The sequence below is a fragment of the Perognathus longimembris genome, chromosome 14, assembly GCF_023159225.1.
Source record: "Perognathus longimembris pacificus isolate PPM17 chromosome 14, ASM2315922v1, whole genome shotgun sequence".
NCBI classification, from domain to species: Eukaryota; Metazoa; Chordata; class Mammalia; order Rodentia; family Heteromyidae; genus Perognathus; species Perognathus longimembris.
In genome coordinates, this window is record NC_063174.1 from 42,043,012 (window position 1) to 42,113,629 (window position 70,618).

The 70,618-nt window shown below is 48.2% G+C and overlaps 1 protein-coding gene and 1 long non-coding RNA gene across 3 annotated transcripts; one reads left to right on the top strand and one right to left on the bottom strand.

Moving 5' to 3' along the window:
• The first annotated feature begins 20,064 nt into the window (after positions 1 to 20,064).
• Jdp2 (Jun dimerization protein 2) lies at positions 20,065 to 59,194 on the top strand. 2 transcript variants are annotated; one of them, XM_048362314.1, is made up of 4 exons: positions 20,065 to 20,195; positions 29,415 to 29,635; positions 52,732 to 52,836; positions 58,053 to 59,194. In XM_048362314.1, the coding sequence occupies exons 2-4, from the start codon at positions 29,435 to 29,437 to the stop codon at positions 58,236 to 58,238; spliced, it is 492 nt and encodes a 163-aa protein (XP_048218271.1). In that variant the 5' UTR covers positions 20,065 to 20,195; positions 29,415 to 29,434; the 3' UTR covers positions 58,239 to 59,194. The 2 variants fall into 2 exon arrangements, with proteins under 2 accessions (XP_048218271.1, XP_048218270.1); XM_048362313.1 differs by lacking the exon at positions 20,065 to 20,195 and adding an exon at positions 25,142 to 25,204.
• LOC125363235 lies at positions 40,811 to 42,287 on the bottom strand. Its single transcript, XR_007213196.1, has 3 exons — positions 41,809 to 42,287; positions 41,496 to 41,587; positions 40,811 to 41,283 (listed from the first exon to the last, which is right to left on the bottom strand). It is a non-coding gene; the product is annotated as an uncharacterized LOC125363235 (long non-coding RNA).
• Positions 59,195 to 70,618: the final 11,424 nt, after the last annotated feature.

A 70,618-nucleotide genomic window follows, 5' to 3' on the forward strand; every position in this document is an offset into this window, starting at 1 on the left:
TTTCTTACACACAGCAGAATCCATGCCTTAATAATATGTTTGTCTTCCTGCCTCTCTTGCAGCTAAGGCAGGACACATGACCAGGCTTATGCAAAGCAGCCTCAGCAGGAAGTCTGACTTCCCAGGGTAGCAGTGGCTGCATCCTGGAGAGCCATTAAGACCAGGTGAGGTACCCAGTGACTGGTGGCAGCACTGGGGCCTCACAGGGCCAGTTCTGCCATATGACTTTGAGGGCTGTTTTGGGCTTCATGACCCCAACTCTGTCTCCCAGCTCACCTGATGATTCGGAGAATTAGCTAATATCCTGTTATTTGCCAGAGTTTGTTGGAAATAAACAATCTTACTCCAGTCCCAATGCTTTCTAATTTTTTTTTTTTGTTTTGTGTTTAGGTATTGGGGATCAAACCCAGGTTTTTGTACATGCGAAGGAAGTACTGTACTCCTGAGCTAGGGTCCCAGTTTCCCTTTAAAAACAATTTATTGAGGGAAGAACTGGGAGAGATCAAGGGAAGGGGTGACAGTATCCCAAAGGAGAGGTACTCATTACCTGACTTACATAATTCTAACCACTCTATACATCACCTTTGTAATCACAATAAGAAATAAAAAGAATTCATCTTGAGACAGAACCTTGCTAAACTGCTCAAGATGACTTTGAGCTCATGACCCTCTGGCCTCTGCCTTCTAAGTGCTGGGGTTATAGGTGTATACCACCACACCCAGTTCACCATGCTTTTCAAATAATAAGGTCACCAAGATGGTTGGTTTTGCCACCAAATTATTCACTGAATAATCTGTTAACACAAGCTCAAATGTGTGGCATGAATCCCATTTAAAAGTCAGAAATTTCTAACACCTTTGTTTCTAAAGCTATTTCTAGTGGGAGCAGAACTGGGTTCTTCGGGATGTCTCTTGTCGTAGGGCTGTGTGCCATCTGCTAGTAGGAGCCATGACATTTGGGAGGAAGGGGGAAAGGTAAGAGCAACCAAAGTGAAGTGTAGATTTAACTGTGTTAATATAGAATAGAAGTCTGTTCGCTGGGTAACAGCACTTCCTCTTTCCCCACGCGACTGACACAGCAATCTCAGGTGTTGGGAACACTGTCAGGCACCAGGAAAGGAATAAAAACAACAACAAAACCAAGAAAACCCAAACACCAAATACAGACACAAACAACCCTCAAAGTGAAACAAAATACCACAGAACTCAGCCCCACAGTTCATCTATTCCTGGGGTGAGCCACGCCCACCTTCCACCGGAGCCCACTCACTCTTTATGTTCAAGGACATGTTGGCACTCCAGGCAGATCTGGAGAATCATCTAGAAGAGGGGAGGGCAAAGGCTGCTGCAGACCCGGCCCCACTTGCTACAAGAAGATGCTGGTGAGTTTGCACTCAAGGCAGAGAGGAAAGTGGCGTCACAAGCAGACAGGAGGGTATGGCATCTCAGCCTACTCAGTGTAACAGTCACACCTGTGTATAAGAAGGGAGAATGTGGTCACAAAAACTCTGGGTGTTGTGCAGGGTTAGGAGTATCAGCAGCAGGAAGGATGGTCTCCAGGGCTGGTGAGCAGGTGGTCCCCAAGGCTCTGGGAGAATAGTGGGTTTGAGAGGACCTCATCGGCCCAAGCACCAGCAGACATCTTGATCTCTCAGCTTCACACTCACCTAAAAGTGTGCAAAGGGAAACACTTGCAATGGGCACAGGAGTCATGAACCAGAAAACTGTTCAGATTATTTTTCAGAATCCCTCAGCTATCAGTAGAACTGTAGAATGAATGCATCATGGTGTTATCCACAATGGAGTATTACACAATAGAGAAAATGAATGTACCCAAGCCACCCACATGCTGGGTGCTGATGGCTCAGGCCTGTAATCCTAGCTACTCAGGAGGCTGAGACCTGAGGATCATGGTTCAAAGCCAGCCCAGGAAGGGAAGTCCATCAGACTCTTTTCTCCAATTAACCACCAAAAAGCTGGAAATGGAGGTGTGGCTTAAGTAATAGAGTGTCAGTCTTGAGCAGAAGAAGCTACACTAGAGTGTGATGCTGTGACTTCAAGCCCTACTGTCAACACACACACACACACACACACACACACACACACACACTCAGCCACCCACAGGAAAATGAATGTATTTCGAAACATAAAGTTCAGCAAGAGGAACTAATCACTCAAAATAGAATTGATAAGATTTTGAGCTTCCTCCTTTCCCAAAGCAGATTAAACACATCCCTGCTTTTCTTTATTGCTTATAAGATAATACTATGGTATACTTTTTCTTAATTGGATGATGGATCTGTTGGTGTTTATTTACTTACATTCTTCAAACTTTACATCTATGTTTTACTCATACACACACACACACACACACACACACATATACATATATATGTATGGTTGCTAGGCAGCCACGTTACTACTTGAACCGCACCAAATAAGTAGTGTCTATCCAATGTACTCTGCTTAAGAAGGCAAGATAGTATTTAATAACAAATATTAATACATCAACATCTCAATTCTGACTACCTAAGGATATGTATGTCATGGTTTAGAGTTCCACTTCTTTTCAAATAATGTTCTGAGTCTTGAAAAAAAGACAGAGGAACTGGGGGAGAGGGGAATTCATTGGTGTGTCAATGGTGTGCCAACGGAGGGCTTTGCCAGCCAGCTTCAAATCTACACTTCTGTCTCCCTCCAGGCTGGTGCCCAAGTTAGAAATGCAGGCCCACAGGCTGAGTCAGACTGTGGTTAAGCCACACCCAGGGTTCTCTGGAGTGAGGAACAGCGCCAAAGTCTGGACTAGGACCCGGGCCCAGGTGTTCAGTTCTTCAGGGAAATACTGTAGATCCGTTTCACTAGGGCAAGCTGGACAGACCGTGCCTGTACACAGTTCCAGCTGCAGTAGACAGTGCTCCTGGAGAATCACATACTCCCATTCAATCAGCTAGTGTTGTTGCAGGAGAGCAAAGAGGGGCAAGTGCTGTTGATTGGATATGGCCCGGCTCTTGGTATTTTTAGTGGGCTCCTATTATGTGCCTGGCACAAAGCTAGGTTATCAGGGACATAAAAGGCAAAACCAGCCTTGGCCTCTCCCTCATGAAGTTTCAGCTTCCCAAGAAACAGCCATCCATTAAAAAAAAAAAAAAATCGATACAAATAGATATACCCCTGTGAAAACAGCTAGATGCGTGGAACACCCCTGAATTGACCAACGACAGAGTGGGGGATGGTCAGAAAAGGTCTCCTTGAGACTAAGGATAAAATTCAAGGGATGAATTAACCAGATGGAAGAGAAGATCTGGGCCCCTTTTTTGGAAAAGATACTAGGCAGGGTGCAAATTTCAATATGGAAGGTGCAGCCTCAGGCTGGCTTCAGGGCCCAGCCTAACAAGGTCTCTCTCTCTCTCTCTCTCTCTCTCTCTCTCTCTCTCTCTCTTTCTCTCTTTCTCTCTTCCCACTATAGCAGGGTATAGCCACTGCCCATCTGCTTCCCACACTTCTCTGCTTCTCCTCTCTCTTCTAGAGACAGAACCCAGCAGACCCTAGTTTATTGGTCCTGCCAGTCAGATGTACTCCTGGACCTGGGTCTGCTCTGCTTCCTCCTTACGATTCACCTCAGTGGCTTCTGGAAGCTTCTGTCAGTTCCACCATGGTCTGCCATGTTCTCTTTGGCAGCCAGGTCTTTATACCTGCATCTCCTTCTGCAAGGCCTGACCACCTTCTTCCATCATAACTTCCTGGCCTACTTCTGTCTTGGTGCCCTCCATTGCCCCCAGCCCCTCGCCACCAGCAGCCCAGAGCATCCTCTCATCTGACTCACCAGTGTGTTCCCTGGCACATACTAGGTGCTCAATAATTGCTTATTGAATGAATAAAAGCACCACTTTATTGCGCCCCATGCACAGCTGCGGCTGACTGGTAAGTGACTCACCCAACCTTCCCTTTCCAGACTCTTTCTTCCATGCCTGTCTCCATCATTCAGCCTGAAAAATGCAAATGTCTGCCTTCCTAGCTTCTGCGGCCAGCTAGCAGTGACCATGTGGTGCACTCATGTCAGGGAGACATCTGCCAGCGACTTCTGGGGACATCAATGCCTTGGTTATTTTTTTTTATTATTAAAGCAAGATTTGGTTTTACCATTTTATACAAGTAGTGTTGTCCTTTCCTTTCTTTTTCTTCCTTTTTTTTTTTTTCTTTTTCCTTGTGTGAGGTTGACCTGTGATGACTGGAGCAACAGTGGTCACTTTTTAACCATGAAGGAAAGGACAGCAGAATTAAATAGACAGCCATAGATAGCCTAGACAAGTCTGAATCATATAGCACCAGATCTGCAGGTTTCATCTCTAACTTGTTCATATTTGAGGACAGTGAGCACCTATGTATATCACTGTTAGACGGATTTCCTTGCAGCGAATCTGGTACTGGTTAGGACTTTCCTACCTCACCCATTGGGTGTAGGAAGGGAGGAAAAGCAGGGATGAGGATCTGTTATCTAAGAAGGTCTGTACACATTGAGCGCCTGTGTGTCCCTGGTTGTTGTGGTAGCTGCTTCACACGCAGGACACATTGAACCTTACAATCCATCAGGCAGAGTTATCCTCTTACTACACAGAAGGAAAGCACAGCTTGAGGCCTGAGTGGATGGCCCCAGATGACAGTAGGGGGGCTGATGGGCCGTGCTGTCCCCTTGATGGATGGGATTCGCCTCCCAGCTCAACATCTTCCTTTGTGATGATCAACCATACAAGAGGCCACTGTCTGGTGGATGGAGACAGGGTCTTGCTATGTAGCCCAAGCTGGCCTCTAACTCATGATCCTCCTGCATCAGCTTCCTGAGTGGTGGAATTTAGGCTTGTATGTACCACTGTGCCCAGTCATTTTAGTTAGATCAGTTGTCAATAGCTTGCACAGCAATATTCATTAACATGAACTCTGCTCCTTCCTAGAGACACCCCACTGAGAGCAGGTCCTCCATCTTCTGCCTTCCCTTCCCTCAGGCCATGTGACTCTGATGAACAGTGACCAGGCAGGGGTCCTCCATGTATCCTCTCTCTCTTACTCCAAAGGCCTAGAACTTTCTAGGTTTCTGTTTCTCCCTTTGGGGAGTGAGTAGGGGAGAGCAGAGAGAGAGGAGGGAGAGGGGAGAAGGAGGGAGGGAGGGAGGGGTGGGGAGAGAGAGAAACATAAGCATTATCATGGGCAACTATTTGCTATTTGTTTTGTTTCTTCTTCCAGGCCCTTCTGTCCACTATTGTCTAACGCTGACCGCTGAGCCCCATTCTGCTGATGAACTTCTCGGCCCCTCTCTGAAAGCATCAAGCCTTGTCCTTGGTTGGGGTATAACCCAGCCCTCATGACTAGTCCTGTCGGAGGAGTTGCACGGGATTTTGTATGAACAGCTGTGTGAGTTACAAGTTATGCCCTTGTTTCCTCCACATGAGGGCTGAGGTTCCCCTCAAGGTCATGCAGGAGGAGTCAACCCAGACCTGTTGAACTGTAATCTTTTTGTTAAGAGTATTTCTCTTAGTCCCTGGATCATCTCTCCCCTGTTTTCCACTGGGTCCCTACTCTCTGGGAGCCCAGAAGTTACCTTAAGAGATGGATTCCTTACATAAAGGACTTGGTAAACATTCTTATTTTTTTGGAAGTCACCACTAGAAGTCTCTGCAAAGGATAGTTCCCCACTCATTCATCACATAGCACCTAAGTGTGTGTATGGGGGGGTGGTGTTAATAGACTTTCCTGTAGGAGCACTACCAGAGAGAGGAAGGAGGAGTGAGGAGAGAAAAAGGTGCATCAGTGTTTAATTTGCCAAAGTCCCTATTTCCCTGGTGCTTCAAGGTCCTCCAAGGTCAGCCTCCTGCCTGATTCCCAGAGGCTGAAAGGCTGATCATTTCCAGCCAGCTATTTTGGGAGGGCAATTACCCCAAGAGTGACTTCTCCCCCTCAAGCACAGTCTAATAAGGCTTCTGGGGGAACCGTTGCTTGGTGGAGAGGAGGAATGATGGCAAGGCTCACATGTTCTTTCTTATTTACTGGGGAAACCAACTTTTGTGGCTCTAAGAACCAGGTTCCTGACAAGACAGGAGTGTGGGGATGGAGACAGGGCTGGGGTGGGGGTGGGGCTTCTCCCAGCCCCTGGCTCCTGGTTGTCATGGCAACCTCTTTTTGAGGCAATCTCCTGTTGATCTGGATGTTTGTGAAGGTGAACAGATACGTTCCTGGTTGATAGTGTTGATGCTGGGTCAGAGACCCTCTCTATGAAAGGACCACTGTGCTGTCAACTTTGACACTTTGGGCTCCCTGGATTCAACTCAAGAGTCAATGTCATTATTATGGGCTTGGCTCTGAGATCTCCTTCCTGACCTGCAGGAATGTATCTGTCCCTCTACATTCGGGGAGAGCTTCAATGTGCCTGAGGCAGAACCTGAAGGCAGGCGAGAGGCGTCCTGTCTGTCTATGTAGGGATTCGGACTGGCTCTCCTCCAGCTCCCGCCCCATCTGCCTTGAAGCTGCAGTCACTCTATCTTTTCTTGCTTACTGCTCAGGAAATAGGACTCTGGGACAGTGGTAACAACCTGTTATATGTCAGCATGTCATCCCCATGCCAGGCACTGCGATAAGCACGTTACATGCCTCATTTCCTTCCCCTGCAATCACACCCCGTATAGACCATCTCATTATACACATGAGGGCCCTGGTGTATGAGGAAGTTAAGTGGCTTGTTCGGGGTTGCTGGGCCAAGCTACGGCAGAACCTGGATTCGAGCCCAGGTTGTCTGATGGTAGAGTCTATGCTGGAACCAATAGAGACTCTCTCTCAGTCTGACCCCGGAGGGCAGAGCTATCTATATCCTTAACTGTGGGAAACAGAGACAGGCCTAGGCTACCCCCTGTTCCCCCCCACACAACTTTTGCACTAAATGCCTTGGGGAGAAAACCAATGTGTCTAAATAAGAAGCACCCCTTCCAGGTTTAATGATCTGGAATAAATACCGACCTAAAAGGTTCACATTGTATTTAAAATAGCAACACAGTGATTTCCAGTTCTCTTTAGACTTGTGATGCTCTGTTGCCTTTTGCTCTTGCTGCTTGCTTGTTGTTGTTGTTTTGCAACCTCCTATCCCAACCCCTTTGCAAAAGGATATTGATATGCAATATGAAATTTGATTTTTAAAATGCTTGCTTTTCCAGGAGGGGTGTAGACATACCTGTATCCTAGCACTGGAGAGGCTGATGCAGGAGGATCTCCAGTTGAAGGCCCGTCTGGGCTATAATGTGTGACTGTCTCAAACAAACAAACCAAAAGAGAATGCACAGTAAGTTTGAAGCCTTCAATGAAACTCCTTAAGATGAATTAGAGAGACTCAAACAGGCTCAATGTTTGTGCCCTTCCCTCAAATTCACCTGTTCAAATCCCCACTCCCCACTGTGGTGTTATTAGGCAGGTGATTAGGCCATGAGGGTGGAGTCTTCAGGAACTGATCAGTGCCCTTATAAAGAGACTCTTTTGTCCCTGTGTATTGGAAGGCAACATCTGTGAGCCTAGAAGCAGGTCCTCACTAGACAGAGGATCTACCTTGACCTTGGGGCTGCCAGCTTCTAGCATTGTGAGAAGCAATTCTGTTGTTGATTTGCATAGAATCCGTGATATTCTTTTTAAATAGCCAGAATGGACAGATACACCACAGGTACTTATCTGGTAAGAATACATGGAGCTGTATGATTAACATTTGCCTGCATATTATGTGCCAATTAAAAATTCACTTGTCAGGCTCATGTCAGGTCTAGTAGTGCATAGCTGTAATCCCAGCACTGGGGCATCAAAGAAACAAAAAGAATCAAAGTTTGAGGCCAGCCTGGGATACACAGAAATAAAAGAAAAACCAATCATGGTGATAATATGCCTATCATCCCAGCTATTCAGGAGACTGAAGCAGAAGGATTTCTTGAATCCAGAAACTGGAGATCAGCTTGGGCTTGCGTTGAAATCATATGCAAATTAGAAAAGATGCCGGTGTCCCTGAGTCTTGTTCCTGCAGAGCCAGTGGACTCTGTTGTTTGCCTTGAAGCAGAATTTGAGCAGCAGCTGCCCCTCATACCTCTGGGAAGGGAATTCCCATGGCAGCCTGTTGGGGTCTGGTGCCTCCTGCCACTTAGCATCTTGAGGTTTTGCCCAGGGTTTGCACAAGGTTGAATGTACAGGCCTCAGTGTGGGGCTGGGAATGTGCTCAATTCCCACGCATGGATGCATCCCTGGGTTCAAATCTCAGTACCAAATAGATAAACAAAAAAAGAAAACAAAATAAATTTAATGCATATACACCCACAGGATCTATACAGGATAAAGACTGGCCAAGTGAGAGCAATTGGATGGTGCTTATCCAAATCCTGGTTCCAGCACACATTAGCTGTGTGACTCTGGCCGAGTTTCTCAACCTTTCTGCTCAACCCCAGTCTGCTCACTTGAACAGTGAGGCTGAGAGTCAGATGCACACCCCAGAACTCACGAAGAACCCAGATCTGGAGCCACACTCTTACCTGATCTGTCCTTGGCATCACATTGTGGAAGGTCTGGAGTGTTCTTTGTCCTTTCCCTTTCTTACAGACAATCTAAGGATTGTTCTTTGCAAAGATGGTAGATGCCCAAGGAAGGGCATTCTCTCCTTTCCCCCACAGACTTGAGCGGCCATGTGCAGGGCCCTGTGTGGGGCAGAGAGAACAGATGGTTTCATGGGATTCCTGCTGTTGGGAGCCAACTGCTCATGAAGGACATGGGCTGCTCACCGGCATGGTGGTGAAGGACACAGCACTTGGGAGCTTTGCCCCGTCGGAGTGTCTGGGCTGTATTTGTTCCTTATGTAATATGAGAGGGATGGATGGAGAGATTTCTGAGGTCCTTCCATTCCTGACACTGAGTCTACAGTGTACTTAGGAATGCACTACTGTAAAACCCCAAAATAAAGCTGGGTGCTGGTGGCTCACACCTGTAATCCTTGCTTCTTCAGGAAGGCTGAGATCTGAAGTTCAAAATTTGAAGCCAGCCCAGGCAAAAAAAGCTTGTGAGACACTTATTTATAATTGACCACCAAAACTCTGGAAGGAGTGGTTTGGCTCAAGTGGAAAAGCACTGGCTTTGAATGAAAAAGGGACAGTACCTAGGCCCTGAGTTCAAGTCCCAGTAGTGCCACACATATCACACAAAAACAAAACTCAACAATAAGAAAAAAAAAAGATCACCTTGATTTAAAACTGGGCAAAAGACATCTCACCAAACAGAGTATATAGGTAGCCAATATCATATGAAAAAAATTGTGAACATTGTCATCAGAGAAACAGAAATTAAAACAATGAGATATCACTGGACACCTATCAGAATAGTCAAAAGCCAGCTGGGCATAGTGGTACATGTTTATAATCCCAGCATTTGGGTAGCAGGAAAATCTTGAGTTCTAGGCCAGCCTATACTTATATAGTGTGAGATCTTAAAGAAACAAGGGCTGGAGATGTAGCTCAGTGGTGCAGAGCAAGGTCCTAGATTTGATGCCCTCTTACAAAACTAAACAATATTCTTACTATATGTTCCAGCAGCCATCCCCTTGGTATTTCCTCACAGGAGTTGCAAACTTGTGATCACATACAAGTCTGCATACAGACGCTGGGGGAAGCTTCAGAACTGCCCAAACTCAAAAGCACTCAGATGACCTGGGGTAAGTAAGCAAATAAACTGTGGCACCCCCAGACAATGGACTTCATTTGGTGATTAGAAATGAGCTATCAAACCATGGAACCTTAAGTGCATATTGCGAAGAGACCAAAGCCAGTGTGTCCAGGCTTCATACTGTAGGATTCCAGCTACCTGACCTGGGAAAGGCATGAGCTGGCAAAGCCCTGAGGAGTTTCAGGGCAGCGAAACTCCACGGTATGGGGCTTAGTGATGGCTACATGCCCAAATACACTTGTCCAAAGCACTAGCATGTAACCTCAGAAGGATACCTTAATGGACATGACAAACTGAGTGACAATAGGATTCAAGGTCGGTTCATCCATTGTAGCAAATGTACCATCAGGCTGGGGGATGTGGATGGAGGAGCTTGCATTAAAAATTAGAGCCTATTGAAAATACAAGCAACAAGACACACTGTACAGTGGATAGTTAGGAATGGAAGCTTTGTCTGGGCATAGTAGTGCATACCTGTAATCTTTACACTTAGGAGGCTGAGGCAGGAGAATTTCTAATTTGCAGCACAAGGGAGAACCCTGTCCAAACAACAACATGAGTACAGGCTTTGGATCTGGTTTGTCTGAGTTGGAGTTCTGGTTCTGCCATCAGCAAGGTAGCCTCCCACTCCACGCCTTGCTCTTTCTATCTGTGAGACAGCCATCATAATGCCTGCTGTGTGACTTTCTGTAAGGATTGAGAAAATAAATACAGCCAAAGCACTTGGCATCTGGTAAGAGTTCTAGCTGCTATTTAAAATGTGAACCTTTTAAAGAACCGATTCGACTCCATCAGCTGTCACTTCCTTTTGGCCACAGCAGCCCCTGCTGTAGGACAGACAATCCGATGCCTGGCAGGACCACTTCTTTCCACTGCATTAGGGTGGAAGACCTTCTTCAGACCCAGAGCCATTCCTAGAGCTCATTAAAGTAGGCCATACTCATCAAGACCATTGTCATTGTCATCATTAAAACCATCAACATGGAGTTGCATTCAATCCTGACTCTACTGCTACATGTTCTTCTCAGACCTATCGAATGCACTGATTTCTCCCAATGCTGACCTTGAGTGAGTAACCTTTTCTCTCCAATATCGAATCACATATAGTTTTACATTTGACTTTTCTGTTTGTTTGTTTGTTTGTTTGTTTTGGTGCTGATGTTGGGGCTTGAAGTCAGCAGTCTGTCCTTGAGCTTTTTGTTCAAGGCTAGTGCTCTACCACTTAAACCACCATTCCACTTCTGGATTTTTGGTTTGTTTAATTGGAGATAAGAGTCTTGTGTCGGGGCTGGGGATATGGCCTAGTGGCAAGAGTGCTTGCCTCGTATACATGAGGCCCTGGGTTCAATTCCCCAGCACCACATATACAGAAAACGGCCAGAAGTGGCGCTGTGGCTCAAGTGGCAGAGTGCTAGCCTTGAGCAAAAAGAAGCCAGGGACAGTGCTCAGGCCCTGAGTCCAAGCCCCAGGACTGGCCAAAAAAAAAAAAAAAAAAAAAAAGAGTCTTGTGGACTTTTCTGTCCCCGCTGGCTCCAAACTGAGACCCTTAGACCTCAGTTTCCTGAGTAGCTAGGATTACATGCATGAGCCACCAGCACCTGGCTACATTTGGCTTCTTATTCCATATAAGCATTGCCATTGCAATAAGCTTGAAGTTACCTTAATGGTAGGAATAAATAGTATCTAAAACCCTTATAATACCCACTTGCTGAGCTTATGGTTGGCACTCAATGGACATTTAAAGTAATGATGGGCAGAGGCCAGGAAATAATTCCTTCTGTATCCTTGATAATGCAGAAAGCCGTCTGGGCTCTTGGCACTTACAGAATGTTCAATGAACTAACAGATGCTGAGCAGAGAGATATAGTTACCAGTCATACCTCGTACAGCACAAGCTTGTAGAATATTAAAGCAAGGAAGGGGCCATGTTTTATAGATGAAGAACTTAAGGCCTGCATCCATGACACATTTCTAGCCAAATGAAAGCTATAATGGGAAGAATTCTCAAGACTCTTTTTCCTGCTCTGCGTTTTAAAACAACTAGTGAAAAAACGAAGAGAGAGAGAGAGAAAAAAAGACACAGTTATTTCAGCCAATGTTTGTTGAAGGTGGCAGGGAGTCCCCGAGGTTTTTGAGAGAGGGGGTGTTTCCTCTGACACTCAACAGTCTTGGCGTGGTGCAGAGAGGGAGGGAAGGTACTTCCGGGTGTGGGGGGGTGAGGGGTGGGGGGCATGCTGGGGGAGGGGCCGAGTTGCCACAAGCAATGGAGCCAGCAAGTTTGACGCCCCTGTTTTCTAAGCCCACAGCCCTGAATCTTTCAAGAGTGCCTTCCCGATCACCATTATCTCAGCTCACAGTGCCAAGGGGAGGGGCCCCCAAGCCTGGGCCACAGAAACTCACCCCCAGGGACAAGAACCGCTCCCACACTTGTGACCTGGGGACTCTGCTGTCCTCGGAAAGTGAGGCTCCAATGAATGCACTGCTGTAAGGGGAGACATTTCTGGCCGGCCTCTGGGACAGGCACAGCGGGAGGCCAGGGAAGCCTCGGGACAAGGGCTTCTTTGGTAGCCCTGGCTGGGTTCACAGGCTCCCTTTCAGGCTCCGGGCCCACAATTCCTGGCCCTCCCACCTCGCACCTCCAGCCAGTGTGTCTCTATCTCTTAAACACACCCCGCTAATCCTCGCCTTCCTCCTTTTTAAAGCCTGCCTTTCCTTTCAAATACTTCCACAAATGCCAATTGGTTATTTTTGTGCTTTCCCCTTCAAGATATTTCCTCAAGTGCTGGGACTGAAAGTCCATTGCAAACCACAGGGCTCAGAGTTTTACTCAGGCAGTCAGTGGTCCATTCATTCCACAAATATTTGATTATCTATATGTGCAGGGCTATTATTGTTGGAAAATGATTGAACAAGGCTAGCCCAGTTCTCAGGTGAGGAAATAATTAACCAATTAACTGAACACTTACAAGAATAAAAAAGGAGAATAAGGAGGTGTTATGGGCGCTGGGAGCTCACACCTGTAAATCCTAACTACTGAGGAGGCTGCCAGTCCAGGCAGGAAAGTCCATGAGACTCTTATCTCCAATAAACTACTCAGAAAAGCCAGCAGTGGCACTGTGGCTTAAGTGGTTCAGCACTAACTTTGAGCACAAAGAGCCTCAGGACAGCACCCCAAGCCCTGAGTTCAAGCCCCAGGACCAGAAAAAAAAAAATCACCATAGTATAAAGACTAACTACATTTTCAAATTAATTTCCTTCTTTCAAAAGTAACTTGAGGCTGCTTCAAAAAAAGTATGTATATATAATATATTATATGTAATATATAATTAGATTAAATATATATAATATACCCCCGCAGATATAAGGAAATACAGTGAGCTTATCTCAGATTTCTGCACTGTGCTTGACTGTCCTCATTACAACCTCCCTGACAGCCAGGAGGCCCATGTTCAGGGAGACAAGATTGGAGAGTCTGTGACTGTGCCTTCTCCTCTTGATCTTCGGGGCCATCCTTTGCATTCTTACTTCTTTTTTTTATTTTTTATTTTTTTTATTTTTGGCCAGTCCTGGGCCTTGGACTCAGGGCCTGAGCACTGTCCCTGGCTTCTTCCCGCTCAAGGCTAGCACTCTGCCACTTTAGCCACAGCACCGCTTCTGGCCGTTTTCTGTATATGTGGTGCTGGGGAATCGAACCTAGGGCCTCATGTATCCGAGGAAGGCACTCTTGCCACTAGGCTATATCCCCAGCCCTTAACTCAACATTTTTTAATCAACAATTGTTCATGACTATCACATATGTTTTTTTACAGTCCTCGGGTCAGGTTCGGAGATAACTTATACAATGCCAGTTCGATCACAGGCCTTTTATCCTCTCCTCACTGTTTTCAGGATATATTTGAGACGTAACATTCCAAGAGGAAAATGTCCCAGCTTTCCTCTTCTTCTCTTCTCTTCCTTTCTCTTTGTGCCTGGACTAGGGCTTGAAACTCAAGGCCTGGTGATGTTTCTAGTTTTCTTTTGCTCAAGGCTAGCCCTCTACCACTTGAGCCACAGTTCCACTTCTGGTGTGTGTGTGTGTGTGTGTGTGTGTGTGTGTGTGTGTGTGTGTGTGTTTAATTAGAGATAGTCACAGACATTCCTGCCTGAGCTGGCTTTGAACCTCCTGAGTAGCTAGAGGTCTAGACTCAAGTTTTCCCTAGATCATTTGAATTCTTAATGCTGTTAGGACTTAAAACTGTTAGGACTATCGCTCATTTTCCTAGGTCTCTAGGCTGTCTTTTATGGGTAGGGATGACATCTGTTTTGTTTTGGGTTTTTTTTTTTTTTTTTTGCTTTACCTTCTCAATAATGCTAATGCAGGATCCTAACAAATATTTAAACGAGACTGTCTCCCTAAATTATTTAAATGATTAACGGAACCCTGATCTAGGAGAAGGAAGCTCGATGCATTTCTGTACTGTCTCTAAGAGATTGCCCTTAACCTCTATAGCGTTTGCTGGATGAAACAAGAATAGAAACAGATAACATTCCATGGGTCCGTTTAGCATTTCATTATAGGCTTTGCCTTCTTGGATCATCTCCTTTATGTATTCCTCAGCATTCTTTTGGTGGCAAGTATCAGGAAACCTGACTCAAGCTATCACCAAGAATGAGAAAGGGGATGTGTTCGCTCCATCAGTACAGTGTCCAAAGAGTGATTCAGCTTGTTCTCGTGGCACGTTAAATGGTACCTATGACTTTTACTCTCTTGATATGTCTTGCTCTTTTTTTATTCTATGCATTTATTTCTTTTTTAGTCAGACTCTTGTGCAAATTACATTATTACACTGGTGTTTTGAAAGCAGCTCCCCTTTTCCTTAGCATTCCTGTATCAAATCTCAGGGAAGACTCTGACTGGCCTTGTTTAGGTCACAACCCTATCCCTGCACCAATCACTTTAATTGCCCAACTCAAGTCACAGACATGCCTCTGGGTGGGATGATGAGGGCTGAGGATGAACACTCCTTTAAGGCCACAGGGAGGAGGAGGGAGGGGAGGACCCTGGAACATCCATCCACTGTACTCCCGCCCCGGCTTTTTAATCAGAAGAGGTACTATCTCTTCACTTTCCAAAGCCTTACTGTGTTAGGAAACGCTAGAGAAGGCACTGGGCTTTTCCCAGTGATGGCTGCATGTCACTCTTCTTCCTCTTCTAGGAAAGGGTGGTAGGGGCCTTTTTCAAAGGCCTCTTTCTCCTGGTCTCTCTTGGTAGTTGTTTGACTGCTCTGGGAAGAGCACCTACCACTAGACTCAACTTCTTGTTTGGCTTTGCAGTTTTGTGATTCATCCGAACAATGGCATCTTTTTTTTGTCTTTTAACAGCTATCATTACTTTGAAAAAGTGTTGATAACTTCAGATCATCAAGGACACTTGATAAATGGATCTGCAGATTGGCTTTGTCCATACTGGGATTTTCGAAGTCAACTGTCCTCAGGAGCTGTGCAGACTGTGTAAGTGACTGAAGAAGGATGGGTGGGGTTTGTCAAAATGGGGTAGTAGGTACCATCTCAAGGTGCAGCTTCTAACAAGTTCCATAATTACCAGGGGGAGTTCAGATAGTAAATGATCACTAATTTCCCATTCCCTTCTCTTCTGTGGTACATGGGAAGACTGAGCTTACTTCTTGAAATTAAGAATGGCCACGTGACTTGCTTTGGCCAATGAAATTTGAGTTAAAGTGCTGTAAATTACTCTAGGAGGAATGATTTAACTGCTAGGGATTGGCCTCAACCTCTGTCTGCCATGGTGGTTGTAAATGTTCGTATCGATGAGGAGGCTTAGCACTGACGGAACCATCATTGAGGGGTCACCTGCTGGAAAATCACCCAGATCCACAGATGCCTTGTGTGGGTGACGCGTGACCTTTTTGTGTGTGGAAGGATGTTTGTTACTGCAGCAAAGCCTATCCTGTCTTAACTAATCTATGTGCTTAGTGTTGCCTAATCTTTTTTTTTTTTCTCTAGAGAAGCTACAAATATACATGTGGGGGTGAGGTCTTTGATATTTCAAGGGAAAAAGTAAAGAATTTAAGGCTGAGCCAGCAAAGCCAAATTCAGCTTGCCAGCTACTATGAATAACTTTTGGCTTACAATGATTTGGCTTATGATTTGGCAACTTTATGACGGTGTGAAAGCATCCCTTTATAACTATTCTACTTTTTTATTTTCAGTCCAGTATCAGATAAATTACACAAGATATTCAGAGCTTTGTTATAAAATAACTTCTAAAGCACAGTTAGATGACTTTGCCCAACTGTAAGTGAAAGGAAGTTTCTAAGCATGTTTAAGGATAACTTGGCTAAAGCTATGGTGTTTGTAGGTAAGATATTTTAAATGCATTTGATTTGTGGTTATTTTCAATTCATGATGGGTTTTGTCAGGATGTAAACCAATCCTCAATTAAGGAGCATCTGCAGTTTGCCATTTCGAGTTACACAGTTTGAATAGAGAATGGAGCAGAGCAGTAATCCTGCCTGGATTTTTACGGTGTTTAGGGTCTGTGTCACATAAATAGCTTTTAGCTGCTCTCTTGGCCTTACACTTTTTAAAAAAAATTATTATTTTTTGGTGGTGGTGATGACACTGGGGGTGGAAGTCAGGGCCTTCTTCCTACATGATGCCTGGCAAGTTCTCTTTTTGTTTTTATTTTGTTTTCTAGTGGCTGGTCTTGAACTTGGTATCCTCTTACCTCTGCCTCCTGCGTAGCTGGAATTACAGGCATCTGCATCACGACTGATGCATTCATTTTAAAGTGGCCACACGCCCACCCCAGCTAGATGGGTAGTAAGGACAGTTGAGGAAGCATGTCTTTGTGTACCTCCTGGGCACAAAGCAGATTTTCAGTAAACACTGGTATTAGGACTAGTTGATTAGTAAATTACTCAGAACTATCACTTCTTCTTTTGATACTAGAGAAACAGTTCTGGGGAATTGTTTTTGCTCTGTTGGTTCACTTTTTTTTCTTTTTGCAAAGAGCTTGGGATTCACCAAAACTCATTAAACTTTAAAACACAATAGTTCAAATAATTCAGAGATAACACCCAGTGTATTAATGAGGACTTTCCTGGTAGCAATTGAAACTGCAGCAGATAAATCATGGTTGACTGCTTGCTTGAACTACATACAGATACTCCAGAGGTAGGGATGATAGCAGGCATAGCTGAATTTGGGGACTTGATGCCATTGTCTTTCCCTCTGTGGCTGGATTCTTCTCCATTCTTTGTATTGGCGCCAGTAGATTCATGTCATGTGGTAGATCCTGCCACTTTCAGATCCAATTTCTTTTTTTTTTTTTGTCACTCATGGGGCTTGAACTCGGGGCCTGAGTGCTGTCCCTGAGCTCTTTCACTCAAGGCTTGTTAGCTACAGCTCCACTTCCAGTTTCTGGGTGATTAATCAGAGATAAGAATCTCACTGACTTTCCTGCCCTGCCTGACTTTGAACGGTGATCCTCAGATCTCAGCCTTCTGAGTAGGTAGGATTATAGGCACAAGCCACCAGTGCCTGGCTCAGGTCCAATTTCTGACAGTGTATCTTCCTAGGAGATTAATGAAATTCCTAATATCATTGACTAATCTCTGAATCAGCCTAATCTCTGAATCAGCCAACTAGCCAGGGCTGGGTGTTTTAATTAGAATTTTCCTAGTTACAAGTGACAAAAGTGTTCAAACTGCCTTAAGGTTGATCATGGTCTATTCGTAAAGGCTGTTGGTAGAGCCACTGGACTGGACAAACGCAGGGAGCAATAGGCCAATGTCTGCTCAGAGGTGCCCTTTTACTTCCTCCCCTCCATCTTTTCCCAGAAGCAATGAGTATACACAGGGCCTGCTAGATAGCAGTGTGGCTGGAAGGGAGGTTTTAAGCTGTGTTTGCATAGCATCCTATGTAAAATAGAAAGACACCCATATCAAATACCAGGGGCAACCCAGTGCATATTCTAGGGCGGTAGAGGGGACTAAAGACCACCAGTCACTTCTTGGTGCCATTGCTGCACTATATTTAACTTGTGGAAGCAAGGGCACAGTTGGATCACCAAGGCCCAGACACGATCCAAACCAGGCCCTGGAGAGGACCTACTCTAAGCTCATACATTATTATTAGTCCCTGAACAGAGCTCAGTTTAATTTTTTCCAAGCCCCACCAGTGAACACATAAATTAACATTGCCCCTGTTCAATGTTTTCTTCCACATAAATGTCCAGACCCTCCTTCATCTTATGTGAAGAACGTCAGAAGTCAATCCCATTGCACCCGGCTTTGATCTCTGTACTGTAGTAAAGGTGCTGTGGGCTTTTCTGGGGCTGAGAATCATGGTCTTCCACAAGACTATTAAATTACTACTTTTATCTAATGTATATTCTTTTAGGGCCTTACATTCTGCGCGCGCGCGCGCACGCGCGCGCGTGTGTGTGTGTGTGTGTGTGTGTTGGTGGGATGGGAAAGGGGCTTGAACTCAAGATCGTGGCTCTCTTCCTTAGCTTTTTGCTCAAGGTTGTTCCTCTACCACTTGAGCAATAGCTCCACTTCTGGCTTTTTTGGTGGTTAGTTGGAGATAAGAGTCTCATAGACTTTTCTGTCCTGGAGGGCTCCAAACTGCAATCCTCAAATCTGAGTAGCTAGGACCCTGAGAGGCTGGGATTACAAGTACAAGACACTGGCACCTCTCATTCTTTTTGCTTTCTTATGTCAACCTTGTGAAGGAGGCTGCTGCTGGTGATGATGAAAATGGACAGACAATAGCACTGGAACTTGGTCTGTCTACCCTCTCCCCCCTTCCTCTCCTGGGGCTTAAACTTGGTGCCTGGGTGCTGTCCCTGAGCCTCTTTGTGCTCAAGGCTAGCACTCTACCACTTGAGCCACAGTGCCACTTCAGGCTTTTTTGGAGTAGTTTATTAGAGATAAGCGTCTCATGGACCTTTGTGCCTGGGCTGGCTTCAAGCTGTGATCCTCAGATCTCAGCCTCCTGAGTAGATAGGCCTACAGAGGTGAGCCCCAGCACCCAGCCTATCTTTTCATAAGACCAGTTCTCTTAGCCAAGACCATCCTAGCACCCTAGGGAAGAAGGTGAATGATATCTGTGTGCACAAACATCCCGGGTTTGGGCTCCACTCACGTGCTCCCCACCCCCTCTCTCTAGTGTAATTTCTCTTGAGTCCAACTGTTCTCCAAGACGGCATGAACTTTTTCTTTCACTTCCTTTTCTTCTTCGGGTGATGACCTGACCTCTCTGAGAAGGCTGAAAGTTACAGAATATAAACAGCATCACCCTGGGCTAGCCTCGGCAGAAAGATAGGGGACTGGCTGGCTACCTTTCACCCCTGGGGCCTGGAGATGCCAAAATGGCCTCTCAGGTGCCACCGTTTCTGTCGTGTGTATCAACCTCTGCAGCCTGGAGGGCACAGAGATGTCACAGGTCCCTCTTTCTTGCCCGGAGGCTGGGAGGCGGGAGGGGAGCTGGCCATGCAAATCCTATTAGGAAGGAAAGGGCCCTCGTGTCTGCAGAGGACTGGGCTGCACACTCCTTTGCCAGTGGACACTTCAGGGCCAAACCCAGGGTCAAACTGGGTCAGCCCCAGAGACAGCCCTCGCGGCCAGTGGGCGTCCAGGTCCCCCAAACGCCTTCATCCTCTGCTCATGCTGCTCCACGGAAAAATGAAGCAGGCTTGCAAGACTACATCCTCGGGGCTCAGTCTCCAAGTAGGAGCTCCGGGGAGTGAGCGAGATGGGTGCACACGGGCAGCGCCCGGAGGGGCTCCGGAGCTGTCCCCGCGCCACCCTCTGCCCTGGGCGCCCGGGCCGTGCTGGGTCTTCCCGGCGGCGGGGTGCGGGGATGCTCTTACATAACCGCTGCCCGCGTCCCGCTTTCTCCTCGCGCGCTCCGGAGGCGCGGGGTGGGAGCGCCCCGGGCGGCGCTGGGAGCCGGGCCGGCGCGGCGGGGCCCAGGCCGCCGGTGCGGGCCGCGGAGCGCGCGCGGCGGCGGGAGGAGGGCGCGGGAGGCGGCGGGGGAGGTGAAGGTCAGTGGGTGCGGAGCGCCGGATCCACACCCCCTCCTCCCGCGTCCCCTCCTTCCCTTCCTCTCCGTCCCCCTCTGACGTCGGGAGCTGGCAGCCCCGCGGGTTCCGCATTCCCGACCCCTCCCCGCCGCCCAGGGGCCGCTATATAGCCGGGGCTGATGCAACCCGTCCCGCCGCCCGGCACAGCCTGCGGGAGGGACGCTCGGCGGCCGCGACGGGGGGCGCTGGCGGCGGCGGACGCGGACGCGGACGCGGAGGCGGCGGCGGCGGCGGGGCTGGCGCCGCGGCGGCTCCCGGGCCGGGACGGGCCTGGGCACCGGGCGGAGCTCCGCGGCCGGGTGGCAGCGGCGCGGCGTGGGCACGGCGCCTGCAGCCGACCCCCGGCCCCGGGGGCGCCGCCTCCGCCCGCGGCTTCTGCACGGTGGGTGCGCGGGGCGCGGCGCGGCGGGGCGGGGCGCGCGGGCACCTGGGGCGGCCACCCCCAGCTCGGGGGCGGCCAACTCCCGGAACGCAGCCAGCCCGGCCGGGAGGTTCCCGCAGCCCCGGGGTTCGAGCTTGCAGCCAGCGGCGTCCCGGGCCGGCCCGCGACCCGGAGTCGGGGCTCCGTGCGCCCCTTCCTCCTTGCTCCCGCGCTCTGCTCCCCGGGGACTTCTGCAGGGGGGTGTCCCCTCGGGTGGCGGGGTGAGTGGGGAGAAACTGTCCCGCAGACCTAGGGCGGAGGGACTGAGAGAGGATGACAGGTCCCCCCCCCCCTCCCGCCACCTCCCCAGCGGGGAGGAAGCCCGGTTCCAGCAGGAACTGGGGGAGCGCGTGGAGCAAGCCTCGGGGCTTCCTCCCAACGAAGAGGGCTTCCCTCGGAGCGGTTGCTCGGGTGTCTGGGTGAGGAGGGGGCTTTGGGGTGGCCCGGGTCCTCTCGGGGCTCTCCGATCTCCCGCACCAGGGTTACATAAGGAGGTAAGCTTCTCTAGGTAAACCAGCCTGTCTCCTCCAGGGTGGCCGGGCCTTCCTTCTGGCCCCCTGAACTCGGGGGCTCACAGCCAGGTTTTGCATGGATCCTGAAGGAGCTGGGAAGCACTGGAGGCCTTGTCTCTCTTGCCGGGATGGAAGGGCCACCCATGGGGACGCTGATGGAGGGGCTGGTTGCAAAGGGGCCTGAGCTGACCAGATGCAAGATTGCCCAGCCTTGCCCAGCGCGTTCTCCTCCCCAGGGGAAGACCAGGCACTGGCCTGTGGCCCAACCCGTGTGCAGGGCAGATGCTCAGGTCTGCATTCTAGAAGGGCAACTTGCACTGAGAGGGTGCATAGATTCAGGATGAAATCTTGGTCCATCCTCCCCAGTTTGAGATGTCTGAGAAACTGGAAGTTGGAGCCATGTATGGGTACCTGCTTGTCCTTTAGGCCTGCTGGGAACTGTGCTTCTCCCCCCCCCCCCCCCCGTCCCCCCACTTTTACAAACCACCTCCTTCCCAAAGCTCTCACTGCCTTTCCAGCAAATCTGGCCACAGCTTGCATGGAAGGCTTATCTTTGCTTGCAGGTTTCTAGGGGAGAGTTTAAGCAGGTATCAGGTGTGAGCGTGCCTCTGAATTTTTTTTTTTTTTTAACCAGGGAAGTTCCAGGGAAGAGAAGCAAAATCTATTCTCATGTGTTTGTTTCATTTAAAGCAGGGAGGACACATTTGTCAAAGACTCTTCTGTTCCCCCTGCACTTTGGCTGTGATTCAGAGGAGCAGGCAGCCTAGAATCTTCCTGAAGAGCTGGGTGCTATGTGATTTAAAGGACAACAGGAAGGCTGGGGGTACGGGAGCCTCTGGTTTTATCTACTTTGGTTGTAGCCACCTTCAAAGAAACATGTCTATAGTGGTGGCTCTGTCCCCTTGGAAAGAATCTCATCTACTGGCATGCTTTTACAGCCACCAAGGGACATGTCTCCTATCTCCCTGGGTCTTTTGTCTTCTTCCCCACCTGTTGGCAGATGCGTGGGTACCTTTGCTAACCTATATGATCCTCTCTCTGCAGGGCCAGGCTCTCTGGGCCTTGACATGGGGTTACTTGGGTTGCAGTTCTCTCTGTATAGCTCTTTTTTCCTCTCCTAACCTTCCTGGTCTCCCTTCCACACACCCTCGTCTCTATTTTAGGCTCCACTTTGGAAAGGAAAGGCCCAACACAGATTCTAGGCTGGTCTCCTCTGTGTCCATTCAGCCTCAACTCTACTTGAGTCACCAGCCAGGGCTGAGGGCAAGCTACATTCTTTTCTGCTGCAGGATGCAGTGTGCTTTTTTTTTTTTTTTCCAATGTGAATGAATTATGTTTGAAACCAAAATGGGAGGAAGAGAAAAATAGAGTGAGTGTGCATGAGTATGTGTGTGCAAATCCCTCTATAGGCAGGGGGGGAGCAGCAGGCACATTATTTTTCCATTTTCCTTTAATTAAGGCTCTGTGGAGGTGTGTTTGAAAACAGAGGGTCTCCTATGCCTTTGAGGAGGGTGAGAACACTGTTTTGGCTTCGTCCCGGGCCATATGCAGCGTATGGTGGCCAATGAAACTGGGCCTGGCTCGTTCAGTTGCTTGTCTTGGCAGTCAGTTCCATGGCTTGTGTTACCAGCTCTGGAACTCCGGGGCTGCCAAGCTCCGTGTGCCTGTGTGTGTGTGCGTGTGTGCATATGTGTGAGTGCATGCTCTGTGTGTGTGCATGTGTGTGTGTGTGTGTGTGTGTGTGTGTGTGGTTTGGCCTCTTCAAACTCAGCAGAGACAAATGTCTTAGTGACCCAGGCTTGGAATTTTCAGTCTGTTTCCTTACACTGACTGCAGGCTGTGGGAAGCCCAGCCAGAGCCCACCGGTTTGCATTCTGTTAAGTCTGTTTTTGTGTCACAGCCCTTGGGATTCAGTAGCAGAGCTTCCCTTTCCAAAGATTTAGCTGGACAGTAGTGTTTTTAAAAAGGACCCGTGCAGCCGTCACACAGCCTGAGTATTGTGTGCCTGTTGTCAATTGCTGTCCTAAGGGGCAGGGCTGAGGTGAGGTGGGAAGAGAGGAGAGAAAGCTTGACCAATAGCAGGGCCTTTCCTCCATCTGATTCCTGGCAGTAATATCATTTATTGAGCACATACATGAGGAAGAGCACAAAGCTGTGCTTGCAAGCAGGGCCCTATGGGAAGGTGGGTTCCCCCTCCCTCTGGTCTCCAGAAAAGAGCAGAAATCTACTGGGGCACAGTTCCAGTTTCTTCTATGACTGGGAGGGTTATGTAGAGATCATGCCTGCCAGTGTCCTGTGGCTTCTCCTGACCCTGCCACCTGCCATTCATCTTCTTATGGAGGTCCTAAGAGTGGCCCTCTGCCAAGCAATGCAGGGAGCTGCAGACTGAAGGAAGCTGGCCCTCTGTTTCTGATGGCAGTGGGTAGCCAGTGAGCTATACCTCTGTATAGCTTCTGGCCCACAGGGTGCCAGAAGCCTTAGGAGAAACTGAGGCAAAGAGCAGGTGCCAAACCTCATTCAACACCTCTGTACCCAGATCTGACCTTGTAATCTTTGTTTTTATTCTGCAGTCAACTGCCAGGATGCAAGATGGCTCTCTTGTCTTCTTGGGGCTTTGAGCTGCAAAGTGGTAGAGCAGGGAATCAGTCCTCTTGGGAGATACATTTTCCTAGCTGTAGGAAGGGGGACCATTGTTAGATGGAAGCATCCAGGAGGAATCTCAAGGGGTCATCTCACATTCATGTTCCTCCAGGAAGGAAGGCCCACTGTGTCATTCCTCTCCTACTTACCACGTGCAGGCATTGTTCCAGGTGCTTTCCAAGTACTAAGGAATTTAATCCTCATGGCAGCCTTGCAGGGAGAATAACATTCTCACTCTACAGTTGAGGAAAGTGAGGCACAGAGAGCTTAGGGAACTTGCCCAGGATCACATAGCCTAGTGCTTGCTGGGCAAGTGCTCCTCCACTTGAGTCATACCCCAGGTGCTGCCTGATCATACATTTAGCTGGTCCTGCTCCTTCTGGATCTCTCTGTTTTGGATGATCACATCTGACTCCTTGACCGCAAGAAGTGGCTTTCAGTGTTCAAGTGTCCGAGTTTCATGACAGTTGGTCCTGTGTTTTGTGGGCTCTGGCCTGATACCTTTCTTTCTTTTTTTTTGCCAGTCCTGGGCCTTGGACTCAGGGCCTGAGCACTGTCCCTGGCTTCTTTTTGCTCAAGGCTAGCACTGAGCCTCTGCCACTTAAGCCACGTTTTCTATATATGTGGTGCTGGGGAATCAAACCCAGGGCTTCATGTATATGAGGCAAGCACTCTTGCCACTAGGCCATATTCCTAGGCCCAGCCTGATACCTTTCTGAGCCTCTCTGTAGACGATTGTCTTCTGCATCCCATTTCTTTCGCAGCAGTCTTCCAGGAGCCAGCTCCCAAGCCTCTCTCCTACACCCTCCACGTTTGCCTTTTGCCAACTCCCTGCTCTTGACCTCCAATCCCCCTCTCATCTCTGAAAACCTGCCCATTTGTGACCCGTTGTCACTGCTTTCACGTTCTCTTAGGACTAAGATTTGAGCCTCTAGCTGATGCACACATGTTTCCACCATTTCTTGTTGCCAGTGCAAGGCTGGCTGCTTGCCTGGAAAGCTGCTGACTCAGAGATGTCATGGCCTCTCTCTTATCTGTGGACAGGACAATTATGATGCAAGTCTTATTTGTGTTGGTACCAGAGCTTGAACTCAGGGCCTCGGCATCTCACTTAGATTTTTTTTGTTTTGTTCCTATCTGGCATTCTACCACTTGAGTCATATCTCCAGTTCCAGATTTTTCCTGGTTAGAGATAAGAGTCTTTCAGATTTGTCTGCCTGGACCTACCTCTGAACAGAGACCCTCACAGCCTCTTGAGTAGCTAGGATTACAGGTGCAATCCATCAGTACTTGGCCTGGGCACTGTCTCTGAGCTCTTTTTTGCTACTACTTTGAGCCACAGCACCACTTCCAGTTTTCTGGTGGTTAGTTGGAGATAAGAGTCTCACTGACTTTCCTGCCTGGGCTGGTTTTGAACTGCAATCCTTAATCTCAGACTCCTTAATATACAGATGTGAGCCACCAGCGCCCAGCTTGGCATTTTTTTTTTTTTTTTTGGCCAGTCCTGGGCCTTGGACTCAGGGCCTGAGCACTGTCCCTGGCTTCTTCCCGCTCAAGGCTAGCACTCTGCCACTTGAGCCACAGCGCCGCTTCTGGCCGTTTTCTGTATATGTGGTGCTGGGGAGTCGAACCTAGGGCCTCGTGTATCCGAGGCAGGCACTCTTGCCACTAGGCTATATCCCCAGCCCCCCAGCTTGGCATTTTTAAATAACCTATTTTTTTTCTTATTGCAGATGAAGTTGCTGATTATTGCACATGTATCACCCATCAAAACAAGGCTGTTGGTTCTGGATACTCTCATTAAAACAAAGACTTAAGGTGTTTTATATCTTTATATACAATAAACAAGTAGGGAAAAAGCTGAACATAAATGTCACCTCTACCTTTTTTCTTTTAGTTGAAATTAATTTTTTCTGTAAATATCTGCCAGTAGATATTTTTGGGCTAGAAATGCCTTGTGTCTTTTTCTTTTGCATGAGCAATGCAGTGCCCAACTGTGTCCCTACAAATCCCCAAGGAAGTCAGTAGAGACAGAAATGCCAGATCTTTCCGTCAAGTTTGTTCCCCTTGGCTCCATCTGGCCTATTTTCTTCAAGCTGGTTTTTCAGGGCACTGCTTCCAATCACTTATCATCTTAGACTTAACAACAGCTTAGGGTCTCCTGTGACCTTCAGGGCCCTTTGTGCCCACTTCGTGCCAGGCTTGTCGGTGCTCATCTTGGATTGTGCGTTCCCTGGCTTTTCTTCATTGACAACCTTCCTTATTCCCAGTCAGTGTCTCAGGTTGCCAAAGTCGCTTTAGATTCTAGGCCTGTATTTCAAGGTACAAGCCTCTTCTCTCCCCCCCACCCCAATTTTGACATGTTGCCAATGTTCTGAGCTTGCTCTGTAGGCATCCTGTTCTTCTTGGAGACACTCAGGGTATCTCGTGCCTTTCAGACTACCTGGGCCTTGAAAGGGGTAAAATAATAGCAAGCTAACCAGGTTCATCCCCTACAGCATTGGCTGTATAGTTCTCTTTCCCCCACAAAATTATTTCCGTGTGGAACAACCAGTCTAGGGGATGATTTCACCTCTTGTCATCTTTCCTGTGTCTTCCTGCAAGTGGCTAAGTTCCTCCTGGCTACTGCTAGTTCCCCGTGCCACCCCACCCCACCCTTTCTAGGCCTCTAAATCACATCAAATTGTTTCACTTTTCAAGTCACCAAAGTTGTCTTTCAGCCTTGGATTGCCAGCCAGCTCGTTGCAGTTAATGAGGAGCCCCTTAGAAAGGCTGCCCCCCCCCCACCAGCTCCCCACCTCTCCCTTCCCCCAGGGACAGCTGGGATGACTTTTTGCTGGTGAATGTTAGTGCTGGGGCTGTCTCTTAGGAATGGCATGTGTTAAGGACTTTGTGGTTTGTATCTGAGCAGTTAGGGGCCCCCTTGTGGGGAGGGAGGAAGGGGAGTGTTTGCTCCTACAAAGGAAGGCCTGGTGCTCCTGGATGGGGCCTGTCCTTGAGCTAGGTTCCCTGGGAGCAGGGATGGCAAGCATTTATGGGGCTACTACTCCTAGTCAGTGGCTACTGGTGAGGGGTGGCGGGAAACGTGGTCCAGTAGCAGAAAATTCATTTTAGTTTGGGAGCATTTGTTAGTTCCTCATTTATACCATCTGTAGGAAAATAAACAGAAGCTGCAAACAGAGCCTATCATTTCTGGAACAGAGCAGAGTCTGGCTTCCATCTCCCCGCCAGGGTTGGCTTAGGCCAGAAAACATACAGAAGCCTTGAAGCATTTCTCTTGGGGCCTTCTGTGGGAATGAAAAGCCTGGAGGTAAAATTATGACCCTCTAAGCTTCCAGAGCCAGAAGATCTTTACCCTCATTGCATTTTGCTTTGTCATGACTATCATTCATTCATTCAACCAGCATGTCTTTATTATGCTGTCTGTGCCAGAAATGACACTAGGCACTGGGGCCACCTGAGTGATCACTTAGCATTGCTGCCATCTGCCATCACCCTCCACTTACCAAGTGGTGGTAGGGTTGGGCCCAGGCTCAGCTTGGCTGTCTGAGAATAGTCTGCCACTGGCCCCTTTCCTGTTCTCCCAGGAGGGGTCTGAGGAGACAGGTAGCTCCCTTAGGGTGTCCCGGATTGGCAGCCTAGTGTGACAGCCATAGCCCCCTTCTGCCCCGATATCCTTCGCTCTGGATGCCACCTCAGAGAAAGATCCGGTACAGTGGCACACCTGCCTGTGTCTGGCTCCCACTCAGGCCACTGCGGGGTTATTCAGCTTATTTGTTTCTAAAGCTGGTCTCCAAGGGAGGTAGGATAGAGCCATGGTTTCTGCCTGAACCTTGGTCATTGGAAGGCACTGCCTTCTCCTGAAGCTATCAACAATGGAAATAATAATAATAATGATAGTCATTATTATTATTGTAGTAGGATCCTAAAATCCAAGGACTAGGAGTCTAGCTTTGCTCTGTCCTTGTCTGGCTATGTGACCATAGGCAAATCATTTAACCTCCTTGAGCTTCAGTTTCCTCACGTGCAAAATGAGGATGTGGTTTAGATGAGCAAATGAGTGATCCCCCTCTTCTTCCCTCCCCCAGACTGTCACTTGATGTGAATTAGTCTCAGGTCCTTTTCTGAGGTAGCCCAGGGGAAGGAAGGAAGTAGCAGGGAGAGATGAGGGGTAGGAAGGAGAGGCTGAGGCCTCCAGAGTAGGTGGAGCACAGATGAAGGAGCCCAGGACACCAGCTCTCAACGTGGGTGCAGAGGATGGTGTGGGAGGCCATCAAAGGAGGAAATGGCAGGTTCGCTGTCCAAATGTACTTTTCTTTCAACCAAGTGGTGCCCAGTGGAAGTCTTTGTGGTTTAAGGGTGCAAATCACTCACGTTTTCCCCCTCGATGCACAAAGTAGTCTTAAGACTTGGTTAGGAAACCAGTTTTCACCCCTGAAAGTGAGAAATGTGGTTTTGTACTGGTGGCCAAAATGGGCTCACCAATGAGGACTGTTGTCCCAAATGCTCAGTCTGAGAACTCAGACGAGGACAGGTGGTTGTGGGTCACCGGCCAGGGCCACTTCTTTATGAGGACAGCTCCAAAGAACATAAGCACACGAGCACACAAACTCTGCCTATCAGAAAGGAGTGGCTCTCCGGACTTCACATCGCCCCTGTCCTGCCACATACATCCTCCACGAAAAGTGACAGTGAAGATGGAAGAATAGGCCAAAGATTTCTCCTGGAGATTTCTGAGGACAGAGATGGTCCTACTTGTATGGTAGCACATAGACAGGTAGAAAGAGAGAGGGCTAATTTCCTTTCCAAGACTGGAACGCATGCGCAGTTTTTTACTCATTTGGAATTCTTACAGGGCTGCCTCAAAGCTGTCTATCTCTGATCTCCATGTTCCCAGCGCCTACTGGCTCATAGTAGTTGGCCAGCAGTTGGCTAGATGGATGATGGGTGGGTGGATTAATGGATGGATAGATGATGGGTGGCTAAGTAGATGATTAGATGGATGGGTGGTAGGTGGATGGGTAAGTGGGTAGATGGATGGACGGGTGGATGTGTGGATGAATGAGTAGGAATGCTTTGAAAGACTAGATGTGTCTGACTATTAGTAAGCAAGCATCTGTGCCTTGAAGTGACTTATTAGGAACTTTCCCCAGTAAAGGGAAGAAGCAGGGATTGCCTTGGTGTTGACCCATCTCTCCCATGTCCCTTCATCCCTTCATTTGTCTTCCCTTGTAAATCTCTGGGGTGTAGCACAGTTAGAGACTTTAGAGGAATTTTCTGGTACTAGGCTCCACTTGGAAAGCACATGCTAATGAATCCCATCTCCTTTGTCTCCATCTCTTTCTCACAGCAGACAGACAGACACACACACACACATACACTTACTCACCTCTAACTTAGGTGTGTTTTATCTTGTACTCAGGGTGGTTTCACAAGTATGCCAAATAAGATGTGTGATCAGAGGGGAGGCACCATGCCAGACCCAAAATAGCTCCCTCTTGAACAGGTGCTAAGGTGCCTGAGATTCTGCCATTACATTCAATGCCTTTAGAGGTAGTTGGTTGTCATTACAATCCAGCCCCAACAGTTTTCACTGTGTGCACCCTTGATCCAGGGGCTCTAGCCTGTCTGATGGGGGCAGATGGATTACCTTGGGGCTTGGCACAGAGCCAATGCTGAATAAATGTCACCAACAGTTGGGTTGAAAATTACATTTTTTTTAAAAAAGGGGGTAGATTAGGGATGTAACTCAGTGTTAAAAGTATTTGCCTAGCATATGTGAGGCCCTGAGTTTGATCCTCAACATTGCTAATAAAGGGTGGAGGAAGTCCTCCTAGCATTCTTGAAATGGGTGACACATTTGTGTGAGTGCACTGAGTGGGCTTCTCTATATTAGGGAGGATGCAGGAGCAGGAAGAGTGTTCCGGAGGGGAAAGGACCCTGGGGAACCCTGGTGCCCAGAGGGAAAGGTCCCAGCCAGGCCTGCCGTCATGCTGATCTCCACCCTGCTTTTTCTCACCCATTCCAGGCCAGTCTACCACTCCTGCTATGATGCCTGGGCAGATTCCAGACCCTTCTGTGACTGCGGGCTCTCTGCCAGGGCTCGGCCCCCTCACGGGACTCCCCAGCCCAGCTTTGACTGCTGAGGAGCTGAAATACGCCGACATCCGCAACATTGGGGCCATGATTGCGCCCTTGCACTTCTTGGAGGTGAAACTGGGCAAGAGGCCCCAACCCATGAAAAGTGAGGTGAGCAGCCATTACCTCAAGCGCCACCTGAGGGTCGGGATGCCTGGCTTCAGTCAGGTCCTCAATCTGGTCTGAAACAGAGTCTTGGCCCTGTTGTTCAAAGTGTGGTCTGAGGACCTGTGACATAACCGGGAAATCTCCGGCCTCCATGTGGTCTGCCAAGTCAAACTGTCTTCACATGGGGCCAGGGCAGGGAGCTGAGCCTATCTGTGCTTCTTCATATCACAATGGCAATGCAGAGTAGTGTCTGGATGATTTCTCGGGAGTGTTGGGAAAATCAGCAGAGATAATGGAAGTGTGCACGTTTGAAAAGTGAAGAAAGGGATGCCGATGATCAAGTTATCAGGAAAAGTCATTGTCATTAGTCACATATCATTGCCTCTACCTCATTTGGCTGCAGCCTGGCGCTGATAGAGGGAACTTGGACTAAGGCCTGATGTCGTCTCCCTTACCCAAGCAGCGTCTATTGCTGAGCATCACCTGCCTGAGATGGGGTTTGCAGAGGACCTACTCTCAGAGCACCTTCTTCCTCAGGTCCCTGCACCTGCCATCTCAGGAGCCTTTTGTGCACAAGGGTAGCGTTTCCCTGGGGACTGGTGATGTGCAGAAGTCCCAGCATCGCTGAGCATCAGTGCAGTGCGAGCCCCAGACACTTAATCCAGGCTGGTGATTTGTGCAAAAGCCTGGCCCAGCGAGGGCCATTTCTTTAGAGATGTAGCTAACGTTATTAGCTACATTACTACAGAGTCAGTAGTGGGCGGTGGAAAGGAAGCTGGGCAGTGGCAAATAGCAGCCACCCATCAGGTACTAATGGGCTTTGTCTGTGGGAATGTTTAGAGGCAGAGGTGACCTTCTATGGCCACCTTCCCTTCCCCACAATGGAGCTGAAGGACTGGAAGTTCTGGACAGAGGGGCTCCCAGATAGAGGCATCTGGTAGGGGCTAAATGTGCCATGCAGCTTTGGCTCAGTTTCTTCTCTCCCATAAGGATGATTAAAAAAAAAAAAGAAACTGCAAAGAGGGCTTCTGGGGCTTGGCCGTGGGGGGCAAAGTGGCCATTTACAGGCTAGATCTGGTTCTCAGATGTGTTTGGTTTGGCCTTCTCAGTGTTTTTAAAGCAACTTGAGCTAACATTTCACTTCTTAAAAATTCAATTAAAAAATAGAGGTCTGGAGGCATGGCTCAAGTGGTAGAACAGGCATCAATTTAAACAAACAAATAAACAAATGTAAAGGGAGATCCAGTCATACACACACACACACACACACACACACACATTCTCAGATAGGGCAAGGCATGGCAAGGGCTACATAGAGTAGAAAGTGCCACCTCTCTCCAGTTTGCCACAAGCTATTGGTCTTGACTTTTGTCGCTACTGGCTGTCTTTGCTTACTTCCCCCTTCCTGTGGCCCTTTGGGCTGGAGACACCTGGCTAAGGACATCATAATTGCCTACTAAAGGCTGCTCTTTGCCAGATGAGAGTTGACTGTGATTATGCTCTTTTGAGTTCACTTTGCCAGTGGCCTCTGTGCTGTTTGGAAAGTTCTGACGCTCTGCTAGTTACCTTCGTAGGCCTCTGTCTTGAAAGCATCTCTTTCTAGGTTATTCTATAGCAGAGTTGTTGTTTGAGAGCCGCTGCAGGCTTCATGTTGTTGGGCTCGGAGGCCCTGAGCAGGTTGATGAAGTGGTGTGATTTGCCTGGGCTAAGTTTTTACCTCTCCCTCCTCTTGAAAAGGCTCTGGGAAGAGCTTCTTTTTTTCTTGGGTGGTGTGGGGCGGGGGGGGGGGGGAGACCTTTATTTGGGTTGGGTATTTTTATATTTCACAGCCACCCCCTAAACTGCTGGAATATGCCCTGTACCTGATAGTGACGCTCTGTCCTCGCAGGCACCCCCAGATATGTGCCATCCAGGCCGTGAAAATATCAAGCCGTTTTTAGGGCCTATTTGCATGTCCTCTGGCTTGCTTGAACACTGCAGCACTGTGGGGGCGAAGAGGCAGATGGAGCAGAGATGGAGACTGTGCCTTGCAAGGGAAGGCCAGCTCTGCCCCGAGGACTCCCCTCCACATGCTGTCTGGGTCACAGCTGAGGAGGGGGCCAGCTCATTCGTGCAGCATCTAAAACTCAAAGTAGGTGGGGAGAGAAATTTGCAGCTGGTACGGCCATGTTCCAAAGAGCTCTTTGCATATGGCAAACTGTCTTTGATCAGTTGCCTTCCATATTGGCATTTTAGAGTAGTACAAGTTTCTTGAAAAATAATAATAATAGGAAGGTGCCCAGCTCACATGGATTAAACATTCAGTGCATATGTACCAGCCCCTGGACTGAGTGCTTACCAGACTTGATCTCATCTACTTGTTCTGTCCTGGTGTCAGGTTATCCTGCGTTAGAGAAGAGGAAGTTTGATACAACTCCAGATTACAGGGGCTAGTGGCCATGTTGGATGGGACTTGGATGGAGATGGTGAAGTTGCTGTCCTAACAGCCATATTTCCCTTGCCCAGAGCTAAGCACCATGTGTAGTACTAGCCCATTGGTGCACTACCTCCTGTATCTCATTGTCATTATTATAGTCGCATTACAGATGAGGTCCACAAGGCTAAGAGAAGTCCAAGGCCACCTGCTGGGAGCTAACCAAGCAGCCTGACTTCAGAGCCAAAGCTTGAATGGTAGGCACTGCAGCTTCCTTCCCATGTCCCTGTCTCCCTCCCAGACATCTAACCAGAGCTCTATTAGGCCAGGGAGCCCAAATAATCCTAACCCCAGAACACTTGATTATTTAAATGCCATAATCCTGTGAGCACCACCCAGCTGGAGCTTTGCTGTTCTGCAGCCTCAACATGTCCTAAGAGCTGGGGGCCAAGACGCAGCAGGCTCTGGGCTGCCCACTTTGTAGAGGCTGGTGGTCTCCTGAGCCACCTCCACACATCCAGCAAACCCATGGCAGTTCAAAGAGAATTGGAGGAATGAAGCAACGTGTTTCTGAATTCCAAAGTGCATTGTGCTGATGTTGCTACATGATATAAACTGGTTTGGGACCAACTACCGGATTGCGGTCCATCTGCTAAAAACCTACTATGTGTAAGCACTGTGCTAGGCATTAGGACTGGAGCTATGAACAAAGTAGATGGAATCTTTCCTCTCAGAGTGGCATGTTGCCAATAATAAATTTTTTTAAAAAGCAAGTCAATATGTAATATAAAAGGTGAGGTTGTGTTCAGTCCCTTGGGGACATTCTGTCTTGAGTTACGGGGTCTTTTAGAGCCTTCGCTTCTTTCTTGCCTCCCCCTTCTTCCCTTCCCCCCTTCCCAGCATTCCTTTCAGTGATGCCTCAATTTTCTCCAGATCTATCTTTACTTTCTATCCGACTCCACCACCAAGTAGTTCCTCCTGGCCTGGAGGCTCTGTCTCACCCTGCTAGGCCTTGGAATGCACGGCCCAGTTGTGGGGAGACATACATTTACTTGGCAGGTTCAGAGATGACACATCTACTTTTGAGAGTGTGGCCAGCTGTTGATTCTGGTCAGGGAGCACTGGGAGGTTTCTCCACGAGAAGTGCGTGTGCTAGGCCATCATGGCAAGGCATTTTCCTGTACAAACTCTGCTTGAGTGAGAGGACACTCTAGGGGGAGTTGTCTCGGGCCCCTTTGGAACATTGTGAAGGTCTTCACCCTTGACTTTGAATCTGTGGTGAATTAGAATCTGTAGGCCTTCGGGGGCCTGGGAAGGACTTTCCCTGTCAGCCACAGATAGGCTTCCCTTGGGCGTTCATAAAAGGGACCAAGACATTCATCCCTGTTTGAGGCTGAGCATACAACATTGCCTCAAGCCAGAGACAACGCTTTGTGCTGGGTAAACATTGGCCTAAGCTTCCTTGTATTTTAGAGACTTAAAACATAAAGGCAGCCCACCGACATTTTTAGCAAGCTTTGCATAATTGGTTTTTAATTTGTGCCTCTTTGGATTAGCATTGGCCTCCTTCCCCCTGGCTCCATGCTTTTTCTTTTCTTTCTTTTTTTTCTTTGTCTCATACTTGGTTGCCAGAGAGAGCCAATCTGTCTTTTCTTGGAACAGAATCTCCCAAACTCATCTTTGAAATCCAATGTTTCCATTTTGACCCGGTTGACACAGTGGCTTTGTTAGTCCCATTTTAAAAGTAGTTGACTAGCCGTTATGGTTGTTATTTTGAAACAATTAAATTTGAGGGAGAATTAAATTTGGCTGTGACTGGCAGTGATGAATGTGTTTGATGTTGGCCCCTGTGGTAGCTTTCATTTAACATGATAAGTATGGTCACACCTGTTGCCACCCTAGAAGGGGGCCCTTGGAGAGGAGAGGTGGTGGTTGAGATGTGCTGGATCTGAGCTGTTCTTAGTGGAAATTGAACACCTTTGAAAAGTTCAGGTTTGAAAAGTTCAGGAAGACCCGTGGCTTCCTGGTAGAGCTCTGAGACATCTGTATGTCTAAGAGATGAACTGATGAAGTAGGATTGTATCAAGACCCCCTTTTCTTTTGTACCTTTAGTGGGGCTTGAACTCAGGGCCTTGTAATCTTGCTTGGCTTTTTCATTCAAGGCTGGTGCGCTGCCACTTGAGACATACCCCCACTTCTGGCTTGTTGCTGGTTAATTGGAGATAAGAGTCTCTCAGATTTGTCTTCTGAGTTGGCTTTGAACTCAGTCCTCAGATCTCAGCCTCTTGAAGAGCTAGGATTACAGTATAATTCCTTTTTGGAAGGTGTTGATTGTGCATGTAGTGTTTATAATTGAAACGCTTGTCCCTTAGGTCTTCATTTCCTGGGAGGGTCTTTTGACTGCGCAGCCTGAGTGGTCAGAGGTACATTAGTGCTTTACAACTGTGATGGGTACAGGGCTCCTCACTGGAAGGGCTGCTTCTGGGGCCTGAGAAGAGCTTTGAGCTTGGGGGGTTAAGCCTCTTGGCTCGAATGTTGGCTCTGACACTCATTCCCAGTGTGACCTTGGACAAGTCACGGGTCCTCGTGAGCATCTGTGTCCTTGTCTGCAGAACGAGGAAACTGAACCTCAAGAGTTTCATCAGGAAGTTTCGGGGAGGCGATGTGTACCGGGATGACCTTGCCCAGAGCACGTGGTACCTGTGAGTAGCTTTTCCTGGGCAAGCACAGTTCTGCCATGCGTTGGACCTGTGGCATGGGAGTCAGAGAGGCAGCAGTCCTCCCTGTTTCTGGTTGTGCGTGCAGTTTAGAAGCAGCTGGCGTCCTGGTTCTCTTCTCACGCTGGGAGCGGGAAGGCTCATCAGCCCTCTGTTTTCCTCTCAGCTGCTTTGGGTGACCCCTTATCTTATTTCCTGTGGGGTGAAGGTCATTGCTGGGTTCCCATCAGCCATCTGGTTTTTTGGCAGCCTTAGGAAATGGCCTCTCTGGTTACTATTGGTCATTTGCTGTCCCCAGATCTACTGGCAAGATGGATTCGAAGTTGGGAAACTGAGTCTTCTCAGTTGAGGCTCACCTGATGGAACAATCTGGAACCATTCAAATGTGTCTCTTCTCTACTGTGCCCAAAAGGCACACCAAAAGTCAGCCTGGGGTTAGAGCAGGAAGGTCCAGGAGGTCATGTGGACAGATTCAGACAGGCACTGGGGGTGCTAGCAGTGATGCACTGGCCCCCTCTGGGTGTGTGCGCGCTCTCTCATATGCTGTGCTCTGCTTTGTGGCTTCGGGTCTCCCTTTAGTAAGATCCCCCTTTGTCAAGGGAGACTTTGTTGGTGTTCTAGATGATAGCTTCTCATTGTTGGCCACACAACCCCAGTTAAACCATTGGCTCTCTGCAAATAGGGCAGCAAAGCAGTGCATTTAAATAGTTTGGCTCTGGAGAGATCACTCAACATCTGAGCTTCAGTGTTTTCCCCTTGTAAAGATAGGGGAAGAAAATTAATAAAAACAAAAAATAAACAAGTCATGTGGATGTGGGTATTTGGAGGATTTTTAGTTCTATGGAAAAATTGTTCTGGTCAGCAACAAAGAAGGAGGAAGTTGTGTAGTTGGCGCCCAAACAGGAGATAAAAGAATGAAAACCAAATTATGTTGCAGACTTGACTACCAGACCTCAAGTTGTCCAAGAAGGTATGGGAAGTGGCCACGAAACAGAGCAACTGGGCTCCAGGAGCAAGGTCCTGGCTCCTGTGGAAGGGGATCTCTCCAACCAGAGAGAGAGAGAGAGAGAGAGAGAGAGAGAGAGAGAGAGAGAGAGAGAGAGCGAAAATCGCTGAAGAGCACAGTGGTCTGTCTGACTAGTGCTGCTTCAGAAGGTCTGGAAAGAGGCTGGAGCAGTAGTAGACCAGGGATGGGATACTGCGAGTGTAGCTGTTGGATTGTGAGTGAGAAGTAAACTGAGACTTGCTCAAGAACTTCCAGGGTACCAAACAGTGAAAAACATTTCTCCATTTGACTTGATGACGGGGTTTGTGTTGCTAAGTCTGATGTTTCACTCACCAATATGGACTCACTTTAGACTTCAATAAAAACAGGTTTGGGTGTTTTTGTTTTTTTTTTTCTGGAAGGAGTTTTAAAAAAAAAAATCCTTAGACGAAAACAGACATAAATCTTTATGACCTTGGATTAGACAATTTTTTAAAGATACCAAAACCACTAGCAAGAAAATTAGAAATTAGGAGGAAAAAAAAGGGACATTATCAAAATTTCAAACTTTTGTGCTTCCAGGGAAAAATATAAAAAGATAATTCACAGGAGAGAAAACGAAGAGAGTTATATTTAGTATATATAAGGAACTATTACAATTCAGTATTCAAAAGACAACCCAATTGCAAAATGGTCAAAGGATCTCTCTCTCTCCCTCTCTCCCTCTCTCTCTCTCTCACTTTCTCTCTCTTGCACTCAAGGCTTGGGCACTGTCCCTGAGCTCTTGTGCTCAAGGTTAGTGCTCTACCACTTTGAGACACAGCACCATTTCCACTTTTCTGGTGATTAATTGGAGATAAGAGTCTCATAGACTTTTCTACCTGGTCTGGCTTTGAACTCTGATCCTCAGATTTCAGCCTCCTGAGTAGCTAGGATTACAGGCATGAGCCACTGGCAGCCTAGCTCAAAGTACACATTTCCCCCCCAAGGAAAATGTATAAATGGCTAGGAAGCACATGAAAACTCTTAGGCCCTATTTGGCTATCAAGGACATTCAACTCAAAATGATGTGATGCAACACTAGGATGACTGTGAGGATAAAGAGCCAGAAACAAATATTGATGAGGATGAAGACAAGTTGTAATCAACAACTACTAGTGAGAGTGTGAACTGGAAAACAGTTTGGCAGTTTCCTCAAAAGGCCAAAACATACATTTAAGTCTCAGGAATTCCACTCTGATGTGTATGCCCAATAGCAAGGAAAACATGGCCGCATAAAAATGTGGAATTTATGGAATATTCATAAAGCCCTAAAGTAGAAACAACCCAAATGCCTATCAATGGAAGAATGGACAAATAGAATATGCTATGTCTTTTCAGTGGAATATTATTTGGCCATGAAAGGAATAAAGTTCTGATGTTTGTTACTCATGGGTGAACCTTGGAAACAGTATCCTGTGTGCAAGTAGCCTGCTAAAGAGCACTGCAGACTGCATGATTCCCCGGGTACAGAAGTTACAGAATAGGCAAATCCAGAGAGACAGAAAATAGGACTGGGACTCTGGGTTGCATAGGTTTAGGCCTAGGGAGATAGGAGGAATGGGGAATGTGCAAAGCATTGTGGATGAGATAAAGCATTCTAAACTTGATTATACCAATACTAACACAGCTCAGTAGATATACTAAAAACTGTTGAGTTGTATAGTGTAGTGGTGAATTATAGGATATGTATGAATTTTATGTCAATGAAACTATTAAAAGCAAAAACGAGTAGCCTCTTCTTTGAAGGGGCTGAGGAAGGCTAAAAGGGATGATGCAAAGCCACGTACCAGTGACTCACACCTGTAATTCTAGCCACTCAGGAGGCTGAGATCTGAGGATCAAAGTTTGAGGCCAGCCTGGGCAGAAAATTCCATGAGACTCTTACCTCCAATTAGCAACCCCAAATCCTGGAGGTGGAGCTGTTGCTCAAGTGGTAGAGCACTAGCCTTGAGTACAAAAGCTCAGGGACAGTAGCCAGGCTTTGAGTTCAGTCCCAGGACTGGCGCATGCACACAGACACACAGATGATGCAACCAGTTGCCCAGCATGGTAGCAGTGCACCAGAATTAGTAGCTATAGCTCTTAAATCCCCCTTTAAGACTAATAACAAGGAAGAAGTTGGGAGCTAGTTAGGGTCTTTTTGTTCTTTTCTTTTCCAAATCCTTCCTTTTTATTGTTTGGAACCAGCCATCCAGAAACAAGAGAAGACTGGCAGGATTTTGTATCGATTTCAGAGGAACTAGGTCAGCTTACAGATTGCTTTTGCAGGTATCTCCTCTGATCAGCTCCACTACCCTGGGGGGAAGGTGTTAGTGGTGCCATTTAGTTGTCAACTGAGGCTCAGGGAGATTGTCATCTGCCAGGGCCTATTTTTAAATCGTAATTTTATTTAAAAGAAAGAAAGATCCACACACATAATATTAGTTACCCCATCTCACACCTCGGAGAGCACTACCAAGGTGCCAACCTGACACTAGGTTGTTCTGGTTTTTTGTGAACTTCAGAACAAAGCCCTTCCCACTGTGTGTCTAGCTGCTGAGCATGCTAAGAGTACAATGAAGCTGACAAAGCATTCTCTCCCTCTCTGCTCATCTATCTACCTACCTTTTATAACTAATTGCTGATCTGCCTGTCCAAGGAACACAGAACAACAACAATAATTTGCATCCCAAGGCTTCCAAAAAATCAACCACCACTCCATATAACCTCCAAGCTCAAAGCTTTGCATCAATAGACTATGTCTTGGAGTCAAAAGTGGAAGGCCATGCCTGTAGTCTCAGCATTCAGGAGGCTGATGCAAGAGGATCTGGAGTTCCAGGCCTGTCTGAACTACACAGAAGGTCTTATCTGTAAAACAAACTGCCTGGTGCTGGTGGCTCACTCCTGTAATCCTAGCTACTCAGGAGGCTGAGGTCTGAGGATCGCAGTTTAAAGCCACACTGGGCAGGAAAGTCTGTGAGACTCTTATTTCCAATTGACCACCCCCAAATTGGAAGTGAAGCTTTGTCTCAAAGTGGTAACCTGATGTAAAAAGAGCTCAGGGATAGTTTCCAGGTCCTGAGTTCAAGACCCGTTACGGACAAGAAAAAGGGAAGGAAACAAGTTGCTCTTCTCATTTGAAGTGACTATAATAACCATGTAAGAGTAATGTAAGCTCTTCAAGATATTTTAATCTAAATTTAATATTTTGTGGTATCATTTGAATGAGAGACTGCTGCTGCAAAAACGTAAAATCTACTGTTTTATGTCTGCACTTCTCAAACTGGGGTCCATAGCCTGTGACCCTAGCATCTGAGCATGTTAGAAATGCAATCTTGGGTTTGAGACTTGGGTGGCTCACACCTGTAATCACAGCTACTCAGAAGGATTGTGGTTTCAAGGCCTGTCAGGGCAGAAAGTTAGCAAGACCTCATCTCAACAAAACAAGCCAACATAATGGCACATGTTGTAATTCCTACTTCGGGAGGTGTGTATGTGTGTGTGTGGGGTGTGTGTGTGTGTGTGTGTGTGTGTGTGTGTGTCTATGTGTGTCCAGGAGGGTCACTGTCTGAGGCTGCCCTAGGCAAAAATTACAAGACTCTGAAAAAAGAAGTCACTAAAGAGCAAAAAGTGCTAGAGGCATGTCTAAAGTGGTGGAGCCAGTTCTTAGCAAGTAGAAGGACAATACTGGTGTGGGGGGGAGGGGGAGATAAAAGGAAAAAGAAAGAAAGAAATGTGGTCTTGGGTTTTGGGTTTTGTCTTAAATCTACCCTCTATTGAGGATGAGACGAGGCCCAGAAATTCTTTTTTTTTTTTTTTTTTTTTTTTTTGGCCAGTCCTGGGCCTTGGACTCAGGGCCTGAGCGCTGTCCCTGGCTTCTTCCTGCTCAAGGCTAGCACTCTGCCACTTGAGCCACAGCGCCGCTTCTGGCCGTTTTCTGTATATGTGGTGCTGGGGAATCAAACCTAGGGCCTCGTGTATCCGAGGCAGGCACTCTTGCCACTAGGCTATATCCCCAGCCCCAGAAATTCTTGATTTGAGGAGATTCTGATGGGTTCAGAGCGTGTGGATGATCTTGTCAGTCATGCCTTCCAGTCTGATGGACAAAGATCCTACCTGAAAATGGCTGCAAAGATCTAAAACCACATTTTTCACCAAATCCCATGTCCCTGAGTCAGGGGGTAGGGATGGGGGGTGGTTCCCTCTGAGTCAGTGGTTCCAAACCAGTTTTTCCATGTCTTAAGCTCTTTGACGTGGCATTGCCAAGTTCCGTGGCCTAAGAGACCGGAAGCTGATGGTCTGGTCAAAAACTGCAAGAATCTGGTAAACTGCTCTGATGCCACAGGAACTCAAGTCTGCTGTTGTTCCTGCCTAAGAATGGGGGAGTCGCTCTGTGCCCCTGACCAGGGGGAGTAGTCTGTCCCACCTGATCTGCCTTAGAATGGCCAAGCTCTTCTGGAGCTTCCATTGTATCTAGATCCTTACATCCATCGTTCCCGATAAATACACTCTCCCAACCTCCAGGTCAGGGTTCCAGGTTGTGCACACAGGCCCTGTCCCTGGCTGGGGTTTTTCTTAGCTGGTGGTCAGGACCTTCCATGCAGAGGTCACCATTCTGCTGGGCAATCTGTCATTTTTCTATGCTTTGTGCCTGAAAGGAACTGGCTGAAATGCTCGTGTTAGCTGCACGCCTGCATACAAATGAAGCAGAACTGCCTTCGTGGAGAATAATTAAGCCAAGGACCTTGTTTTTCACCTTCATGATGAAAGACAAATCACTTTCAAAGGCTTTAATGGGTTGGCAATTGAAATGGTCTTCTACTTTGGCCAGCGCAGGCTTTCAGAACAGCCCTGCTCATAAATATTCTCCACAACGACTACATTTTCCTTTAATTGTACATCATGGTTTTGCAGGAGCTCAGATCTCCATTTTTTTTTGACTCAGTGTAATCCAGGCATTGTATACCATGTGCTGTTGTTGCTAAAGAATCTGTTTTCACTGGATTATTTGCCTTTTGAGAAGAAAATGGGATTTTCCTTACAGAATGTGTGCTGTCTCCTCTCCTTGGGAGTGGTAAGTGTATTGGTTGGGGGTCTCTCTCTCTCTCTCTCTCTCTCTCTCTCTCTCTCTCTCTCTCTCTCTCTCTCTCTCTCTGATGCCAATAATGGGGTTTGAGCTCAGGACTTTGAGCTCTTGCTTAACTTCTACCCCTTCACCTCCTCAAGCTTGGTACTCTACCACTTGAGCCGTACCTCCACTTCTGGCTTTTTGCTAGTTAGTTGAAGGCAAGAGTCTCTTGGATTTGTTTGCCAGGCTAGCTTTAAACTGGGATCTCAGATCTCTGCCTCTTGAGTAGCTAGGAATATAGGTGTGAGCCGTTGGCTTCTAGCTCATCTTTTGAAGTGACTACCAATTGGGCAAGAAGATAGATTATGGCCTAGGAGGACCCAAGACCCCACTGAGCTAAATAGAAAAGGAGCCTGAAACAGACCCATTTCCACAGAAGTCTTTCTTCTCCAGATAGCTCTTCTCCAGCACAAGCTTTTCAGGTTATCATTGTCTAGAATTCTTGCCCATGTTATGGTTTGTGCCTGGGCCAAGGTGGTTGTTCCTGCAACTCTTGCCATTTTGCACAAGCAGTATTTGCCCTTTCCCTCACAGGACTGTGGGCAAATGGGTGTCACTCTGTCCAGTCAGCTTCTTGAACCCTTGATCCAACCCAACACTGCCTTTCCTTAGCCCTGGAAGCCGGCTGTTCTCCACTGCTTTTTGAGAGACTAGCCTGTCTCTATCTGCGCATATAAACCACACCTGGCACCTACTGTTTTTTTTTTTTTTTTTTGCCAGTCCTGGGCCTTGGACTCAGGGCCTGAGCACTGTCCCTGGCTTCTTCCCGCTCAAGGCTAGCACTCTGCCATTTGAGCCACAGCGCCGCTTCTGGCCGTTTTCTGTATATGTGGTGCTGGGGAATCGAACCTAGGGCCTCGTGTATCCGAAGCAGGCACTCTTGCCACTAGGCTATATCCCCAGCCCCGGCACCTACTGTTTTATAGATTCTTAAGAAAATCCAGAAGGTTATTCCTGTGGACAAGGAGGCTTGGAGGGTGGTGGTATCAAGGTCAGAAAAATGCTTCAACTTGCTGAGATTTGGGGAGACAGAGAGATCGACTTGGAGAGAAGCACAGGCAGGCCCTGAGGACACTGAGAGCACAGGACGGCAGGCCTTTGGTACACAAAGAAGACATCCCTGTCTTCTCCCAGAAAGCAGTGATGTTCTGGCTGGTTCTACCCTGGGACTCACCACTGCCACCAGCCTGGAGAACTTGGCAGGTGATTCTCCTCCTCTGAACCTGGCCTTCTGGTGATGCTGTGAGGATGTGGGATTTCTAGTCTTGGCAGCTCAGGAGCCATGGGGTGGGGTTTGGTTTGCAATCCTGCTTCTCTCCACGATGTCCTGCAGATGCCCGGAGCACTGAATAAGGGACCTTATCTACTGCACGGAGCCTGAGAGCTGCCAGCCACTTGGGCAGGTCCTTCTCAGTCTTCACCTGGTGGGGGCCAAGAGGTTTTGAATGAGCACTGCTCCAGTGTGTGGGTTTGTTCATAGGTGAATGTGTTTGGCATTGTTGTGGCAATGGGGTGGGGTGGGGGCGGGGACGCAGCTGGAGCAGACCGCAAGAGCACAGGGCTTAGAGTCAAAACCTTGGGTTCTTGTTCAGGTCACCCGCTCTGGGGATCAGGTCTTTCCTCTCCCTGTAGCAAACATTTAGTAAGCCCTGCTGATTGCCATCAACTCTGCACTGTACAGGGACACACAAAAGTCAGAGAGACGAGGGCTTTGTCTTCAGAGCTCACAGTTTTGTGGAGAATACAAGAGAAAGAGGGTAGAGTACCTCTCGCAGTGGGGGACATGTTCAGAGTTTGATGGTGCCCAGGGACATCTCAGTCTGGAGGGTGTGACATCAGGAGGACTTCCTGTGGGAGAGGATACTCCAGCTGAGTGTCAGGAGACATGACAAACAAGCCGGGGGGCGGGGGGGGGGGCATGCAGACCTTGGAAGCATGAGGCAGAACCAAGCTCGGGGACTGAGTGCAGGGTTGGTGCAGACAGCAGGAGAGGCAAGGCCACAGGTAATCTGTGATGTCCTAAGCATCTTGGGCTTTATCCTGGAGGCACGAAGGGCCACCACTACCTGTAACTGGTCCTGTTTACATTTTAGAAAGCTCCCTGCAATGGCTGGGCAGGAGGACAGTCATGTGAGAGATCTCCTAGCATGTTGTCTCAAAGGTCCAGTGGAGGAGAGACATGAGGGGCGAGGCGGGTTTGGAAGGTGGCATTGGGGATGGACAGTGGGGTCCAAAACTGAGCAGGATTTAGGGTATGGCACGAATAGCCTGTACGTTCAAAGTTGGAGATGGGAAGGAAGGCAAGGGTGGTGCCCGGGTTCCTAGCTCTAAGGGACAGGTGCTGTGGCTCTAAGTGCTTGGAAGAGCTCATTTCGGTCACTAAGAGTTTGTGACAAAAACTTTTGTTCCCCCCCTTCCCACTTCCCCCAGTATCAAGATTTGAACTCAGGCTTGCTGAATTTTGCTTGCTTGGCTAGGGCTCCACCAGTGGAGACATATAGCCAGCCTGACTCTTTGCTGATTGGCTTTGAACTGTAGTCCTCCAGATTAGCTAGAATGATAGATGTGATCCTCTGGTGACCAGCTGAGATCTGCATTTCTAATACACACTCAGGTGGTGCAGCTGGCTCTAAAACCATCCTCAGGAACTCATTCTCTTGAGGAGCTAGGATTACAGGCATGAGTCACGGGACTCACACCATACATGGAACCTTCACTAAAGGGCGCAGGGGGACAGCATTCTCTCAGCCTGCTTCTACTCATGACTATCAGGCCCACATCACCTTGAGAGCTGATGAACAAATGAAAGCCCAGGGTAGTGAAGAGTTCTGGAAAGGTTTTGAATCCAGCCGGGCAGAAGGCGGCCCGCTGTCATGGAATCAAATGTGTCTTTTCCCTATGTAGTGCCTCAGGCTGACCTTCACCTTTGCAAACCTCATTTGCTCTCTGGTAAGATGAGCTCCTAAGGGGAGAGTTCGAAGGCCACGGAGAAGCAGGGCTGTGGTAATAATTAAAGTTGACCCGAAGGCCCCGAAAGGTGAGCTGATTGACCCAAGGTACCAGAGCGGGAAACTGTGATGCTAGAGCCCCGGGCTGTAGATGACAGCCCCTGCTGGGACCTGGTGTGGCCCGAGGCCGGACATTAGCAGTCATGGGTCGGTGCAGTCTGCAGATGTGTTGTGTTTGGCACACACCATGTTCCTTTCAGAATGGAATTAGCTGGCAACATGAAAAAAAGGTGGGGGGGGGACATTTTACTTTAAAACTTCAGCTAGTCTTGAAAACTTGAAGATTTGAGTCCCCTGAGCCTGAATGGCTGGGGCTAGGGACGGAGTCAGGGTACCTCCTCCTTCAGGAGACAGCCCAGCCCCATCCAGACACTAAGGGCTACTTACTCCCAGCCCCAGCCTTAGTCTCACCATGTGTCTCAAATTTGCTTTTAAGCACCGGCCACTGGACACTGAAGCAGCTGAGGTCCAGACCTTGGCCATTTAAGTGAGAAGGGCTGGCTGGAGGGAAGAGGTGCTGGGCAGACAGTCGCCAGTAACAGCCCCAGAGGAGGTACTGGGGGGCAGGGAGAGCCTGGCCCCAAGACTGCTACAGGTCAAGGAGGGTATTGGGCCACAGCCCCAGGATTTCCACATTCCTCCCTGCTGGAGGCAGAGCCGGCTGTGGGCCCAGCAGAGGCCTCACCCCCCACCCCACCCCTTCTACTGCCCTACTTTGTTGTTGGGGAGAGTGGGGAGGGACCACAGCCCCTGGCTCTGCAGCAGCCTGTTTATGTGGGGGAATGTCTGGTATGTTTGGCATTCGGGTGTTTACTTCCCAGGGTGCTCATGGGTCCCTGGTGTTGAAATGTGGCGCCTCCTTGTGGGGCTTAGGAGGGGTCTTGTGGGCCTAGCTGGTGGCTCTAGGCCCAGAGCTAGATTTGGAGCCTGCAGAGCTGTTCCACCCTACCTCTTCCTTTCTCCGGCTCTCCTCTCTGTGCCATATTCTGCCAAAGAGGGAGGCTGAGTGTGCCCCGGGAACCACAGCTGCCTAACTGCTGCCTGGGAAGGCGGGCAGAGGAACTGCATCTGCAGAACCCTTGTTACGCTCCAGGCCTGGGCTGGGGTTCTGTTTTCCGTGAGGAATGGAGGCTCCGAGAGACCAAGTCGCTTACCCAGGCATGCACAGCCAGTCTACAGCGGCGTTTCTGGGAGGAACTCAGTCCTTGAAGACCTCAAAGCCCGCACGGACAGCACAGCGTGTCAGGGATCTGTGGAGGCTGCAGTTCACAGTTTGAGATGAAGCCCTTTGTCCCCCCTCGGCTGCTGTAGTGACTGCTGGGCTGGTTCCCATCTCTACCTGCTGCCTGTTCTGACGCTCTTTTGGGTGGGTTTGGTTTTTTGTTTTTTTTTTAATCAGTAATGAGACTTGAACTTGGGGCCTGGGTGCTGTCCCTGAGCTCTGTTGCTCAAAGCTAGTGCTCTACCACTTAAAGCCACAGTGCTACTTCTGGTTTTCTAGTGGTTAATTGGAAATAAGAATCTGTTTTCTGCCTAGGCTGGCTTTGAACCTCCATCCTCAGATCTCAACCTCCTGAGTAGCTAGGATTACGGATGTGAGCCACCGGTGTTGGGCTTGATGATCTTTCCTCTCAGTGCTTTGTACATGTGAGAGTTTCTGTATTTCCATGCCTGGGGTTGACCATGTCATTTCTTTCTCTGTCTCTTGGTGGATCTCACAAGGTGTCATTATGAAAATGGTTATGAAATGTCGCAATTCAAAGTCATACGTGGGCTACTGTTGCCACCGTGGCAGAGTTGTGTGACCTGCAGATGGGACCTGAGAAAGAAGACTAAGAGTGAGAGAAGCCAGGGAGGCCTCTTCCTTTAACCACATAGCTTAAATGTTCCATGTCTGTGTTCATTGTGCAATGACCCCCCCCTTTTCCCCCCCTTCTTTTTTTGTGTCAGTTCTGGAGCTTGTACTCAGGTCCTGGGCACTGTCCCTGAGCTATTTTAGTTCAAATCTAGTACTCTCCCGCTTGAGTTACAGCTCCACTTCTGGCTTTTTGGTAGTTAATTGGAGATAAGAGTCTCACAGACTTTCCTTTCAGCTCTCAGTTCCCTGAGTAGCTAGGATTACAGGCAGCAGCCACTGGCACCTTTGAACTTAGAAAGACCCAGAAAGGAAAAAGCTATTTTCACTTGTAATTATTGTTGGAAAATTCTGCTGTTGACTTACGTTCCCATCATGAGGATACAGCTGGAAAGGCATGGGGGTAGTGTTATCTGGGAGGGTGATACACACAGACAACTGCCTTTCAGAGATCAAGAGCATTTGGGTCTTGAGATTAGAGGACTTGAGTTGGAATTCTGAGCTGTCTGACCATCCCCCCTGCTTTGATAGACTATAACTCTGCTGGATCTTTCACTGACATGGAGAAATAAATGGTCTTCATCCCCAGTGAAGGCCCATTCTGTGTCCTGCCCAGCGCTCATGGCTGGGTGGTAGCAGTGAGGATAGATGAAGATATTTCTGTAAATAGATGAACTATAAATAGACTGAGCAACATTCTCTAAGGGAGACTGACAAACGACAGGCAGATGTATACGTGAAAAATGTTAAGTGCAATTAGTGCAAAGCACCTGGAAAGCAGTCAATCGGAGGATGCTAAGGGATCAGTGATCAGCAACAAGTCCTAGCAGAGAGGAGAACAAGTGCAAAGCCCAGGGACAGGGGGCAGGGATGAACCTGGCAATTTTTTTTTTTTTTTTTGGAACAAGCAGGAAGGGAAGGGCATATTCTGGAAGAGGCAGGTGGGGCGGTAGGAAGGTTTCAAGCAGAGGGGCTGACTTGCATTTTAATCAAGGAGAGGCTTTAGGAGCCATCACAGCGGTCTGAGGGCTTGGATCTTGGCAGAGCAGCAGGAATGAAGTGTGAGTTGGCTCAGAGGTGAATTTCGCAGGTGGAACCTTCCAAACTGCTAAATGGATGGTGTGAGGAGAGAGATGTAGGGAACCTTCCAGGTTTGTTTTGGGTAGTTGGCTGTGGTGATGTTTACGAAATGAGGATACCTGAGGGTGGAACATGTTTGCAGAGAGCAACAGCCAGCAGCCTTAATGGCCTCCTGAGCAAACTTCCCTGAGCACACAGATCACCGGGCAGATTCCAGTGCTGCAGAACAGGGTGGGGCTTTAGATCTGCACTTCTAATGCGCTGTCCGCTGTCCACAGACCACGCTTTGAGTCTGACCTGGCAAGTGGTGGTAAGAGTTCCGGGTGGGGATGCCCTCGGTCCCTGTAAGTTTCTCACCCGTTACTGTCCTTGTCTCCTGCCTGGCATTCCAAATGGGCAATAGTACTGGGGGTGGGCTTGTCAGTGGCACATGGAGCCATGTGCCAGGCATTTTCATACCTGTCCTACCCACCTTGTGCCAGGTAGCCTGTCACAGTAGACCCCATTACACAGCCAGCATCCCTTGCACTCTGGGTTCCAGAGTGCTTGGCTGGCAGTAAGAGAGTTTGGGAGGTTCACTTTCCTACCCCTTTCTGCTGGGTACCCCTTCCTTTGCTTTGCTGTTGTTGTTATTAGCACATATTATCTAAGAGGGGTTTTATTATGGAATATCTACTCTTGTACACAATGAATAATTACCAATCAATCTCACCCCCCTCTATTACCTTCCTTTACTCCTCCCCTTCCTAAAACAATTTCAACAGCTTTTATTGTTCTGTTTCCATACATGCAAGCAATCTACTTGGACCATATTAATCCTCATTCACTCTCCTTGTTAGCCCAGTCTTCTCCTGCTCGTTCCTCCCTTCCCAACCGAGGCTGTCCTGTGTTTCCCGCTGTACTTCCACCCCCTAACTAGCAACAGCTTTCATTGAGGCATTCTTTATGCTATTTTCACATATTGCAATGTTGTTTTTTTTTTTTTTTCTGGTCCTGGTGCTTGAACTTAGGGCCTGGGCACTGTCCCTGAGCTTCTTTTGCTCAAGGCTAGTGCTTTACCACTTGAGCCATAGCTTCACTTCTGGGTTTTTTGGTTTCTTGGGGTTTTTGGGGGGTAGTTTATTGAAGAGTTTCACAGACTGTCCTGCCTGGGCTGGCCTTGATCCTCAGATCTCAGCCTCCTGAGTAGCTAAGATTATAGGCGTGAGCCACTGGTACCTGGCAGTTGCAGTATATTTTAAAGTTCTTCACCCTCTGTCTTTCCTTTTTTCTCTCCCCTTCTCCTCCTAAATAGCACCTTAATTTGACACTTGTTCTATGTTTATACAAATATATAATTACATAAATAGGTCTGTATATGTACATATCTATGAATAAGTATGTCTTTTAGGTCTAGCTTCCATATGATAGCTGGCTTTTGAACTTGTCTCATCTCACTTGTCCTCCAGCTCCATCAGTTTTCCTGCATATGGCATAATTTTATTTTTTATGGTTGGGTAATATTCCATTATATGTGTATCTGTATATGCACTCATCTTCTTTGATCATTCATTCACTGGTGGTGGTTGCTGTGTGCTTTGTTCTTTGTGGCTCTTTTTCTGGACCCTTCTGCATCCAGGCTCTGCCACTATCTCTATGTATGGATGGTTCTAGAAGCATTGCTGCTGAGGAAGACTTCTCCCTCAGGTCACTGCCACCCAACTTCTGCCCCTCCAGTATCACCTGGCATCCCCTGACAAAGGCAGGACTTGGATATCCTGAGCATTCTCCAGTGGCAAGTAGCTGCAACTGTCTCAGATTCACTCTAGGCCAAAGGAGAGATTTGGAGATAGATTCAGGGGTAGCCACCATGAACCCCCAGGACAGGGAACACAGGCAGCCCCACAAGGGTGAGATCAAGAAGAGTAAGATGGTTCCTTTTTTGTTGTGCCTTCTGCCTTTCCACTATCCTTTGTCTACACCATCAGCCAGTGGCGTGTCTCTGCTTCTGTCTCTCCCTCTGCCCTCTCTACCCACCAATTCTGTTCTGCATGTGTCTGTCTCTTCCTAAAACCATCTCTTACGAGTGAGACAAGAGTAAGCTGCCTCCTCCTCATGTGAGGGGCCTCCATGTGACAAAGAAGAGTGGCCAGGAATGGTGGCCTCCTTTACTATGTGCCTCAGACGCTTTGCTTGTCCAGTCAGAGACCTGGCTTCCTATCTGTGGTTCTCTCCTATAACAAGTGTTTCTTTCTGGTCTCTGTATCTCTCGACTTCAGCAGCCTGCCCTTGCTGCTTTGGGTGTCTGGCTGAAGCTGGTGGATCTGCATGTGTTGTTGTTGTTGTTGTTTTTCCTGGAGATTCATGCAGGCTTTCTGTAGTCCTCAGGGCCCGTGCTTCTGAATCTAGATTCTGCCTTTAGCCAGTGCACTTCTAGGGGAGACAAGACTCTCTCTTTTTTTTTTAATGGTTATTTATTTTTTGATTATAGTTATGAATCAAATTAAGCCACCTTTTTAAATTTGAAGTCGATTTTGTCTGATCCTAGGATAGCAACTCCAGCCTGCTTATGGGGGCCATTTGCTTGATAGATTTGATTCCAGCCTTTCACTTTTAGAAGATGTTTACTTTTGCTGGATAGATGAGTCTCTTGGAGGCAGCAGAAAGATGGGTCTTGATTTTTGATCCAACTTATGAGACTATGTTGTTTGATTGGCGAATTAAGTCCATTAATGTTGAGGGTTAGGATTGAGAGCTGATCATTTGTTCCTTTCATTATCCCTATCTTGTTAAAGGCTGAGTCTTCCCATTTGTTGATCTGATATTCTGGTTTACTATTTAGGGTTCATTTCTCTGTCTGCATTGGGATCTTGATTATTTTCCCTGTATAGTACATCTTTGAGGATTTTTTGTAAAGCTGGTTTGGTGGAGATATACTGTTTCAGTTTTTCCTTACTGTGGAAGACTTTTATTTGACCTTCGGCTATGAATGAGAGTTTAGCTGGGTACACTATTCTTGGTTGGTAGTTATTTTTATTTAGGGTTTGGCATACCTTATTCCAGGCTCTCCTTGCTTTCATGGTTTCTGCTGAGAAGTCTGGGGTAATTCTGATTGCTTTTCCTTTATATGTGATTGTTTTCTTCTTCCTAACAGCTTTAAGGATTCTTTCCTTGGACTCTATTGATCCTGTTTTGATCACAATGTGTTGGTGGGATGTCCTATTCTGGTTTGGTTGGTTTGGGGTTCTAAATGCTTCTTGTATCTGTATAAGCCTATCCTTCTGGATATTTGGGAAGTTCTCGGCTAATATTCTGCTAAATAGGTTGCCTATTCCATTAACTTCCTCCTCCAGGTTTTCCTCAACACCTATTATCCTTAAATTGGGCTTTCTGATTGTATCTTGAATCTCCTGGAGTGATCTGTTTTGTTGATTGGATTGGTTTTGTATTGCTTTCTGATCTTTCTCCATAGATTCTAGGGAATCTTCAGCTCCTGAGATTCGATCCTCTGCTTCAGGTAGTCGGGACTGTAGGCTAGCTACTCAATTTCGAATCTCTTTTCCGGAGACAAGACTCTTAACTCCAAGTTTTGCTGGACCTGGGCAAACAGACAAGAGTCCAAACCAACAGGAAAAGCTCCTATGAGCACTGTGGGAAAAGCCAGATGGATGCAATCGTGTTCATTGTTAAAGAACCCAAGCCTGCAGTCTCTTTCTAGCATCCTCTGTTTCATTCATTCATCCGAGTAATGTATGTTGAGCTCCAACCAAATACATGTTCAGAGGGTCCCTCTCCTACACACCAGCAAGGAGGACACGTGTCTGTATAAATCAGGGATTGTGGTGGAATGCCAGAGTCTTACAGTGTTGTGTCAGCACCGGAAAAGCATCTGATTCCATCTAGGAAGCCAAATTGACCTTCCTGGAGGAGATGACAGTTCCTCTTGAAGGATGAGCAGGAGTTTACTAAGTGGGAAAGGAAGATCCTCTCCAGGTGGGTCAGGAGGCCCTGGCTGTCTGGAGTTCGAGTACGGGGTGGCAGCTGGAGGGGAGGGGCCTGGTTGCAGAGGGTGGATGGAGCAGCCCCACTGTCTGAACATCAAGATGACCCTGGGGATCTGCTGAACTTCCAGTGTCAGGCCTTTTTGCATCTGCTGCTCCTGACCTTGGAATTAGGCCTTCTGCTGGGTAGGGTGGGGTGGGACCAGGTCTGGTGACAGAGGCTATGTGTCCTGGGGCTGGCCAGGGGCTGGCCAGGGACAGGTCTAGCTGCACACATTGCCTTGGCAGTTTGTGGGCAAACCCTCCTGGCGGAGGAGTGATTGCGCTGCCAGCCACTTCCTCCAGTTCCTTCCCTCTGCCTGTCATCACGGTTACCTCGGCCTGCAGAGGGGTGAGGCTGAGGTTGGGCGGAATCAACTTTGGCCAGGTTTCTATGTTCCTAAATGCAGGTCAGCCAGAGGAGCTGTCACTTCTGGTTCCCTTTCAAAGAGGCCATGGGGCCGAGAGGTGTTGGTTGACAAGGCACCTTTCCAGCAGCCTCCCCCAGCTGGTGGTGGAGTGGGGAGTCAGGGAGGAGTGAAGAGGGGGTGGTGGTAGAGAAAGAGAGCTAGCCTTGCCTGGCCAGTGCCTCTGCCATTGGCTGGAGTGCTGAGCTGGGGGCTGGCCCTCTGTCCCAAGCTCCTAGAGCATGCTGGGACTGTGTGGAGAAAGGCTGCCTACTTTCCTGGCCGACAGCCCTTTGGGCTGAGACCTTGTTGCAGTCCTTGGGCCACAGTCACCCGCCACACTCCTGGCCCGCCAAGAAGTGAGAGAGTTGGCAAGCCTGGGCTGTGCAACAGCCTCTCTCATGGCCTCTGACTCCGAGCTGTCCCCAGCCCAGTTGGCCTGTGAAGCCTCCAGATTTTCCTAGTAGGTAATGAACAGCAAGAGGCACCACACCAAAGCACCCTGGATGGACCGTGGTGCCGGCCAATGGTCAAGAGCAGGAAGGTTGATGCTGGGAAAATCTTGGTTTCGACCCTCCCTCTGCCATTTCTCTGTGGAATGGGAACTGCTGGACTCAATCTAGCCATCTACAAATGGGACAGGACCGGCACCTTCCGCAGAGCCCCTGACTGTGAGGATGCAATGATGTGTGCTTAGAGCATTCAGCAGAGCAGGCAACAGAGGCAGCCCTTGCTGTTATTACTAGAGATAGACTTCACAGTGGGTGGGCAGTGCGGTCTTGTTTCCCCTGCCCTTCCTTGGGCCCAATTCCATGCATTACGAGCCTCTAGCATGTTCTAGGGGAGAAGTATGCCTTCTCTGGGACCTTCCAGCTCTCTCCCAGCTGGGAGATGTGACAGCTTAAGGAAACAGATCTGAAGTTTGGAATGTCCAAGAGGGGGGACCATCAAGAGAGGTGGCAAGGATTAACCATCCCCGTGGAAGATAAAGGGGTGTGTGTAAAGGTCGCCCCGAGGCCACAGGGAGCGAGGCAGCATGGGAACTTGTGTCCTGCCCAACTTGTGTCCTGCACAAGGCACTTTAAAAGGAAGTGCCTAGGAACCACTGGCCCAGAAAATTGTGCCCACAGGTGGTGGCTGGGCAGAAGAACAGGTTGTCCCACCTACCTGTTGAGCTCACCTGTACTGCGCTTGTGTGTGTGTGTGTCGCGCGCGCGTTCTTGTGCGTGTGTGCACTCATGCATGCTCCCAGCTCCTGACCCCTGGCAGGTCCAAGTATCCTCTGCTTTAGGACACTGGCTCTGCCCCCCTACTGGGCTCCCATCCAAGGCTTTCAGCTGGCTGAGGGCAATGGCTGGCAGGCAGTGAGTGCTGGGTCAGGATGGGGGAGCTGTCCACATGTCAGTGGGTGAGGCTGTACCCCAGGGTTGGCCTCAGAGTCTAATCGTGGCTCTGTGCCCTCACAGTTAGACGAGGAAGAAGAGCGAAGGAAAAGGCGCCGGGAGAAGAACAAAGTGGCAGCGGCCAGATGCCGGAACAAGAAGAAGGAGCGGACGGAGTTTCTGCAGCGGGTGAGCCTGGGGCTGGCCGGGGCGGGCGGGGAGGCCTGCCTGGCCTGTGCAGGGTCTGTGGAACCCTACCCCCACATGGCCTTGGTCCCCTGCCTTGCACCACCACCTGTCTCATACCCATCTGTGAGCCCTGAATCTCTCTGAAACTAAGCATCCTGCAGTAGCTGAAGCCCACAGTCCCTGGAAACCCAGCCAGACCAGGCCAGAGGGGCCAGGTTCCCCTGCATGGAGCTTAGACTCTGGGTGCCAATTGACCATGGCCTAGGAATGCTTTATTTTGTTGGCTCCTCCTGGCTACCGTTAGTTGTCTAGGGTGATTGCTGATACTCGTGGTGGTGGACAGAGTGCTTTTGTGCAGGGAACACGCCTTTTAGCTACAGATGAAGTGTCCTGAGTCCCACCTGGGCTGATCCTCAGCCCCATGAAGCTGGGGACCAGAGGTCAGCTCTGCATGAAGATCAGCCAAGCATGAGAAACATGGCTGAGCGTTGTGTTGAGGAAGCCCAGTGCAATGGGAACACGTGCTGGAGTCCTGGCCAGGTCTGTGTTGGGGAAAGACTACTTCAGATGTGAGGTGAGAGAGGAGCAGGAGGTAGTAGACATTGGGTGTGGGCTACAGGGGTCACCGAAGCCACGCACACAGGCAAGGGGCGTCTAAGGATGTGTTCAAGGTATTGAAAGGATGGCTGTGTGGCTGGAAGGGAGACTGCTGACAGGAGGAAGGAGAGGCAGTGAAGCCCAGATGCTTGTTTGTAGGGTCAAACTGCATGCTAGCTTGCCAGGGACCAGCCATCCACTTCTTTTTCTCTCTCTCTCTCTTCTCTCTCTCTCTCTCTCTCTCTCTCTCTCTCTCTCTCTCTCTCTCTCTCTCTCTCTCACTTTTGTGTTCATCCTGGGGCTTGAATTCAAGGCCTTGTGCTGTCACTTGGCTTTTTCACTCAAGGCTGGTGCTCTACCACGCCTCCACTCTGTCTTTTTTTGTGTGTATGTGGTGGTTAATTAGAGATAAGAATCTCACCGACTTTTCTGCCCAGGCTGGCTTCCAACCTCAATCCTCAGATCTCAGCCTCCTGAGTAGTTAGGATGATAGGCGAGAGCCACCAGCACCAGACATCCCGCTGGTTTTCTCCTGTTTTTTCTGGCCTAGTTATTACTGGCATCTTCTTTATTCTCACACACATCCCCTAGGGATGATGACTTAAATGGTCCTAGAGAGCCAAGGGAGGGCAGAGGAGAGAGGTCCCACATGTCCCCTCCCCCGCTTGCTGCACAGTGAGGGCAGTTGTTTTAAGGTCCAGTGAGAGAAAATTTAGCACCGATACTGACCCCCGTGAGGAGCGTGCCTGTCTGCCGATGTGAGGGGTTGTCATATCATTGATTTTTGAATTTATTTTTCTTGGTCCTGCAGATTGAACTCCGAGCCTGGGCACTGTCCCTGAGCTCTTTTGCTTAAGGCTAGCGCTCTACCATTTGAGCCCCAGCTCCACAGCCAGTTTTTTTGGCAGTTCATTGGACTTGGACTGGGTTGTGGGCATGAGCTACCAGTGCCTAGCTGTCATTTGGTTTTTAAACTCTTCCTCCCCTCACCCCTGACCTGATTCTTCCACCTGTCTGAGAGTTCACCTGTCCAGTAGACAAAGCCAGAACCCCAGAGGGGAGGCAGGCCTCTGGGCAGAGTCCACAGGCTCCTCTTTGGTATACTGTTCGCCATCACCCTGGGTGTCACTGCTACCACACATTCTCTGGGCTTGGTAGCAGTGACACCATCATCCCATATGGCAACCCCCGCTCTTCAGCCATTCTCTCCTCCGTGGCCCACGTCATTGATCGGATCCTCAGGAATAAAGTCTTGCTTGCAGTCAACGGTGGCTGAGTTGGTAGGCCAAGAACCTGAGTTTCTGCTGCCCGCCGTTCAGCCATGTTGCTTCCTCTCAGAAGCCCTGGAAAATTTGTCTGCCACAGCCTAGCTCACAAGAGGCAAGATTTTAATCCAGACACACCCTACAGCTTGGAAAGTTGGGCTAGCTGCTTCCCAGGCCTCAGAGAAAGTTAGTGGAACTCGTATTTTATGAGCCCTAAGGTAATTTGTTCTTTTTAAAGTACAAAGGCAGAGAATCCGAATGTTTAAAGTCTCCTGGGCCAATCATATTTTTATGGGAGGAAACTGAGACCCAGAGAGGGGTTGTAGCTTAGCCAAGGTCATGCAGGAAGGATGAAAAGCCCAAAGTGCCCGGCACCTCACCTTGTATTTTTTTTTTCTATTGGCTTCTAACCTGTGTGTAGGAGGTACAATCTTAATTTGTACTAATTCTGTTCTAAAACAGCAAATACTTTCCATTTTTTTCTAGAGGAATAAATGTTGACCAGAAGTCAAAACAACAGCCAAAAAAATGCCGACAGAATCGTTTTACTTCATAATTAGCATGTAGAAGGTCCCGGCCCAATTCCTTCTTTATTCCCTAGGAAAAGAAATCAAAATAATTGCTGTTGTAAAACCACAAACTAGCCTGGTATGGTGCTGGGAAATCCCAGCACTCTGCAGGCTGAGGCGGGAGGATTGCAAACTCAGGTCCATCTTGGGCTTATCCAGGAGACTCTATCTCAAGAAAAATAAATAAAAATTAATAAATAATAAATCCACAAAACCACTGTTACCACCGTGGTCTAAAAAAATAATTCTTCTGAACACAATTCATAGTTGCAGAAGAAACTCGCTATGTAGCCAGGCTGGTGGGATCCTCCTGCCTCGGCTTCCTGCGTGCTGGGATTTCAGGGGTGCACCACTCCCCCCGAGGTGACCTCACTGATCTGGTCTGGGACAGATATCCACGTGGCGAGTTAACGTGACATGAGGTGGTTTGGAGGAAGTGGGTCGCTGTGCGTTCTTGTTGAATTCTGTGGGTCGGATGCTTCCCCCTGTGGCTCCACAGGTAGCTTCAACTGACTGCACCTGCAGCTGAACTCCTTCCACGCTCTGCCTCCCCTACCCCTCTCTAGCTCTCCCTTCCCGGGCTCCCATCTAGGCTCCTGACCTCACAGCCCTTTGCCCTGTCTGCTTCACTCCTCAAGTCCAGATGCTCCCCAAGACCTGCTGAGCCTTCTTTGAAACGGCTCTCTTCCCTTTTTCCTTCTGCTCATTGTGTCAAGTCAAAAGCCCTTAAACCTCTCTAACCCTTTGCTTCACACAAGGCTTTCCCATGTGCGTTTATCTAATCCTCGCCATCATCGCCTTTTTACAGGGCAGATAACTGAGGCTGAGAGAAGTTAAGAAACTTGCTCTCGCTTCTGCTTGGCAACCTCCAAGCTTTCTAGAGCTGCAGTGTGGCTCAGAACCAGCCCTCCCTACTTTATCCCGGGTGCCCAGGGCAAGCTGCAGGCGCCATCTTTATCTGCATCCCAAGTGTGAGTCCTTGTTCATTCATGGCTTCTTACTAGACGTGCCTTCTCTACCCTGCTCTACAAATCTGTCAGCCTAAGGTCATCCCATTCCCTTACCCTCTATGATGGTCTCCGGAGCCCTGGCAGGCTCAGCCTTGCTGTGTGGCCATCTCCCTCCCTGAGCAGAAACTCTACCATGGATGTGCTGAGGCTCATGGCACTGGTGTTCCCCAGATCACCCACCGGTCCCCAGAAAGTGCCCCAGCCCCCCAGGAGCAGAGCATGGGCAGAGGATTGGTGAGAAGTTTCACCAGCTACTTATACCCATGGAGCAAGTGACCAAAATGGACACCAAACTATCACCAACTGTGGAGTCACAGAACATTATGGCTTTCTGTGGGGTCTCTCTTGCCTTCCCCTACCCCATGGTTTTTTGTGTTTTCTTTTTTTTTCCCTCTGAATTCCAAGGACTGTGGACCCAGCCAATGTTCCATTTAAATCTCTGCCTAAAACCATTAATGATCATGGCTGGTGTTGAATTTTCCTCTTTGGAGCAGTTTGCTGTGGGTGTCTGTCTGGTCATGAGGCCTGCCTCTCTCAGTCATTCTGAGCTCCTGGGGGCCCCTGGCACCCCTCAAAGACACCACAGTTCCCTCCCTTAGGGCTGGCTGTGTGAGGATAGCACCACTGCAGGGGGCATCAGGGGCTTCAGAGACCCCCCCCCCACACACAGAGGGGTGGCTGTCCCGTGGGGCTGCATGTCCCACTTGCATCAGTCCTCGCCTTGCTCTGGGGCTGACACAGGTTACTCCGTTTTGCATTTTGTGAGGCCACGTGGGCCTATCATCCTAGTAGCACGTTCCCATGTCATATGCCAGGAGCACCCTGCTCCGGCTTCGACAACCAAAACTGTCTCCAGATGGAGAGGCAAAGTGACTCCTGGGGAAGAACCACTAGCCTAAAGCCACCAGCCCCAGATCAATGGCAGCCCCACAGACATTCATCTAAAGAGAGCTGTCTAGGAAAAGTCATCCACATCACTCAGGTTTTTCTGGTTTGTCCTCAAGCCTCGAACTGACATGCCCCTTGTCACCCGTGCAGTTATCTGTCCCCAAATGAACAGGTAGCCCCACCCCCACCAGGTCATCCCAACTCCTTCCTTCCCCCAGGGCTTCTCCGGTGGGCAGGAGGTGCCCTGGAACTCTCACCTGACGTCTATCTGGATCTAGCAGGATGACTGCTGGTTGCCTAACAGTAGATACACCTTCTAGATTGCAGGGGAGGTGAAGGAAGAGTCTGTTTAGATCATTCTAGACTAATAGCCTGAAAGCACATGTTGAGTTGAAGGTGGAATGACATGGCCATACTGAACTCATCAATCCCATAATGTATCCCCACCTATTAACACATTCGTCATCGTACTGCCATCTGTGGCCACCTTGGACCCCTCCATGGACCTCCTCTAGAGCCATCTGGCCTCCATTCCTTGCCTACCTTTTGTATCTTGTGCAAAGATCCTGAGGCTAGAAAGCCTTGGTGATATTACAACAGCAGCAAGGTGGCCACTGAGACTGCAGTGAATTGAGAGGAGAGGGGGAGAACATGAGCCGGGCTGGCCCTGAACTATCACCTGGGTATCATCCCACCATGCTGAAGGCCAGTGTCCGTGGGATGGACATGGCCTCAGCAAGTCTGTTGAGCCAGAGGCTCGGTCTGGAGTGGAGATCTGGTGGAAGGAAAGCGATGCTGTGCAGGCGTCAGCGGGGGGCCCTGTCCTGCATTGTCCCTTGCGGAGCCGTCTGGTGAGCACTGATGGTGGGTCTCTGTTTTGCACACAGGAGTCGGAGCGGCTGGAACTCATGAACGCTGAGCTGAAGACCCAGATCGAAGAGCTGAAGCAGGAGCGGCAGCAGCTCATCCTGATGCTCAACCGTCACCGCCCCACCTGCATCGTCCGGACCGACAGCGTCAGGACCCCCGAGTCTGAAGGCAACCCGCTACTGGAGCAGCTGGACAAGAAGTGACCGTGGGGCAGGGAGGAGGAAGCAGAGGCCGAGGAAGGAGGAGGACAGGTAAAGAGGGGAGGGGAGGGGGTCCCGGAGGGCCCCCTCCTTGGCGCATGAGAAACTGTGAGGAGGCTCAGCCTGCCAACACCCCCCACCCCCCACCCCAGCGGACTCCTTTGTGAAACTCAGATGAGCCAACAGGAGGGGAAGAGTGTGTGGAAGAAATCCGGAGGGAACAAGCGCTGAGACCAAAGGTGACCCGTGGGAAGGGCTGTCCTGCCTGGAGCCCAGCTGGAAGGAGGCAGGACAGGAGTCATGGGCCAAAGAGATGCCTAGCCTGGCAGTCTCACAGACCCTTCTCTGGACCTCTGCCAAGACGCCACCGCCCCTCCCCCCACGGAGGGACCACTGATCAGCCAGGAAAAGCCATGCGTTGCAACCAAAATGCAGCTGAGATTGGAACTCAGCACGAACTGCAGCCCATCCTGCTCCGGCTGTGCCACGCTGCGGGGCCCTGCCGCCCCTGCCCGGGAGGCGCAGCCAGGCACCCTCGCCAGCCCTGCTGGAGCTCGCTGTGGGCACTGAGGCGCGGGCGCCCTTCCAAAGCACATACTGAATGTTTACAGACTGGCTGACCTGGCAGCGCTCGCAACTGCACATGGTGTTTTGGTTTTGTGTTTTTTTTTTATATACTTTCTTTTTTTTAAAATATTTTTTACAAAAAAAAAAGATTTTATACAAGCAATATATATATGGATTTCTATAATCACTCGATGTGATACAGTATAAATATGCTATGGTTGGTTTGTTACAGACAGATACCCAGCAGTCATGGCTGCTGTGTGTAACTGCTCAGTACTGTAGTCTCTGGGTGTTGGGGGGTGGCCGGGTGGGTGGGGTACGTTTCCATCCTTGTAAACCCTTCCTGTAAACCCAGTCCTGTATCGCTCAGTAAACATTGCTCTTACTTACCAGCTGCCTCGAGTAGTGTCTGCCTGGCGGGGGGCAGGAGTGCAAGGTTTGTCCAGTGCCATGCAATGTTGGGAGCGTCTGCGGTAGCCACTTGCTTTCCATAGTGGTATTCTTGGCTAAGTGTGAATATGCCCATTTCATAGATGAGGAAACTGACACTCAGAGATATGTGCGTGCCAGGCAGTTACCATTGGGGACATGCCACAAATGCTTACTGCGAGCTCCTGTGTGTGTGTGTGTGTGTGTGTGTGTGCGCGTGCACACGCGCGCGCATGCGCACAGAGCACACGCATATGTACACACCAGGCACTCTGCATGGTGCTGGATAACCATTGGGGAATAAAACCCAGGTCTTGCTCCATGGGGCCGATCATGATGGATTTATCGCATGCTTGTTTCACCCCAGCCTGGTCAAGCCAGGAGTGGCAGTTCTCATCGTGTCACAGTTGGGGAGATTCGACTTGGCAGATGACATTTGCTGTAGAATTGGATGACTAATGGATTGTATTCATTTCTGACTACAGCACAAAATTGGTATTATTCTTATTTTACAAACAGCCTAGCTGAAGCTCAGAGAGGACAAGTGACTTACCCAAGGTCACCCCACTGACAAGAGGCCAAGCTAGTGTTTGAACTCTACTTGTAGAGGCCTCTGACACCTCCTGTCACCTGCTGACTGGGATTGTCCCTGTGGCTGAAGGCCCCACCTGATCAGAAGAACCTTAGAGGCCACGGTTATAGATTGAGTTTCTAGAAAGGCTGGATAGAGTTTGAGGATAGCCCATGATTGTGGACTGAGCCAGCTGTCCTGGCAAATGTGTGCCTGACCTAGTGGCACAGCCATAGCCAAATACCTGTCCTGCCTCATGGAGCAGGAAGAGCTTAGTCCCAGTCACCAGGTGACTGGCATTTATCACTTCGAGAGACTCTCTGCCATGTGGATTATTTGCTGTTGGGGCTCTGTAAGGTGGTGGAGTAGGTGTTGGCTTCCTGGTACACTGGCTGCGTGTCAGTGACTCACGCCTGTGTTCCTAGCTATTCTGGAGCCTGAGTTCTGAGGATCATGGTTTGAAGCCAGCTTGGGCAGGAAAGTATCTCCAATTATCCACCAAAAAGCCAGAAGGGGAGCTGTGGCTTGAAATGTCAGAGCAGAAAAGTTCAGGGATAGCACTCAGGCCCTGAATTCAAGCCCCACAACTGACACACACACACACAAAAGGCAGAGTTGAGAGCAGAGCCAAGGTCTCCTAGATCTTCTACCATGTGTTTTCTCCCCTGTCCCTGGGCTATGTACCATCAGCAACCTTGGAGTGTTTCCTAAAGCATGGACAAGGGCTTCTGGGTGGACAGAAGTGGACAGTAAGTCACTAGTACACCATTGGTTCTTTATGGCCTCACCTCCATTTCACTCCACCCAACAGGAGTGGCTGCCCTCAGCCTGGTCACTGGGCCTCGTCAGCTCCCTGCTGTCAACTTTGGCTGTAATCCTTCAGCATTGTTCAGCCCAGAGGAAAATGGAGGCAAAGCCTTACCAGGTAGCCTTCCAAATGGTCAGGACCACTTCCTGCTCCTGGCCGTGGCTCCTCTGCCCCCAGCTTGGGTGCCACAAGCTGGCTTCTGTAGCACAGAGCCTTTCTTAGGCCAGGCAGATGGATGGTGTCCTGAAGTCAGTGACTAGCCCTGGGCTGTGCATGCCCCAGGTGTCTCCCCTGCCCTTGCCCCCCCCCCCCATGGGGACAGCTGGAAGCCTTCATCTTAAGAGGTAGTATGGGAAGGCTTCCTGCAGGCCTGAGCCTGTACTCCCCCAGCTGGCTTGCACTGCCATGCTGGACCGTCAGAGCTGCTGCTCCACCCTGTAGAGGAGAAAAACTAGTCACCGAGAGGAAGTGCCTTGTCCAAGGTCACAGGCCTATCAGGGAGCAGAGCCTAGATATTAGGATCCAGGCATCTAGAAGCTGGGGTCAAACTTCATCAGGAAAGTAAATTCTCTGAGTCTGAGGTGTCCCCCAGCTGCCAGGGGAATCAGGGGAAATGGCACAGATCGGCCTTTGTTTCTGAAAAAAATCCCAGCTCAGACACAAATGAGCGCGTGGAAAACACATCTTAAAGGCCGAGTGGTTTGAGACCCCCTCCCCCGCCCCGCCCCCCCCCCCCCCCCCCGCCATCTTCCACTGACTGACTGTGAGCCTCATGTCCCATATCTGTTAAGTAGGTGTCTCCAAGATTCCTAAGTGTGTTTAGCTCCTGGTTGGTTACAACCAATGGTGCCAGGCTCATCATACCCTTCCTATGCCTCGGGATACGCTCTTGCCAGGTAGCCATAAGACCTTTGCCACCAGTGCCCAGACTTCCTGTGAGAATCAGGGGAGTCGATGCATACAACCACAGCCTGAGGAACACATGCCCCGTTAGCCATCAGAGGGCTGAATCCAGTGTGCTGGCTGGACACTGCCTAAAAGAAACGCAAATCCATCGCCAGTCCCCACCGGTGAATAATGTGTCCAGCAACTTGGCCACTGCCAGCAATGCTAAAACGAAATGCATTCTTCCACTTAGCAATTTCTTTCCTAAGTTTATACTTGAGACAAATTCCAGATCTAGCACAGGGCACCAAGTATAGAAGAATGACCACAGACGCTGTTCATGTTAAAAACAAAACAAACAAAAAAACAAAACTGGAAACAACTGAAATGCCTGTGAACTTCAGACTGGAATAGAGAAATAGTGATGTTTTCATAAAATCCAATATTATTCAGTGCTAGAAGAATAAACCCTGGCTACATGTATCTGTGTGGAGAAATCGTGGAAATACCACAGATGTGGAGCTCAGGGGGAATGAACTGCAGAATGCTATCATTTCTGCAAAGCTTCTAAATGTGCAAATCAATTCTTTGTTGTTCAAGGGTGTCACAGACCTGGGCATGAGAGGCCCAAAAGCCTGCATGGGAAAGCTGTAACGTGAAAAGCGATGGTAGAGAGTGCTCCTGGGGGGGGGGGGGGGAGGGCTTATAGAAGACAAAGGTAAGTGGATGTAGTTCCCTAAGAAAAGACTGCAAGCCACAAATATAAGATTTTGCCTTTTGGGTTGTTGTTATTTCCTTGGGGGGGGGGGAGGTGCGGCAATCTGAAATGACAATGGGTCACAGCATATGGGTGTTCTCTTAATTGATGCAAATTTAATTATATGCCCTGAGGGGGAAACAAATCAAGGTGTGTGAGTTAAGTTGCCCTGTGCCCCAGGGCACCTTGGAAAGGGTTGATCTGCTCTAGTTCAGGGGCTTATGGGTCCCTAAGCTCTGCACAGTGGGCAACTAAGGTTATTTGGGATTATAGATTCAAGGTTATTTTGGAGTTCAGATTTCCTCCTGACCCAGTTACTTTTCAATGCAACCCTTGAGCACAATGTAACCCTGCTGCACCTTTACTGTCTCTGGATGAGCAGGAATTCAGGGTGCCTTTTAAAGACATGAACCCTGCCTGCAGTCTTTGGTGGAGTCTCTTGTTGCTGCTACAACAAACCACCACAGAGATGGCAGACAGCAACACATTTTATTATTTTACAGCTCTGGAGAAGCTATAAAAATGATTCTCACTGGGCTAACAGCAAGCAGGATGGTGGTGTTATATGGTAAATTATCCAAGAAGCCACATTTTGAAGGATCAAATCTTGGGAGTCTTTATCAGAGCATTAGCAGTCTACAGGCAGCCAGTTGTTACAAAGGCCTGCGGCTCACAAATACCCTGAACACGGTCAGGAAACAGGCCAGAGAGGGAAGCTAGAACAAAAACAATACGAACCAACCAATTGAGCTCCAATGAAGAACTGACTTGGGACACCATGGTGACTGGAGATGAGCCAGGAAACAGGACATAGGACATGAACATGGAGACATGTGGCAATGTGTAGTGGCCCCTGGGCTGATCTGACCCAAAGTAGGGTCAGGTCAGAGGGGCAGGGTCACAGGCAGCTCCCAGTCCCAGGCACTTGAGTGACAGGTTCAGTTACCTATAGGCCAAGTGCCCAGCCCTGTCTCCAGGGATTCAGAAACACCCATCACCTAGGTGATGGGACTTGGCTTCTTCTAGGAATTCAGGCACACCAATGCAGACAAGATGCCAGACCCTGCAATTCACCATGTGGCCAATGATGGCGCTGGCCAGATCTGACCACCTTACTTCAGTGTCCATTGTAGAAGTTCTTGGAAATAATACATTTTCCTTTCTTTCCCCTTTCCCCCCTCCCAGCTTTTATTCTGCCAGCATTCCTTGGTTCCTTGGCCTGTCCATCTCTAAAGCCAGGAATGGCTGTTTGAGCCTTTCTCAAATCCCATTACTCTGCCATAGACATTTCTGCCTCTCCTTTTTTTCTTTTCTTTCTTCTTTTGGTTTGAACTCAGGGCCTTGATCTACTATATGAGTTGTAACCTTTGTTTTTCAGATAGGGTCTCACACTTTTGCTTGGGCTGGTCTCAGGCTGAGATTCTCCTACCTCTGCCTCCCGAGTAACTGGGATTACTGGTGTGTTTCACCATACCCAGGCCTTCTCTTTTCCTTTGTTAATGATCCTTGTGATGACCCTGGGCCTATCCAGCTAATCCAGGATACTTTATTTTAATGCTAATTGATTAGCAACCTTAAATCTCTCTGGCCAAGTGACACATTTGCCAGTTCCAGGGACAAGAGGCCTTCTCAGAGAACAAATGCCCACTCTTGGCGAATTTTCTCCATCCAAGTCAGAGCCCTAAAGGAGAACACTATGGGACCCCAACATCTGAAATGGGGACCCCTCTGAACTGGCTGAAGCAGCCCTTACCCTTTCCTTAAAGAAATAAGCCTCATGGTTTCTGGAGACCCCAAAACGCTAGCATTTAAACCGGGTACCTAAGGATGTTCATCCTCAGGACTCACCTCTGCCATCCTTATTGCCAGGCATCTAAGCACGGTCACATGCCATGACAGCCTGAGACAGAGAAATACAGCTCCTGCTCCAGAAGGAAAGAACTTGTTTGTTGAAGGCCCTGGCTGACATACATCAGCACTTCTTCTGGGTGGGCTTTTCTTATTGGCACCCACAACAGCCACTCAATCCTGAGAGAAACCCTAACAAAGCTGCCACCTGCCTTCCTGTCCTCTGTACTGCAGCATCAGAGCCCAAGTGGGAGGGCAAAGGACTCTTCTCTGCCTTTGTCTTCTTAAAACAAGGGCTCAGTCTACTCATCTCTTAGTCCAGGTCTTCAGAATACTGCCTGAGAAGAAAACTCCTCAGGACTTACCTTTGAGCTCTCTACTTCATTCTGACAAAGCACTTTCTCTTTGAAGGCGCAGGGGTTTAGCAGAGACTTTCCCACAATGCATTTCCTTGCAGCAGCTGAAACCGTTCCATCTTGAAATCAGCCTGGTCTAGCCTGGGCTCCCTGTTAGAAAGTGTGGGGGGGGGGTCAGGGGGAGAGACTGAAAGAAGAGGGGAGCCCAAAGCCACCACTCATTCGTAGATCCTGTGAAAGGAACACAAGGGAACCTTCCACTTCTTAGGAAAGGCTTTTCTGGCCAGGTAGGCCAGACCTTGCTGGACATCAGGCCAGCAGAGGAACAGGTACCCACTCAGCTTGCTGTATCCCCCACTAGGCTCAGCACCAGTGAGCAGACAGCCCACATGGGCTCCTTGAGGTCCACGTTCCTATCCCTCCCACATGCAGAAAATCAGGACTTTTGAAAAGGGGACTTGCTTTCCTTACACACTGAATGAACAACAATGAGTGGGATTTACTAAATTACTTACATAAATACGAAAACTGTTTACAAGTATAACACGTAGGTGAAGATTCCACTCTGAAGCCAACCATCCTCACTAGGAAATTTATATAATAGTCTAGCCAAGCGGGGTGGCTAAAGTAAGCAAATAAACATTCACTTGAAAAAGGCCAAAGTGTTCAAAATGACCTGTAATTAAGAGAATGGAAAGAAGAGCCACAAACTAAAGTATCTGTTAAAACCAAATCTTGATAAAGGACTTGTATCCAAAATATACAAAGAACTGTGCAGACTCAACAATAAGAAAGAAAAAAAAACATATTTTTAAAAGCAGTCTAAAGATCTAACTTGGTATCTCAGTAGGGAAGATCTACAGATGACAAGCACATAGCCATTAGAGAAATGTAAGTTAAGCTGACAATTACACACCTATTAAGGGCGGTACAAATCCAAAACACAGATAACACCAAATCCCCGCAAGATGTGGAGTAACAGGAACTCTCATTTATTGCTGGTGGCAACAAGAAATGATAAAGCCCCTTTGGAAGACAAGATGGCAGCTTTTTACACAACCAGACATACCACGTGTACTCTGACAGTGCAATACAGCAGTTGCCTTCTTTAATATTTACCTGAAGGAGTTGAAAACTGTTGTCCACACACAACTCCATGGCAACTGTGTTCAGCATGGGCCTCAAATAGGAAGATCTTCAGTAGGGGAAAGGATGAACAAACTGGTTCACTCATTGGACAGAATATTATTTTAATAATCTATTGAAATGACAGGCCAGGGGTATAGCTTGGGTGGTAGAACACTTACTAAGCATGTGAGAGGCCCTGGGACCCCAACACTGAGAGAGAGGGAGGAGGGAGAAGAATGGAGGGAGGAGGAGGGAGGGAGGAAAAGAGAAAGGGAGGGAGCAAAGGAAGGACAGAAGGAAGGAGGGAGGGAGGCAGGGAGAGAGGGAGGGAGGGAGGAAGGAAGGAAGGAAGGAAGGAAAGAAGGAAGGAAGGAAGGAAGCAAGGAAGGAAGGAAGGAAGGAAGGAAGGAAGGAAGGAAGGAAAGGATAGACAAAAAAAGAAGCTATCAATCCAGATATGATACAGAAGAAGTATAGACGAGACACATACTATTCAGCCCCCATTATATGACATTGTGCAAAAGGCAAACACTATAGAGAGCCCCGAAAGTTCACTAATTGCCCCAGGTTCAGGGAGGTAGTCCAGTGACCATTTGTGAGGCTGAGTCCCCTTCCTTGGCAAGGTCCTGTTCCCTCCCTGCCGTTTACAAGGTTATTTCCTCTCTCTTTTGCCCCACATTCCAAATTGTAGAGAGAAGCCACACCCGTAGGATTAAGATGTTAACTGTGAGGTATTCTTTCTAAGATTTACCATCATGGAACCCCTAGTAACCTCCTGGTAACTTCAGAATAAATAACACCTTTTTTATTCCTCAGTTCTTGGAATCAACTCACACAAGTACATAAATTCCTCTGGGGTTTGATGTACAGAAAGATAACCCATGTGTGTTAAGAACTGCTGGGTGAGGTGGTGTATAATCCCAGCACTTGGGAGGAAAGCAGAAGCAGGAGGGCTAAGAGTTCAAATCTCCAAAAGACAAGGATACAGGAACTAGCACTAGGAGGCTGAAGTCAACTGGGGTCTGGTAGAGAGAGAGGTGCATTTCATGCTCCATTCAGCAGTGGTTATAGGGTTTTAATTCAAGGCAGGTACTCTACCATTTGAGCTATATCCACAGCCCTTAAGTGAAAATTCTGGAGATGAAAAGCTCAGTACATAAAATAAAAAGTTCAAGGGAAAACGTTTAATAGACTAGACCAAGCAGAAGAAAAGAATGTCAATGATTGAATGTAACTGGGGAGCATTTACATTTAGATAGTAATAAAGAAAAGTAATCATGGCCATATGTTCATGCTCTCTGAGACAGAGGTAAGAGACCAAATCTATGAACCTATGATGTAAAGGAAAGGATAGGAATACAGATTAAAGGCACAGCAACTGTATTCAATGAAATTATAACAGAAAATTTCCCAAATTTACGAAATGAACTTAACATCTTAGTACATGCGGCATTTAGATCCCCAAATGGACACGACCAGAAAAAAAAAATCTCCACATCATATTATAGTTAAAATGTGAAGAATATGTAGGACAAAGAAAGAATATTGAAAATTGCAGTAGAAAATCACCAAGATGCTGGGTGCTGGTGGCTCCAGGAGGCTGAGTAAGATCTGAGGATCACAGTTCGAAGCCAGGGCAGGAAAGTCTACCAGAAAACCAGAAATGGAGCTGTGGCTCAAAGTAGTAGAGCACTAGCCTTGAGCAGAAAAGCCCAGGGACAGCGCCCAGGCCCTGAGTTCAAGCTCCATAGCTGACAAAAGAGAAGAAAACCACCAAGTTGCAAAGGCAAACCTATCAGAATAACCACACACTTTTCAGCAGAAAGTCTAAAATACAGGAGTGCATGGAATGATGGATTTCAACCACAGAAACAAAATAACTACTAACAAAAACAATTATATCCAACAAAATTATTCTTCAAAATCACAGGAGAAATAAAGACCTTCCTTAATAACTACTAGGCCAGCATTACCAAAGATACTGAACCTAGAAGAGAAAATATACACAAGCCAATATATAAACAACAGGGGAATAGGACAGAATCAAACATTATTAACTCAGTAAATCAGAAAACTTCTAGGATTAATAAGGAGATAGCTGGGTTCCAGTGGCTCATGCCTATAATCCTAGCTATTAAGGAAGCTGAGATCTAAGGAATACGGTTCAATGCCAGCCCCAGCAGAAAAGTGCATGAGTCTCTTACCTCCTATAAAGTAGAGCTGTGGCTCAAGTGGTCGAGTGGTAGCTTTGAGCACAAAAGCTCAGGGACAGCAAGCACCCAGGTCCTGAATTCAAGACCCAGCAAAAATAACTGGATAAATGCATGAATGAATAAATAAATAAATGCTGTATTAGAATATGCTTCTCAATAATAACACTAAAGGTAAATGGTCTTACCTCTCCCATTAAAAGACACAGACTGGTTGGTGGATTAAAATACAGATTCAACTGTTTGCTGTCTACAAGAAGTCTACCTCCCTGACACACACAGACTGAAAGTGAAATGATGGAAAAATGATATTCCAAGTGGACAAAATCCAAAAGCAAACAGGTGTAGCTACCCTCATATCTGACAAAGCAGAATTGAAACTGGAATTAGTCAGAAGGGATCAAGAAGGTCACCATATGAAGAAAGAAGGTCTAACAATTATAAATACATATACAGCCAGGGTTGGTGTACCCAATTTCATGAAACAACACTACTGGATATAAAGGGATAGATAGCTTCAGTTATAATCATAGTGAGTGACTTTCGAAACCCACTTTTATCACAATATATTATTGAAAGACACTTCAGAGTTAAATTTCACCATAATCAAATGGACTTAATTTATGTCTACATAATATTTGATCCAAGGGCTGTGGAATACATTTTTTCTCAGCATCTCATAGGACTTTCTCCAAACTAAATCACATTTTAATCCATAAAAAATATTAAGAAAAATTTTAACGAAATCATCAAAAGGATTTTTGTCCTAAGGAAATGATCATCTCAATAGATGAAGAAAAATATACCAAGAAAATTCAATATCCTTTGAGGAAACTGGCAGTAAAAAGATTATACCTTAACTTAATAAAGACTACATAAAAGGCAGGAATTGTGGTACACATCTGTAATTCCAGCAATTGAGAGGCTGAGGCTAGAGAAGCATAAGTTCAAAACCAGCTTGGACTACATGGTGACACCCTGTCTCAAAAAAAAAAAAAAAAAAAAAAAAGACTGGGAATGTAGCTCCTAGCATGAATAAGGCTCTGGGTTTGATCTCCAACCAAAAAAAAAAAAAAGGTGTGTGTGGGGGGCTATATACAACATAGCTATAGCCAACATTATCCTGAATGGGTAAATCCTGAAGCACCCTGCTAATAGTCAGGTAAATTTTGTGGGTACAGTAGCACACACAGCCATTAGTTGAGATTGAGTCTTCTGAACTCCTTTTTGCCCAAGCTAGCTCCAAACTGTGAGTTCTTTCTTTAACTCCAAGTATCTAGAATTACAAGCTTGAGCCATCAGCCTGGCTTGAAATTTACATTTTACCTAATGTATTTTAATTGCAATAAGACTGATTCTAATTATTTTATTGACAGTGTTTCTTAAAGTTTCTCTCATATGCTGGTGGCATTGGAACATGCCTGTAATCCAGCCACTTGGGAGGCAGAGATAGAAGGATCGTGGTTTGAGGCCAGCCTGAACAACAAAGTTAGCAAGACTTTTTAGGGAGATAGTGATCTCACAAAATCAGTCAGGAGTGGGGGGTGCAAGCCTAGGATCCCAGCTACTCAGGAAGCAGAGGTAGGGAGATCATGATCTCAAGCCAGCTCTGGACAAAAAAAAAAAAAAACAATCAGAGACTGTATCTGAAAAACAAGCTAAACCAAAAAAGGTGGGAGTGTGACTCAAGTGTAGAGCATCTACCTAGTATCAACTATGAGTTAAAACCTCAATATCACACACACACGCACAGAAGCAAAAACAAAAAAACTTTCCCCCAAATAGTTACGCTATATTAGCTATGTTCTCATAGTTTCAGAAGAAAATATTGTATTTATGTGCCATGAAAAAGACTAGAAATCAACCAAAACATTAAAGAAGGCTCTTCCTCAGAAGTGGCGCTGTGGCTCAATGGCTAGAGCTCTAGCCTTGAGCTGAAGAACCCAGGGACAACGCCCAGGCCCAGAGTTCAAGCCCTACAACCAACAAAAACAACAACAACAAAGGCTCGCTGGGAATACGGCCTAGTGGTAGAGTGCTTGCCTCGTATACATGAAGCCCTGAGTTTGATTCCTCAGCACCACATATACAGAAAAGCCAGAAGTGGTACTGTGGCTCAAGTGGTCAAGTGCTAGCCTTGAGCAAAAAGCCAGGGACAGTGCTCAGGCCCTGAGTTCAAGCCCTAGAGCAAAAACAAAAACACATACTCACACAAAAACAAAAAAAACCTGGTGGACATCAGTTACTCATGCCTGTAATCCTAACTACTCAGTAGGCTGACATCTGAGGATCGTGGTTCAAAGCCAGTCTGGGCAGAAAAGTCCATGAGACTTTTATCTGCAATAAACTACTCAGAAAAAGCTGGGAGTGGCACTGTGGCTCAAGTGGTAGAACACTAGCCTTGAGCCCTGAGTTCAAGCCCCAGGACTGGCCAAAAATAAAAAATAAATAAATACAAAAAGAAGGTTCTTCCTGTAGGATGAGGGAGGCTATGGGTCCCCATCACTTGTTTATTTTGTATGCATGTTTATTTGCATTTTCCAGTTTTTCAAAGATGAAGATAGGTGTGTTGCTTTATAACATGAAAGGATAATTTACAATAATAAAGTTGAAATATGAAAACTCAAAGCCAAGACCTCTGGAAATGAGTGAAGAGCTCCAAGGGTGACGGGAAGACATGGGTTCGGAGAGCTGTGGTCTGTTTATGCAGGGGGAGGCAGGGGGAGGGGGAGTCTGGAGCTCTGGGGAGCCCCCCTGAGCCCATGGGTTCCTCTAGCCCAGGGAGAATTGAGGTGACCAGTTTCCCAGGGTTACCTGCCCCCGG

Bases quoted from the DNA above. Each gene is read 5' to 3' on its own strand.
- Jdp2 (XM_048362314.1), top strand. From the start codon at position 29,435: ATGATGCCTGGGCAGATTCCAGACCCTTCTGTGACTGCGGGCTCTCTG. The intron at 29,636-52,731 runs GTGAGCAGCCAT...GTGCCCTCACAG, and splicing joins CCCAACCCATGAAAAGTGAG to TTAGACGAGGAAGAAGAGCG. The intron at 52,837-58,052 runs GTGAGCCTGGGG...TTTTGCACACAG, and splicing joins GGACGGAGTTTCTGCAGCGG to GAGTCGGAGCGGCTGGAACT.